The sequence below is a fragment of the Phyllostomus hastatus genome, unplaced genomic scaffold, assembly GCF_019186645.2.
Source record: "Phyllostomus hastatus isolate PE091 unplaced genomic scaffold, TTU_PhHast_1.1 phas_contig_40, whole genome shotgun sequence".
Taxonomy (NCBI): Eukaryota; Metazoa; Chordata; class Mammalia; order Chiroptera; family Phyllostomidae; genus Phyllostomus; species Phyllostomus hastatus.
This window is the reverse complement of record NW_025333872.1, coordinates 40,136,515-40,189,084: the sequence shown is the minus strand read 5'-3', so window position 1 is coordinate 40,189,084 and position 52,570 is coordinate 40,136,515. Positions and strand designations below refer to the sequence as shown.

The following is a 52,570-nucleotide window of genomic DNA, read 5'->3' as shown; positions in this document are numbered from 1 at the left end:
AGTTTAGTCTTCCTCACTTGATTTGTTAAATTGCATTGACTGGTTTCCCTTATTCTCTCTTTCATAGTGTATTTTTAATTTTCCATCTTTCACTTCACATGTGTTCCAATGGCACACTACCCTAGGTTCTATACTTCTAATTCTTGTTATTCAGATCATATAGATTCTGTCATATGAATGTTGCTACATTACTGTTGTAAATAATAGCTGTTACACACAATTGTAAATACTACACAGCACCCCTCCTGAATCTTAGCTCACTTCACTGTTTCAGAATTTTATTACTGTGGTGATTAACTCTATTCTCTCGCACACTACACCTATTTTCTATCCTTTACTCTCACTTTACCTTATAATCTGACCCCTCACAAGGTCACTGCTTTCTAGATCCAACTCACAATCCTTTCCTGGCCCTAACAAGAGTCTTATCTTTTTCCCACTCTTTCTAAAAAGTGGCTAGTTGGGTGAAATATCACAGTTAAGACTATACATATCTAAAGGATCTCCTATCTCTTTTCTATGGGTTGGTACTTTAAATACCATAGGATGTATTCCCACTGTCTTAAACCATTTTTCCTCCTCCCTCCAACTGATCTCAAAAAAAGAGTAGGTGGGAGCTGTGAACACCAGTATATATGCTGGAAGAGGAAACCCACCAACAAAGGAACCACCAACAGATAACAATGGAAGAAGGTGAAGGACGGAGTGGAAGCCACACTAACCTCAATCCAGGACAGATCTGGAAATACAACTAAATGGTGGAGAAATTACCCACAACAAACAACTGAACAAGAGCGAGACAGAAGCCTCAAAACCTCATACACACAGAAGAATCAGCTTCAACACATCCTGTGCACACCTGCACAACAGAATACAAGATGTGGTGGACAGAGTGACCCTCAGTTAACCAGCTGGAGGAAATGACCCACCAAAGAAAGACCCAACAACAATCAAAACCCAAAGACATACAGAGAGCCAACACAAACAACAGCCCAAGATAAGCAGCTTAAGAGATTAAGGAGACTGCACCACTGAATCTCACAGATCTTCTACCATGGAAATTCACACCAGAAACTGAGGGAGTCAGAGCAGATCAATTTAAGAAGCAGAGACAAATAAGAAGAGTCTCACAGATAATGGGAAGACAAACAAACAATCCCCAGATGAAAGGAAAGGAAGAAGCCTCAGAAAGAATGCTAAATGAAATAAAGGCAAGTCAATAATCAGATATTGAGTTCAAGGCAATGTTTATCAGGAAGCTCAATGAGCTCACAGAGAATTACCAAAAACTACAGGGAAACTACAATGAACTCACTACAAACTATATCAACATGAAAAAGGAAATAGAAACTATCAACAAGGGCCAAGAGGAAATGAAGAATACAATTTATGAATTGAAGAACACAATAGGAGGAATCAAAAGCAGGACAGATGAAGCAGAGGATCAGATCAGTGAGCTTTCTACCTTGTCCAAGGTAGAAAAACACACCCAGAAAGAGCAAGAAAAGGAAAAGAGGCTCAAAAATAATGAAGAGGGGTTAAGGGAAATGCAGGACAACATGAAACATAACAATATCCTTATAATAGGGACACCAAAAGGAGAAGAAGAGCAAGGAATAGAAAACTTGTTTGAGAAAGTAATGGAAAACTTCCCTAATTTGATGAGAGGAAAAGTCACACAAATCCAGGAAACACAGAGAGTCCCAATCAAGAGGAACCCAAAGAGGCCCACCTCAAGACACATCATAATTAAAATGGCAAAATTCAAAGACAAAGAGACAATCTTAAAGGCAGCAAGGGAGAAACAGGAAGTAACATACAAGGGAGCCCCAATAAGGCTAGCAGCTCACTTCTCAATGGAAACGCTCCAAGCCAGAAGAGAATGGCAAGAAATATTCCAAGAACTGAGAACCAGAGGTCTGCAACCAAGGCTACTTTATCCAGCTAGGCTCTCAATCAAGATAGAAAGCCAAATAAGAAGCTTCCCAGACAAAAGAAGTCTAAAAGAATACACATCCATCAAGTCAACTCTGCAAGAGATGCTAAAGGGACTGCTTTAAGAAAAGGAGGGAAAAGAGTGAGAGAGAGAGGAAGACAAATATGAAAAACGGGTGATGAATAAGTACCTATCAATAATAACCTTAAATGTAAACAAATTAAGTGCTCCAATCAAAAGACATAGAATAGCTGAATGGATAAAAAAACATGACCCACATATATGCTGCCTACAAGACACCCACCTCAGGACAAAAGACCTACACTGACTGAAAGTGCAGGGCTGGAAACAAATTTCCCAAGAAAACAGACAGGGGGAAAAAAGCCAGGGTAGCAATACTCATATCAGACAAAATAGACTTCAAAAAAAGGGCCATAAAAAGAGACCCAGAAGGTTACTTCATAACACTCAAGGGAAGAATCCACCAAGAAGACAAAAACCTTGTAAATATATATGCACCCAACATAGGAGCACCCAAATACATAGAGAAAATCTTGGAGGACTTCAAGAAAGGTATTGACAGCAACACAATTGTAGTAGGGGATTTCAACACCCCACTGTCAAAAATGGATAGATCTTCCAAACAAAATATCAACAAAGATACTGTGGCATTAAACAATGTCCTAGATCAAATGAACTTAACTGATATATGTAGAACCTTTCATTCTAAAGAAGCTAAATACACATTATTTTCAAATGCACCTGGAACATTTTCAAAGATAGGCCACATGAAAGGACACAAAACAAGCCTCAACAAATTCACAAACACTGAAATCATATCAAGCATTTTCTCTGACCACAAGGGACTGAAACTAGAAAACAACCTCAAGGAAAAAATTCAAAAACACTCACACTCATGGAGATTGAATAGCATACTATTAAACAATGAATGGGTCAAGAATGAGATGAAGGAAGAAATTAAAAAGTTTCTGGAAACAAATGAAAATGAACTCAAAACAACCCAAAACTTCTGGGACACAGCGAAGGCAGTCCTGAGAGGGAAGTTCATAGTGATACAGGCTTACCTAAAAACACAGAAACATTTCAAATAAACAACCTAACCCTACACCTACAAAAACTGGAAGAACAACAACAAAGACAGCCTAGAGCAAGTAGAAAGAAGCAAATAACCAAGATCAGAGCAGAATTAAATGACATAGAAATTAAAAGCACAATTCTAAGGATCAAGAAATCCAGGAGCTGGTTCTCTGAAAAGATAAACAAAATCAACAAGCCTTCAAGCAGACTCATCAAGAAAAAAAGAGGACCCAAATAAACATAATCAGAAATGAAAGGGGAGAGATTACAACTGATACCACAGAAATACAAAGGATTGTAAGAAACTACTATGAAGAACTATATGCCAAGAAATTAGAAAACCTAAGTAAAATAGACAAATTTCCAGAAAAATATAATCTTCCAAAACTGAATGAAAAAGTGGCAGAAAGCCTGAACAGACCACTAACAGCTGACAAAATTGAAGTAGTAATCAAAAAACTCCCTACACACAAAAGCCCTGGACCAGACAGTTTCATAGGAGAATTCCACAAAGCATTTGAGAAATAGCTAACCCCTATCCTTCACAGACTATTCCAAAAAGTCCAAGAAGTTGGAAGACTCCCAAACTCATTTATGAAGCCAGTATCACCCTAATCTCAAAAGCAGATAAAGACACAAGAAAGAAAGAAAACTTCAGGTCAGTATTGCTGATGAACATAGATGCTAAAATCTTCAACAAAATATTGGCAAACCGCATCCAGCAATACATTAAAAAGATCATACACCATGACCAAGTGGGATTCATCCCAGGGATGCAAGGATGGCACAATATTCACAAATCAATAAACGTAATACATCACATAAACAAAAGCAAAGACAAAAATCACACGATCATATCAATAGATGCGGAAAAAACATTTTATTAGGCACAGCACCCACTGATGATAAAAACACTCAGCAAAGTAGGAACAGAGGGAGCATTCCTCAACATAATAAAGGCCATATATGAGATCTTCCACCAACATCATACTCAATGGGCAAAAACTAAAATATTTCCCACTAAGATGAGGAACAAGACAAGGTTGTCCACTTTCACCACTTCTATTCAACATAGTATTGGAAGTCACAGCCACAGCAATCAGACAAGAAAAGGAAATAAAAAACATCCAAATCAGAAAGGAGGAAACAAAACTGTCATTGTTTGCAGATGACATGATAGTGTACATAGGAAATCCTATAGACTCCACCAAAAAACTATTCAAACTAATAAGTGAATTTGGCAACACAGCAAGATACAAAGTCAATATTCAGAAATCAAGGGCATTTTTGTATACCAACAATGAAACATCAGAAAGAGAAATCAGGAAAAAAATCCCATTTGATATAGCAAAAAGAAAAATAAAATACCTAGGAATAAACCCAACCTGGGAGGTAAAAGACCTGTACTCAGAAAACTACACAACACTGAAGAAAGAAATCAAGGAAGACACAAACAAGTGGAAACATATACCATGTTCATGGATTGGAAGAATTCACATCATCAAAATGTCCATACTACCCAAAGCAACTTATAGATTCAATGCAATACCTATTAAAGTACCAATGGTATATTTCACAGATATACAACAAACACTTCAAAAATTTATATGGAACCATAAATGACCCCGAATAGCTGCTGCAATTCTGAGAAAGAAGAGCAAAGTAGGAAGGGTAACAATACCTGATACCAAACTGTATTACAAGGCCGCTGTAATCACAACAGCCTGGTACTGGCATAAGAACAGACATATGGACCAATGGAACAGAATAGAGAGCCCAGAAATAAACTGAAGTCTCTATGGTCAATTAATATTTGACAAAGGGGACAGCAACATAAAATGGAGTAAAAATAGCCTTTTCAACAAATGGTGTTGGGAGATCTGGACAGCTACATGCAAAAAAAATGAAACTTGAAACAAACTTACACAATACACAAAAATAAATTCAAGGTGGATAAAACAAGGGTTTGATCTCCAACATATATAAAGAACTCACATGACTCCACTGTAAGAAGACAAGCCACCCAATTAAAAAACAGGAAAAGGACTTGAACAGACATTTCTCCAAGGAGGACATACAGAGGATCCATAGACAAATGAAAAGATGTTCAGTATGGCTAGCTATCAGAGAGATGCAAATTAAAACCACAATGAGATACCACCTCACACCATTGAGAATAGCCATCATAAGCAAAGCAACAAGTGATGGAGAGGTTGTGGAGAAAAGGGAACCCTAGTGCACTGTTGGTGGGATTGCAGACTGGTGCAACCACTATGGAAAACAGTACAGAATTTCCTGAAAAAACTAAAAATGGAACTGCCTTTTGACCCAGCAATTCCACTGCTAGGATTTTATCCTAAGAACCCTGAAACACCAATCCAAAAGAACCTATGCACCCCAATGTTCATAGTAGCACAATTTACAATAGCCAAGTGCTAAAAGCAACCCAAGCACTCATCAGTGAATGAATGGATTAAAAAACTATAGTACATTTACACAATGGAATTCTATGCAGTAGAAAGAAAGAAGAAGCTCCTACCCTTTGCCACAGCATGGATGGAACTGGAGAGCATTATGCTTAGTGAAATAAGCCAGGCAGTGAAAGATAAATATCATATGATTTCACCTTTAACAGGAACCTAATCAACAAAACAAACAAACAAGCAAAATATAACCAAAGACACTGAAATTGAGAACAGGCTGACAGTGACCAGACCAGAGAGGGAAGGGGATTGAAGGGGAAAAGGGTAAAGGGTTTGCAGGAACAATTATAAAGGACACATAGACAATAACAAGGCAGGGTGGAAACAGGGGAGGGAGGTGGGAAGGGCTAGGGTGGTGGGGAGGTGTGGAGGGGAAAGGCAGAAAACTATACTTGAACAACAAAAGAATATATTTTTAAAAAAACCCTTCATGATAAAAACAAAAGACCCCAGGTATACTCAGGCATCCTCAGGCCTCTGTGGCTGACCTCGTGGACATCTCCAGCAAACACCTGCCCTTCCATGTCCTGCTATGTTCAGATCTAAGTTTTGATGTGGTCCCCTACGGCAGTCTAATTCAAACATTTACAGAAGGGTAATGGCTGGTGTAGCTTCTCTTCTGCTCTTCTGTCTGTTTTTACATCACACTGAGTCTGAGGTTGGACTGATTTATCTGTGTGCCAAGGAGGGCACTTATTGGACTGTGGACATTCATATAAGTATGCTTTTTAACCCAGTTCTCTATTCAATTATTTCAAAGGGTAACATTCAGCATCCCTGTGGATGGAGCCAAAGCCTGTGATTCTGAACAACCACAGTACAATTAATCAGTCATGATATGCATATAAAAAAAAATGAAGACAACCCACTGAATGGGAGAGAAATATTCACAAATGATACATCTGATAGAGTTATCATTTATATATAAAATATATAAGGAACTCATACAACCTAACACCAAAACAAAATTAAATTTAAAAAGTAGGTAGAGGACATAAATACATTTCTGCCAAGAGGACATACAGATGACTAACATATGAAAAGATGCTCAACTTCACTTATGAGGGAAATGCAAATTAAAACCACTGCAAGATATCACCTCAAACCTATCAGAATGGCTATCAATAATAAATCAACAAATAACAAGTGCTGGTGAGGATGTGAGGAAAAGGGAACCTTCATGCACTGTTGGTGGGATTGTAAATTAGTACAGCCACTATGGAAAAGTTTAGTGATTCCTCAAAAAATTTAAAACAGAGCTGCTATATGATCCATCAATTTCACTTCTGTGTATTTATCCAAAGAAAACAAATTCCAAAATATATATGCACCCCTATGTTCACTTCAGCATTACAAGTAATAGCCACACTATGAAAATATGGAAGAGAACTTAGATGTACATGAATAAATCAATGGGTAAAGAAAATGTGAGTGATATATGATATGATATATATGATATATATCATATGATATGTCATATCATATATATATATATATGAATTACTATTCAGCAATACAAAAGAATGAAATCCTGACATCTGCAACAACATAGATAGACCTAGAGGGTGTTATGCCAAGTGATATGTCAGACACAGATAGATAACATCTCATATGTGGAACCTAAAAAGAAAGAAAGAAAGAAAGAAAGAGAGAGAGAGAGAGAAAGAGAGAAAGAGAGAGAGAGAAAGAAAGAAAGAGAGAAAGAGAGAGAGAGAGAGAAAGAGAAAGAAAGAAAGACATAGAGAACAAGCTGATGGTCGCCAAAGGGGAGGAGTGTGAAGGGAAATAATAAACAAACAAACAAACAAACTCCAGTGAAAAAACAAAGGAAGAAGCAATTAATTCTCTCAAAGTTAACAGCACAAACCTTCACTGAAAAGGTAAATATAATCAGGCTGTTTGAGGAGAATTTCATGGGATGTCTGCAGAGCACATTCCAGGTTTCGGAGTGAAAAACAAGAGAGCAATGGTATTCATGACCATGCCATATCCGAAGAGCTCAATTTGCCTAATATGTATGGTGTGTGGAGACAGAATGACGGGTATAGAAAATAAAGCTGGAAGATAAATGGATATATTTTGATAAATCTTACATAATAGGTGAAGGAATTTTTACTTTATCCTCTAGGTACTAGAAAAGAGTCTTGGTAGGTTTTTAAGCAAGGAAGTGGAGGTTGGGGCAAGGGGGTCAGGTGGCATGATCAGATTTATGCGTTAGAAAAAATATGCCAATGAATCAGGTAGTGAGACTCTCTTAAACTATGGCAGTAGTGGTGCAAGTAGGAAGACATGAATCCCAAAGACAATTCAAGCCAAATCAACAGGGCTTCATGACTCATTAAATGTAGGGGCTGTGAGACAAGGACACTCAGGACATTTTTAGTTTGTACTACTGAATTGATGCTGATGCCTTTGACCATAGAAGGAAATACACAGAGGGAGAAACAAGTTTAGCAGAGAAAATGAGTCCAGCCTGTGACCTGCTGAAATGGAAGTGACCATCTGACAGTGGATCATGGACATGTGGTTAAAAATCTTCAGAGAGCCATGTGGCTTGGGTAGATAGATAGTGGAGGACCTGGGAGAAGGTGCTTTTACCATTTGATCCAGCTCTCCTTATTCTTATTCTGTGGTACTTACCAGGAAACTTTCTAATATTAAGATTAGCTTATCGAATTGTATTTTTATTAACTTGGTAATTTTACCTGCAGCCTTAATGTTATAACCTTGAATTGTGGTTTATCAATCATTCTTTTCTGTGTTTAGGACTCTTGAAGAAGTGAATGAGGGTTAATAGAACAGATAAATGAAATTCCTGGATTTCCAAAGTTTAGTATTAGCTATAACCATCCCCTTTCCCCAGGTGCAGACCCCTCCCCCCGCCCCCTTACTGACCCCAGGGCCTTGCCTTAATAGCCAGCCAGCCTATCTTCAACATCACTTCTTAACTACAGGTATAAAAACCATGAAAAGTTAGAAGTAGGTCTGTTTGAGGTTTACTTTTATAAAACCTGTGAAAAATGAATTTTGAAGCATATTCATGTTATAAATGACATTTAATCTACATAGAAAACAAATTATACAAACACCTTAGCAAAAGTCACTTAGGCTGAAAAAAACGTATATGCTAAACATAAATAACCACTCAGCTATTAAAGCAGGTTTAACAGTCCCTCCACCTGGAAGCCTTTATTATCTATGAGTGAACATTAGAAACATGTAAAACAATAAAATTACAGCTCTAAAATTTATCAATCAGTAATTCACAGGATTCCTGAACACAACTGCCTAAGGGGTCAAGCAAATAAGGCAAAGAAACAAAGGTGGGGCCTGTGAGACAGCCACACTCAGAGATAGAAGTGCCTGCCCTGTTAAAGGGTACAGCTACTACTTACAGGAGGGCCAGCCAAGTTGTTACAGAACAGACCCAAGGGCCGGGGGGTGAATGATATACTATGCTGAATGGACTCACCCTTGTGCTCTGGGGGTCCCCCACCCCATACTAGGTTTGCCTTGCCTGCTGCTGTGAAAAGACATCTCTTAATGCCAGAGACTGGTGAAAAGGAAGGGGATTATTTATTTAAAAGTTATACAGACTTAGAGTAACGACTTAATGTCTTCATAAAAAATACTAAAGACCTTTAGAATACCAGGTCCTGGCTGGTGTAGCTCAGTGGATTGAGCATGGGCTGCGAACCAAAGTGTCACAGGTTCGATGCCCAGTCAGGGTACATGCCTGGGTTGCAGGCCATGACCCCCAGCAACCCCACATTGATGTCTCTCTCTCTCTCTCTCTCTCTCTCTCTCTCTCTCTCTCTCTCTCTCTCACTCTCTCTCCCTGCCTTCCCTCTCTAAAATAAATAAATAAATAAGACATTCATCAGGGAGGGTGTTGTCAAATATATTAAAAAAAAAAAGAATACCCACAAATGCACAGTCCTTCCTTCTCCCCTTTGCCCGGTCTGGGGTACCATATCTCAGGAAAAGAAGTAGAAGTCTGTGGTTCAGGCAGCCCCTCGGTTCCAGCACCATCTGCTGTGTTGCTCTGTCACTGTCGTGATCTCCAGTTAATCCAAAACCATGTGGCACCTTCTAATGGCCCACCAGCAAGAACCCTTTCACCCCTTTTCTTCCAGGCAAAGTCTCCCCTGCTTCCTAAGCCACATGGCAAAAAGGAGCACCCCAAAGCTGCACAGTCCCAACTTTTGCCAAAGCCTCATGGTCCACCAAAAAGTCCCACATGGTTGTCATGCCTGGGTTTTAAATCCCAGCGCCAATCTTCCTCTGCGGCCCCATTTCCAACTCCTCCCACAATCAGTTACACTGCCAGCATTCCAGTAATCTTCCAGCCTTCCTGGGCTGCCATAGTAAGTCCGGGCAGGTGTGGCCCTGTGATGTGGAGCCAATCATCTCTAAGCTCTCACACATGCACTGTAACCAGGGGGCATTGACTCCCAGTTGCATCATGGGTTGAAGTCACTCCCATCCCCCTGGCTCAAGGCATTGCCACAGCTGTTTAACATATCTATGACACCAGTTAAAGTTATAGATATGTTAAATGACCATTCTAGAGGTTATCAGCAAAACTGTTGCTATTCAAAACAACTCTCAATGGCCTCACTCCATGTGTCCCATCCCCCAGCTCAGACTTGTAGGGGTGAGGACATCCTATAAATATATTTTCTAATATTTTCTAGACACCCTGAGTTCTGGATCCCATTACAAGTCCCAATTTGCACCCCCCCTTGGCTGCACCCTGTTACAAAGTGTTGCCAATAATTCTGTTTTCTTCAAGGGGACAGAAACCCCATGTAAAATTTCCACAACTGAAGAACATCACATGGACCTTTGCTCTAATTGTTCCCAGTTAGTGAAGTTTTATCACACTGTAGTTCCCATCCCTTATCCTTGGGAACTAGGGTCCAAAACCCTCAGTGGAAGCTTGAAACTGAGGATAGTACCCAACTTTATACATACTTTGTTTTTCTTTCTGTACATACCTACCTACAATAAAGTTTAATTTATAAATTAGGCACAGTAGAAGGTTAGCAACACTAATTAATAATGAAATAATTATAACAATATGTAATGATAAAAGTCACGTGAACGTGGGCCTATTATAACATCTTACTGAACTGGATTCACAGCGAAGATGAGAGAGACAAAGGGATGATCCTCATCAGCGCAGAATAGAACAGGACGGCATAAGTTTTCATCATGTTACTCTGCATGGGGTGCAATTTTAAAACAATACTTTTTTATTTCTGGGGAATTTTCCAATAAATATTTTTGGATCATGGTTGACAGAGAGTCACTGAAACTGTAGAAAGTGTAGCATCCAGCAAACGCGAGAACAAATATCGGAGACTCTCAGGGTATCAAAGATGTTACTTTATTGGCCAAGTTTAACCTGCGCAGGGGCGAACTCTCAAAGTGTCCAGCGACACAGTGCCCACAAGGAGCTGCAAACGAGAGCCGTGCCGAGTGCTTACAACTACGTTCTTATACAGGGGCGGGCAAGCAAGCGTTATACAGAAGCAGACGTGGCAGTTAGTAATTCGCTTACAAAGACCGCGCGCGGGAATTTCAAACCAAGCATTCTTTCATAAGGCAGGAAGGCAGGATGTTTGTTCATTAACCTAGTAATCTCCTGGCTCTAGCTAGCTAGTTTTCTATTTTCTCATTAAAAACTACAAAGCACTGCTTATCTAGCCTACCCAGGGGAGAGCATCTGCTAGACACAGGATGTTTGCTTTAATTGTACTTTGTCTCTTTTATCATTTCTTTTTAGCTACAATGTGGTTCTTGTCTATTAAGGTTAAATTTAGTTCTTAATTTCCTTGTTCCCAACAGAAAGTAAAACAGTGAATAAGGTGGGACAACTGTACATCAATTTAATCTATGTGAACATTAAATAGCTGATGAAGCTAAAACATTGACTATGTAATAAATTTTTAATGTTTAACACTATGTATGATTTTAAAAATAAACTTCTATCCCAAGCATAATAATCTTATTCTAATATCTAACTGGTGTCATGATTTCAGTCTTAATGCTGCCAAACTTCTAACAAATAAAAGATGAACATACCAAGTTCACTTTTCATTTTTAATAGAATGAAATACATGTCATGGAAAACCATTTTTATTTTTTTCAAAAAAATTCACACAACCAATGAATGCACGTACCAGCACCAAACATTAGCTAAACTTCACAGATGCAAAAATGCTTTTAAATACTTGCCATTGTTCATGATTTGGTGGTCTCCAACTAGGTTTCATCAACAGCTCTAGTTAAGTTCACCTTGACCGCGTGAGTGGTTTTAGTGTGACCACCGCGGAGACCAGCTATGTAAACCTGAGGCCTGGGCACACCAGTGCTGCCTTCCCTCTTAGACTGCGTGCTCTCACTCTTTGAAGAATACATCTGTGAAAAATTTTCTCTTCTCATGTGGCTAAGATCAGTTTGTACCGAGTGAGTAACTCTTTGACGCAAATTGGCCTAAATAGAAAGAGAATACATAGGAATTAACATTTATCTAAGAATGACTAATATAAAATATTAGGTATCAGTTAATGCTTGCCTATTTTTTCTCCATCCACAAAGAAAGTAATTTTACAACATACCATTTTTATAAGACATTAGAATGTTTGGAAATCTAGAATGTAATAGAAAACATACTTTGTCACAAAGTATGAAAATATATTAAATAATGAAAGTGGATCCAAACAAAGAACATGCAGGTTCAAAGTGATCTCAATTACTTGTTAATATCATCTTCTAATTCCTTCATTACTATACTTTGAGATTCATACAACTTGGATGTTTCTACCATGCTCAGTTTCTATTTTTTAAAGACAAAAATTAAAGATTTCCATTGTCCTGTTTAAATGGGCTTTACCCAAGACTCTTAATATAAAAACCTCTGGTGTTTTCAGGTTATATTTTACATTATTCTACATTTTGCTTACTCCTTTTGTGGATTACTAATAAACATAAAGTTAAAAAGATTGATTACTCAGGCTGAGAAACAAGGAGAGGCCAATAAAAAGGAGAATATGAGTTACTGAAGTTATGGTGAAGTCCAAGAAAAAACTCAGAAGGCATGTAAGTTTAGGAGAGATGGATATTAGAGAAAACGTTTCAGAGTTTGAGATACTGCAGGTGATTGAGAACCAGAATTGCTTCCCCCCGCCATCCACAGTTTATTGTTTATATTAATATGACTTTACTATTCCATTATCTTCATTAGCATAATTTTACGATCCCAAGAGACACTTGTCAAAGCAAATTTAACTAGACTGTTATTATAGAACATCCTGAAAGATGCATCAATTCTTCAATAGTAAGCATTAGCACATAGATTAAGCACTAGGGTTCTTTGCATCCCTTGCCTCAGAAGTCACCTTACTTTTCCTGTCAGTGCTGGACTGCTTCTTCATGATCTTTATCCAACCTAATTCAAGGCTCTATCTCATCCACCAACCTACCCCAGCACTCAAAGACCTGCCTTCAACCAAACTTCAAATTCTCAATAAATTCTGACCTTGCAATTTCTCCTTTGAGATGCTGCCAAAGCTCTGTTGAGGTGGTGGTTTCCCTCACGACTTGAAACCAATATACTACTCAGCTTTGTATTGTCAACAGGTTGTGCGGGCAATATATGGGGAGCTGGCATTCAACACAATGCAATTCTATGGGATAATTAAGTCTAAGGTGGGAATAAAAATGAAGTGGTTATTGAAAAATGAGAAGAGAAGGTTCATCAGTATAAAATTTAGCCCCACTACTAACCAGAGAAAGCCAAATATGCTCATCAAGCCAATCACATAAGATGCCCAACTACAGTTTCCTCATGTCAACAATCTTCAATCAGAGAATAACGAAGGCACTATCTTTTTTCACTATATAGCTTTCCTACTCTTCTCCCTGCTCTCGAGCCTCTGCCAAAGATGAGTGATGGTGGCTGGCTCCCACACTATAGCAAACTCTGAATAGCCTGTGTTCTCATTTGGGTCATCTTCATTTATCTCCACACCAGTTTTCAGTTAAAGAGATGTGTAAAATATGCTAAGAAAAACCTACAGATATAAAAAGTGTTTGCTGACTTCATATTAAAATTAATTGTTCTTTAAAATGACAAGACACTACAAATAGGGTGAGTGGGGGGAATTCCACTGAGTCAGATGGGGATGATCAAAGACAGGCTTTAATGGTAGGCACCCACTGTGCCTGAGATGGCTGAGAGTCAGGACTAGAGAGCCCCATGTCTGGAGAGGACATGTTCACTACAAGAGGGGACAATATTTATGATATAACAGAGGTGTAACATTCTGCTCCTCAAAAAAAGTCCAAATAAGAGGAGGGTATACTTGAAATGATTAGAGGAAGTTAAGAGTGCTTTAAATACTGGCACCTCATAGAGTAACACAATAAATTAAAACTATTCTATAGATCAATAGAAAGAGAAATTATTATTGTTCTAGCTCCTGGTTGGTATAATTTGAGAATAGTTTCATGCTCTGTATTTCTACATATGCTTAAAATTAGAATAAACCTTTTAATGTAAAGCTGGCAAATAATAAGTTAATGCTGATTACTTTTGTGTTAGCAAAGAACTCTGTACAACTCACTATTTTATAAAAATAATTTAACTTAACAATGCTATAAGTAACAATATATTAAAATGTCACAGCCTATAACTAATTTTAGGAAATATTGTTACAAACCAATTTTATAGCTTTTCTTCTTAATTCCCATTCATTCCATTCATATGATCTCACAATTGTTGGTGGCAATATGTGTAGATCCGTCTGTGTGCTAGTTTCACTCTTTGTAATTGGTTTTATATGTTTCTTAACACCCTTCATCTAAAGAAATGGAGTTTTGTAATTAATTCTGATAAAAAATAAACATTATTTATAGGTAACTAATAAATTATTCAGCTAAAACTGACAAAAGATTAGGAAAAACAAACATTTTCGAACATGGTATATATCTATAATACCATCAGAGAATATAAGCTCATAGTAAGCTATATGAAATTTATTTTCCTGGGCATTGTGGCTTTGTGCATAGTTTTGTAAATTTGATGTAGGAGGTAGATTTTGGAAGGCGAAAACCTAACGCACTCATTGCCAAGTCAAATGCCCCCTCTCTGACTTTCACAATTGGTAGTATAAGTAACATCTCATTGGAAATGGACAGAAGTTTAAAATAGCCATTAAATATTAGGTATAAATCACATTTCTTTAAAGTATTGGAACATCTTTAGAACATACCATAAACTCACACTAGGCATATGAGGGGAAACTCAAAAAAGCCTGGAATTTATTTATAAAAAATCGTGTATTTATTTTTAACATGTTTAAACTTTAGTCACCTTCAAAATACTCTCCATCTGATGCAATACACCTAACAAGGCTTTTCCACTGCTCAAAACATTTTTTTAACTGGTTGATTTTCATGCCATTTAGTGCATCTGCTGTTTTTTGTTTCACCTCTTCCAGAACATTTCCCTTTGAGGACTTTTTCCATCCGAAGAAACAAAAAAAAAAGTTTCTGTGGGCAAGATCAGGTGAACAGAGAGGGTGGGGAGTGGGGGTTATGCTGTTTTTTGGTCAAAAACGGCTGAACACTCAGCACAGTGTGGGCAGGTGTACTCCTAAATCACCCATCATGAAATCATGGGCAAATGCATTGAAAAAGTCTTCCAAAAAATTCACTGAAGCCAAAGGCAGCCTCTCACAAAAACGACCAGCTGGTACACTGATACAGATGGGTTCCTGGAACACTCATCTAGAGAGAGAAGCCTGTATTACAAGGGGCCTGCTCTGCAGAAGATAATTCCAGGGTTTTTTGGGTCCCCCCTTGTACTTAGATAGATTATTATCTAAGAGGTGGTTTTTAATTTTAGTTGAATATGTTAAGTTTCTGCTAGTACACCCAGAAGTTCACTATTACTATTCAAATACTAAGTACTATTCAGTAATTCCATGCTAAACAAAATGCAGCGATGCTGGACATGAAGTTGCTGGAGGAGTGAAAGAATTTAAGGAGCTCAGTCACAGCACAAAGGAGAGAGAAAAGATTAACTTTTTTCCTAAGTCAACAACAGATATGAGTGCCTAAAATTTAACATAAGATATAATTTCTACCCTCAAAATGAACTTATGATATAGAGAGGCAGACAAAAACATACTGAAAAGATAATTAATGGTATTATATAGTATAAGTAAGTGGCAAGTAAATAATGACCACAGCATTGGAGGGAGATAACTTACTTCATGGGTATTGAAGGTCACTGAAGAACAGCTGGGAATTACCACTTTGCTGTGTATAATGCGCACTTTTGTGCCCAAATTTTTGAGGGAAAAATAAGGATGTGTATTATACATGGGTAGTACTAATTGTGTATCTATGCAAATGATTTTAATTCTTTTATTTATGCTTATTCATTAAAAGTGTAACTCTAGAAAGCAATAATGATATCCATATGCAAAATGATACTCTAGAATAAAATCATCAGTTTTGTTTCTAAATATAAATAAATAAAAATTGAATTAAAAAATTAAAATGGAAGATTTTTTCCTGAAAGTTTGGGCCAAAAACGTGGGTGTGCATTATACACAGCAAAATATGGTAAATAGAAAGCAAGGGAAAAACAAGACCAGAGATGGAGTGTTACAGAACACATACACACAGGGCCAAGGGGGTACAGTATACTATTACCAAAAGGTCCCCCACTAGGTTTGACTATTCACTGCCTTAGGAAAGATGTCTCTCAATGCCAGAGATTTGTGAAAAGGAAAGGAAATGTTTATTTAAAGCTATACAGACTTAAAGTAGTGACCTAATGTCTTCATTAAAATATCAAAATCCTTTTGGATACCCACAGACGCCCACAGTGCTTCCTCCTCCCCCTGCCCTAATTCGGGATACTGTATCTCAGGAAAAGAAGCAAATGTCCATGATTTAGGCTCCCGACATTGTCAGCTGTGTCACCATCCAGGCAGGATTTCCAATTAATCCAAAGCCATGTGGCACCTTCTTATGGCCTACTGGCAAGAGTTCTTTCACCCTTCTTCCAGGCAAAGTCTCTCCTGCTTTCCAGGCCATATGGCCAAAGGGAGCACCCCAAAGCCCTGTGGTCCTCTTCTACCAAAGCTGTGGGGTCCCTACTCTGCCAGAAGCACGTGGCTCTCTCCTCTATTGCCCCAGCTGAATGGTTCTCTCCTTTCACCTAAACTGCAGGGGTCCCCACTCTGGCAAAGCCACGTGGTTCCTCTCACATGGCTGCAGGGGTCCCCACTCTGCCAGAAGCACGTGGCTCTCCCCTCTATTGCCACAGCCCCATGTACTCTCTGCACTGCCACAGCCATGTGGTCCCCTCTGCACGGGCTGCCATGTCTCAGTTTAAATCCCCGCACCAATCCTCCTCTGTGGCCCCATTTCCAACTCCTGCCACAATCGGCCCACACTTGCCAGTACTCCCATCTTCCAACTTTACTGGACTGCCATCGTGAGTCTGGGCAGGCATAGCCCCATGTCATGGAGCCAATCTTCTCCAAGCTGTCATGCAGGTGCTGCAGCTCGGAGGACCTGCCCCCAGTTACATCTTGGGTAGAAGTCACTCCCTTCTCCCTGGCTTAAAGCATGGCCACAGCTATTTAACAACCAGTTAAAGGTTATAGATATGTTAAATGACCACACCAGAGGTTAGCTGCAAAGCTGTTGCTGTACAAAACAACCCTGCATGTTCCTGCTCCATGTGTCCCTTCCCCCAACTCATACCTGTGGGGGAAAGGGTGAGGACATCCTATATGTCTTTCTAATACTTCCTAGACACCTTGAGTTCTGCACCCCATTCCAAATCCCTATTTGGGGCCCCCCTCTTGGCTGCACCCTGTTACCATAGGGGAAAATTTTTCCTTAATGTAAAACTATGCATTGTTTACATACAGCACACCTCTCTGCTTATCCAATGCTAAACTTTCATTGTCTTTGGCTGTCTTACAATTCTTTAAGTCACTGCTTGGGTCCCTGCTGACCTGGTCAGTTGTACACAAACCCACCTGCTTCATAGTCAAAATGTTGATGAAAACTTAAAAAAAATTTATGCAGTGTATTTCAGGGTTTTATTTTAGTGAGTTTAAAAGAGAGGAATTGAATGAAAGAAGCGACAGAAACAAGCAATGATGAAAAGGTGAACCATAAAAATGAGAGACAAAGAGGAAGAAAATGAAAAGAATATACAGTAGAATGTGAGCCCCATACAGGCAGGATTTCCTATCTGTTTTGTGCACTGCCGAGTCCCTGGTACCAAGAACAGTGCCTGGTACACAGTAGTGGCTCAGTAAACATCTGCTGAATGAATAGGCACCGACCTACTGTTATAGGGTACAGCCAAGAAGGGGGCCCCAAATAGGGATTTGAAATGGGGTCCAGAACTCAAGGTGTTTAGGAAATATTAGGATGTCTCCCCCCCCCACCCCTACCCGGGTGTGGGCTGGGGGAAGGGACAAATGGAGCAAGGCCATAGAGAGCTGTTTTGCATAGCAACAGTTTTGCATAGCAACAGCTTTGCAGCTAACCTCTGGTGTGGTCATTTAACATATCTATAACCTTTAACTGGTTACATAGATATGTTAAATAGCTGTGGTCATGCTCTAAGCCAGGGGATGAAAGTAACTTCCCCACCAAGATGTAACTGGGGAGCAGGTCCCCCGAGTTACAGTGCATGCGTGGGAGCTTGGAGAAGATTGGCTACATGACATGGGGCTATGCCTGCCCAGACTCACGATGGCAGCCCAGAAAAGCTGGAAGGATATGGGAGTGCTGGCAAGTGTAACCAATTGTGGGAGGGGTCGGAAATGGGGCTGCAGAAGAAGATTGGTGCAGGGATTTAAACCCAGACGCAGGCCTAGGGGAGAGAACTCTCGGTCTTTAGCAGAGTGGAGACTCCCGCAGCCCTGCAAGAGAAAAACACCATGCAACTTTAGCAGAGAACCTCCACTCAGCTTTGGCAGAGTGGCAACCCCCCTCCTGTAGCCATTGTGGAGGGAGAACCATGCAGCTTTGCCAGAGTGGAGACTCCCGGGGCCATTGTGCAGAGAGGACCATGGGGCTGTGGCAATAGAAAGGAGGGGCCACACAGCTTTGCCACAGTGGGGACCCCCACAGCTTTAGGAGGAGGAACCAGCACCCAGCCTTAGCAGAGGACCCAGCGACACAGTTGATGGTGCCGGGAACCGAGAGAGGCGTACCAGCTGAGATGGATTGATTACTTACTGGGAAGAACAAGGGGCTGCCTGAGCCACGGACTTCTATTTCTTTTCCTGAGATATGGTACCCTAGACTGGGCAAAGGGGGGAAGGAAGGACTGTGTGTGTTTGTGGGTGTTTTAAGGGACTTTGGGATTTTGATGAAGACATTAGGTCACTACTTTAAGTCTGTATAGCATTAAATAAACATTTCCCTTCCTTTTCACAAATCTCTGGCAGTGAGAGACGTCTTTCCTCTGGTGGTGGCAATCGAGCTGGGCAGAGGGTCCTTTCATTAACAGTATGTCACCTCAGGCCCCACTTTGGTTCTGTAACACTACAAACACACCACGTTGTGGCCGTTCAAACTTGCGATTTAAACATGTTAAATTATTTTACAACTTTGTGTTATCAATATGTTATCTGTGCTGAATTCCTTTAATTGTAGATAAGAAAATATTGTAGTTTCAATGAACTATCTTAATATAGTCTTTCTTATTTAGGTTTCTCCAGCCAAATTCATCAATTTAACTCCTTATCCTGCTTTCACTATTCTTTGTGGATTTTCTTAGTTTCCATCTCCAGATTCTAATACTTTTCAGATAATCTGTAAAGACCCTCATCTGACTCTCCCTCTGCATGGACTGGAGAACAACAAAAATATAACTTTTAAATTAGCTATATTTTTAAATGTCATAAATTCTTAAAATATTAATCCCATTTACCTCAGAACATGGAATGAGGGTTTCAAACTGTTGATGAAGTTCCAGTAGCTGAATTAATTCTGCATTTTTTTTGGCCTTTTCAGTAATTAAGTCAATATAATTTTCAGGGTTTTCTGCAAATGAATATGCAGCATCTCTGGTATTAAAAGTGTAATACTTTTCTTTATGTTTCAAAATTCCAATTGCTGGATTTCCTGAAAATTAAGAAAAGGGATTGAATGAGCTATGAATTATTAAGTGGCTGTGTGTTTGTAATGCATCCACGGAACCATTTTCTTTATACTCAATTTTCAACATATTACTTGGGTTTTTATTTTGCTAAAATGTTACAAAAAGCAATTTTAAAGTGTACGTTTTGTTAAACTATAGTTTATTGAAAATTCATATTACATTAATTAATTTTATATGTTTTTATTATAAAACATGATTTTATATAAAAATATTTCACCATCCATATATAGGTGTTTAAATGTCTATTATGAGAGGTCAATCTGACAGTTTTCTCAAATCTCCCTAAATTAAACTAAATTTCACATAAACATTGTTTTAAAAATAATTCTGTAAGAACTACAAAAGTGGGACATCTTTTCCAAAATGTAAGTTTGCATGTTAGAAAGTATTTCCCTCCCTGGCTGATGAGGCTCAGTGGATTGCATGCTGGCCTGGGAACCAAAGGGTCACTGGTTTGATTCCCAGTCAGGGCACATGCCTGAGTAGCAGGCCAGTTCCCCAGTAGGGGGTATGTGAATGGCAACCACACATTGATATTTCTCTCCCTCTCTTTCTCCTCTGTGTAAAAATAAATAAAATCTTAGAAAAATAAACTAAGTCATGTTAACGTGCCAATAAAGTAGTAAACAAACCAACATTTAAAAAAAAGGAAAGTATTTCCCACTGTGAAAAGTTACCACATCAAGTATGGATTATTAAATATCTACATACTTTACGGGAGTTATATTGAAAACAGTAATACTGTCTTACATATTTGTTCTTTCATGTATTCAACAAATATTTATGGACCTTGTTCTTGGCACTGAGGATACAGGAGAAAACAAAGTCCCTGTGCTCACCAAGTCAACAAATATACCACAGACCAGAGAGACAGTGCTACAGAAAAAATAACGGTAAAGCGGGTTAAACACATGGTAAAAGGAAAGTGGTGAGGCTGACATTTTCAACTGGGTCATCAGGGAAGGCTAAATAAAATGAGCGACAATATATACATCCATGGGGGGGGGGCAAGGCAGGGGTGAGGTGGGAGGCCGGGAGGGCGTTGAGCGTTCGAAGGACAGGAAATAGCAAGCGCAAAGGCCCTGAGGTGAAAATGAGCTTAGCAAGTTCAAGAATAACAAGATGGGCAGTAAGGATGGGAGCAGTAAGCAAGGGAAAGAGTGGCAGGAAATGAAGTCAATGAGGTCATCTGAAACAGACCGTGACTGGTAAGGCACAGTATCATCTTAGGATTTACCTGTTGTGGTCTGCAGTCTCCAATAGAAGGAGGGAGGTGCTATAGAATCCCCCTCAGGAAGTGCAGGTTTCTGCTGCCCAGAAAATAATGTAGTAGGAAGTGATGTAGTAAATAGAAGTAAAGTAGCCAGACTAGCTTACTCAGAGAGGATTCTAAAACCTAGGCCCCACAAGCCTTCTACATTTCTCTTTTCCCCCTTTCTTAGAATCATAGTTTGGAAGGTACTGAACAGACCACCTAGTTGTTCCTTCTTCTTTTCCCGACTTGGAAACTGAGGTCCACAGAAAGCCTAAGATTTGCTGAAGGTTACTCAGTTCACTAATGGTACAACTGGGACTAGAAATCAGACTTCTGAATCCTAGCCCATGGCTTTTCCAACCACATCATGCTACCTCTGCCGTCATCACACACCCATGTTTCTCCAGGTTTGTGTTTCTCATGACTCAAAGGGAGGAAGGGAGAGGGAAAGGAAAGCAAAAGAGAAAAATGGAAGAAAGAACATCTATCTATGTTCCGTTGCTCTACTTCTTCATGGATCTTGACTGTTTTCTCCTCAGTATCAATGACTCTCACAGGGGTCTCAGAAAACTATTTTATCAGTTTCCCATGGTAAACTCTTTTGTTAATCCCATTGTGAAAAGTCCAACACCATAAATACGAGTTAATTTGTGTGTTCTCTAGCCTGTATACACACAGTCCCAAAAAATATATTTGCAATAAAAAAGAATACTCAACTGTGAAATATAACAGAAGAAATAAGAGAGAAGAAAAGGAAGGAGAAACTTAATAGTATAAGGGAAATAAGACACAGTCTTGTCAAACTGTTTTCATTCTAGCCCTAGCCAACTTCTGGTTATCCCAAATTCACACAGGACTTTTTGGATAATTACTTATTTCATCTCAATTTTTGGTTTACTGTTTGCTTTAGAGAAGCTCTAGTAAGAGCAAGAGAAATTATTTCATAAGAAATTGGCCATTTCCTTAGCGGTATCTGTCTTATACAGAAATCCTGATCCATGTTAGTAGAATGTAACCATAAAGTCACAGAGAATATTTTTAAATAACCATATCAAATTAGTGATGTTCTTTCAAGTAATTCCTTTGGGGAATGATGTATTTTAGTAATATCAGGTAGCACTTCTTTTTTTTTAAAGATTTTGTTTATTTATGTTTTAGAGAGAGGGGAAAAGAGGGAGAAACAGAGGGAGAGAAACATCAGTGTGTGGTTGCCTCTCACATGGCCCCTACTGGGGACCTAGCCAGCAACCCAGGCAAGTGCCCTGACTGGGAATCAAACCAGCCACCCTTTGGTTTGCAGGCTGACACTCAATCCACTGAGCCACACCAGCCAGGGCTTATGTAGCATTTCTGCCATCCATCACTAGAAATATGAGTCAGCCTCCATTTATGATATTACAGCATCCATATTTTATTATATACACATTCTATCACTTGAATTATAATTCTTTGTTTACGTCAGTCTACTAGATTATACTGTGAGCATGTCAAAGATGAACACTTTGTCTGGATCATCTTTGTAGCTCCTTTTCTAGTTCACCATCAGATCCAATAAAGTTTTAAAAAGTGAACAAGTCAGTGACAGAGACAGCACTTTATTAAAATAAAAAAAAATAAGGAAGTAGGAGCAATACCATTTCCAATGATATACCTGGAAGGAGAAGACCATCTGTTGTAGCAAATGTATAACCACAAAATCCCCGATACTGAATCAACAGTTTATCAAAATTTGCTGTTGTTTCTGGGAAAAGCCACTCTTGTTTTCTGTAATCCACCGATTGTACTCTTTCTTCTACAATGAAAAAAGATGATAAGAAGAACTTTATTCGATGGGAAGAGCAAATAACCCAAGGAAATGAGCAGAAGAAACTGGCTGCTATGTGACAGAAATAGATCAACTTCATTCAAGATGGTGTAGCATTTTATACCAGGTGGCAAAATACTTTGAATATGATGCTTATATACTAGGACTATTGCTTCTTGAAACAGTTGAGAACATTCTGAACAGAAAGAGGCAAGGAAACATCTCTTTGTAACTTAATTTTCATAACAAGGTGTACAATTTTTGTTCTTTACATTTTAAACACTTCCTGGTGTCAGTTGGCTAACCTATTTACATTTGATAAGCAAACTGACTGAATTTTTTCCACAAATAAAAACATGCATTTATAAAACACTGATACCCAAGATTCTTAGCTATCACAATCCTACTGCACTTCTGTGACTGGCTCTATACCAACTGCAGACACCACAAATGACTGTGCTACAACCAGAAGTAAATGCATACTTTGGAGAAAACAAACCTTCCCTCTTTATTTCCTAGTATGCCTGAAAGCCTTGAACAGTTATGACATGTGGCAAGTGTAAATTAAATTCTTTCAAAATAATGTTGGATCTCCTAATTCACTGGAGCAATATCTTGATGGTGTTCTAGGGAACACGAAGTTTTGAGGTATGGTGGGAAACAACACATTTAAATCTAAGTTGCGAATAAACTGTTTTGCTGATATAGTTAAGTGTAATATCAATGCTGAAGTGACTTTAACTTCTCAATTTAATTTAGTAATTGCACAGATATGCTGTTTTAGTAAAAACAAAATCAGTAAGAAAAATAACTGGAAGCATGCCTTTGAGTCTCTTTGATTTTGTTTTTAGATTTTATGTGTTCCAACAGTTTAAGAATGGAAACTGCTGCTTTATTTTTATTTCCCCCTTTTACAAAAATAAAATTTGAAAAGAAATCTGGAGAGTAAATTATCTAATTTCATCTTCTGGACAAACTTTGTTTTTAGGCAACAACTCAAGTGCCAGACCCTATTTTGGCATTTCTCATGAATTTTAAACTGTCTTTAAGATAGAAGGGAAAAAAAAGAAGTTTATTGATAAAGACAGATTTTCAAGAATCAATGCATTTCTTAAAGAGTCTAAAATAAGCTCAATTAATTTTGAAAAATTAAATTTCTAAATTTCAACTTGAAGCTGAGGCAAATAGCATTCTAAAGAAATGAAACTTTATTTGCAACAAATATAGCAAGGATTAATATGCTTTTCTACTACAAATCAATAATAAAAATCACTAATATTATAGTAGAAACACATAAGCACAGAAAATCTGATAATCAAAACACTAACCAAAATATTAGGAATGGTTAACTGAATAGTAAAATATACAGTTTACATTTTTTTGTTTTCCAAATTTTCAATAATAAAAATTATCTTACAATCAAGAAAGATGTCTAATACTTTATCAGAAAATATAATATGAAAATTTTAAAACAAAAGTGACATTATTCTAGAGGTAATTTTAAGAGGAAGAGGAAATAATGGATGGTTTCTATTACCCATGTGTTCTTTCAATCGATCCATATCAGTTTTTACAGTCACTTCCCCAAGAAGATCTTGTATTACTTTTTCAGGAAAGAGCACTTCATGAGTGCCCAAAAATCGCTCAAGGTTAGTAGTTAAATTAGTGAGGATACCAATCAAAACAGTTTCATCCTGAAGGCCAGTCCACAGGTTGGAAAGTTCAATGAAGATGGGCTGAGTAAGAGAGAAAAAATGGTTAAAATGTAATGGTTTGATAAAATTATAATCAGTGTAGTATTGAAAATAAAGAAATTATTTCTCAAGACAAGTAAAAGGCTTATGAAGTTAAACAAGAGAACCTAGATAGAAACTGGATCCACAAATTAGAGAAAATAAACTTGTATTTTATTTCAAAGCATTTTATTTTGATGGTTATTATACAGCTAATTTAATCAAAAAACCAAACACATTTGATCACCTGGCCTATTTCCAAACAGCAGATACCACAAATGACCTCGTGGCTACAAGTACAAGTAAAGCCATACTTTAGAGAAAATAAAGCTCTCCTCTTTTTCCTGACATGCCCGAAGGCAGGAAGACTTATGGATGCTTTACCTCAAAAGGTCAAAGGGAAAATAACTTCCTTTTTATATAAAAAGCTAAATTTTACTCATTATTAGGCTTAATCTGGCTTGATATGATTCAAAAGAACTTGGAAAGTCTAGCAATATATTTTGGGGCATGTTCTGTGAGCTGCAAGTTAAAGACTTTAGGTTAGTGAGATAAAATGTTTGTATTTGTATTAAAGGTCACTGACTTACAAAACAAACAAAAAAACTAATCAGGCTTAATATATGAGGTCTGTCCAGAAGGTATCCAGCCATTTAATATGAAAAATAGAGACATTTACTGAAGAAGATACAAGATACAAGAAATGTTGGACATAGGACAATGACACCTTAGTCCCCTTAGAGGTATGCACCTTGGGACCTCACACAGTTTTTCCACTAGATATTGGCTGCCCCATCATATCTTCCTGAATCTCATTGATGCTCTGAAATCTCTTCCCTTTCAAAGGTGAATTTGGTTTTGGGAAAAGCCAGAGTTGCAGGGCCCCAAGTCTGAGCTGTAGAGGGGCTGAGTGAGCTGGGTGATTTGATGTTTCACAAAAAATTCTGCACGAGACATGATGCATGAGTAGGTGTATTGTCGTGATGAAGCTGTCAATCACCAGTTGCCCACAGTGGTGGCCTTTTGAATCATACAAATAGTTTCTGTGGAGGAATGTTCAAGCTTAACACAAAATTTCATGCAGATTTGTTACTGTACTCGCTCAGCCATTTTGAATGCAATGGCCACACAGCACACATGCTCACTCAGTGGTGTCTACCACCTGCACTGACTAGTATAGTGAAGTTGTCATTGCTCACACATGTGCATTCCAGTCCACTCTCCTTGGTTGCTGGGTTAGATTGATGTTGTGCAAACCATTCTCATTATATTAACAATGGCTGGACACTTTCCAGACAGACCTCATTAGTTTTTAAAATCAAATATTGGGAATGATTATGGAAAACTACCAAAGCCTCAAAATACTGTATAAGATGCAGTTCATGCGCAGTTCACCTCCTTGGGGCTATCAGATTTGTTCATAAAATGGTACAGATAATCTGAAAAGTGGGCATCACTGCAGGCCTAGTAATCACAGTGATTATTATTTGTCTTTTCAGGAAAGTCACAAGTTGCATCACCTCTTTGCTGAAGGCAGTTAGAAATCAGCTACTGTGAACACATTTTCAACACTGTATTGTGGGTTATTTTGTTTGCCACTGCCAATATTGATATTATGGTTATTACTACATGTACCTGCATTTTCTTTAGTAGCAATTGCCTACCACGGGATTCCTGTCATCCAACTTCTACTGTTACTACAAAATAACCATCAAGAACAGGACCAACTTGTATAAAACCAATATTACAGTTTTAGTAATTAAATAGAGTTGGGAAAAAGTAGGCTTACAGTTGTGAGTATGCAAAACAGTTTATTCTTGTATTATTATTTATTAATTATTGTATTATTTTCCATAGAAACAACTATAAACCTACTTTTGCCCCACCCTATATAATTTTAATTACTTCTGATTCATTTTTATAGAGCCCAAAGTATATTCACCCTTAAATAAAGTCAAAGTTCATGGCAGATACTTACAAAGACTTGTGATGTTGGGACAGCTGTCTTTGCATTCACAATCATTTTCAATTGTTCAAGTTGGGCTCCTAACTGCTTTGTCATCATTTCCACTTCTTGAGCACTAGTAATTATTTCTGACTGTGAAGACAACATAATTTGCACTAATATTTTAATAATTTCACTACAAAAATCCCATCTATTTTAAGTCCCACCTGCTCCCTTGAAGGTAATCTCAGTGAGAGCAGGGATCCTGTTCTCCATGGTATCCCCAACACCAAGAACTGTACTGGCATACAGATGGTGCTCCAGAAGTGATGGTTGGAGGATACATTTTTAAAAACACAATGGCTATACATTTTCTCAAATGTATACAGGTATTCTTTCCTATTCAGTATAAATGTAATTATACTGAATTCCTGAGAAGTGGATCCTATGACACAGCTTTGCAAAGCTGTTATTTCTCCATTCCTCAATGATAAAATTAATGAGGTGTTCCTCTGAAAACTATTCTTTTTTTAAAGATTTTATTTATTTATTTTTAGAGAGGGGAAGGGAGGGAGAAAGAGAGAGAGAGAAACATCAATGTGTGGTTGCCTCTCATGTGGCCCCCATGAGGGGACGTGGCCCAGGCATGTGCCCTGACTGGGAATCGTACCTGCGATGCTTTGGTTCGCAGCCCGTGCTCAATCCACTGAGCTATGCCAGCCAGGGGATGAAAACTATTCTAATACTAAAATTTTTGAAAAGTACTTTCAAGAATGTAGAAAATCTTAAAAATCTCAGTATTGAAAGAAAAATTATATACTTCTGATACAGCAATAGTAATATGAAAATAAGATGCTGAATGATGAGTCTGAAATAACATTTATTCTTACTATGTGCTAACACTATATTAATAAGTACACAAAGGGGTAAACACAAATAAGAAAACCAAGGTATAAAAAGGCAAGTACATTGCCCAAGGATACACAGATGATAAGAGGTAGAATCATGTTTTTACCCCAGACCATCAGAGCCCAGAACCCAGCTCTTACCCATTATACTGCACTGCCTAGGATGTGATCAGAAGTGATGGTGGTATGGGTTTTTCAGTACAGTGTAAAACAGTGACATTTACTTGAAGTGAAAAAAGCACATTTGAGTTTTCAACTATCTAGAGCCTAACCATATGTTTACTAGACCATTTTTAAATAACAAAAAATTACTTCATAACAAATATCAAATATTATTACTGTACTTCAACTAATAAAAATTTTTATTCACAAATATAACAGGCATTCTGTTTTAATTTTACCCATACTATCCTTTAAGCATCTTCCCTCTTCTTGTTTCATCCTCCCATATAACATTATCTGTCCTGTATAATGGGTCTTCTGTCCACCTCACAGAGACTTATCCCCCTAGCCTATTAGTTCTATTTTAGGGATCAAACATGAAAATGCAGTTCTTAAAGTCCTTAGATTTGTGCAACAGCAATAAGAAACAGAAATAAATCTATGTGTGCCCTCCAAAGTAAAACTTACATTCAACACATAACACTTATTTTAAAAAATTTTTCATTAAATATGTGTATTGATTTTAGGGAGAGAGAAAAAAAACATTGATGTGAGAGAGAAACATCCAGTGGTTGCCTCCAACAGGGGAATGAACCTGCAACCTTTTAGTGTATGGACAATACTCCCACCAAGTCACACTGGCCAGGAAACATGACACTTCTTAAAATCTACAACTACAGATATTCTAGATATTCTTCCCCAAATATGTTTTTAGGGTCCACTCACAGAGGAGGTACACAGAACTTCTTGATTTTTCCTGTTAATGCCTTAGAATAATCACTCTGTTTACATTTTACCAAAAAAGACTTTGTTCACAACCACAATGAGGTTTTAGTTGTAAAGTTATTCCTCACAAATAAATGGAAAGGTATTCTGTGCTTATGGATTAGAAGAGTTAATATTGTTAAAATGCCCATACTTCCCAAAGCCATATACAGCTTTAATGCAATTGCTATCAAAATTCCAATGGCATTTTTCATAAATGTAGAAGAAACAATCCCAAAGCTTGTGTGAAACCACAAAAGATTCCAAACAGACAAAACAAACTTGAAAAAGAACACAGGTAGAAGCATCATGATTCCTGTTTTCAAACTATATTACAGAGCTATAGTAATCAAAACAGTATGGTATTGTCATAAAAAACAGACATATAGATCAATGGATCAGAATAGGAAGCCCCAAAATAAATCATGTATATATGGTCAATTAGTTTACAACAAAGGAGGCAAGAATATACAATGGAGAAAGGACAGTGTGTTGGGAGAATTGGACAGATACATGCAAAAGGATGAAAATGGGCCACTATTTTACACCATTCACTAAAATCAACTCAAAATGGTTTAAAGACTTGAATGTAAGACCTGAAACCATAAAACTTCTAGAGGAAAACATAAGTAGTAAACTTCTAAACATCAGTCTTGATGGTAACTTTTTGGCTTTGACACCAAAAGCAAAGGCAACAAAAGTAAAAAATTAACAAGTGGACTACATGAAACTAAAAAGGTTCTGCTTAGTAAAGGCAATCATCAACAAAATGAAAATGTAACCTACCAAAGGGAATTTGCAAATCATGTATTTCATAAGGGATTAATATCCTAAATACACAATAAACTTATACATTTCAATAGCAAAAAAATCTAATTTAAAAAATTGACAAAGGATCTGAATAGACATTTTGAAAAGAAGACATGCAGATGACCAACTGCTCCACATCACAAACCAGGGAAATGCAAATCAAAACCACAAAGAGCTATCATCTCACACCTGTTAGAATGTCTATTACCAAAATTACAAGAGATTAATGATGGCAAGAATGTGGAAAAATATGCACTGTTGGTGCAGATGTAAATTGGTGCAGCTACAATGGAAAACAGTATGGAGTTTACTCAAAAAATTAAAAAGGGAACTGTTATATGACCCAGTAATTCCATTTCTGGGTATATATCCAAAGAAATGCAAAACACTAATTCCAAAAAATACATGCATCCTTATGTTAATTGCAGCATTATTTACAATAGCTAAGATAAGGAAGCAACCCAAGTAACCACCAATAGACAAGTGAATAAAAAACTAGTGGTACATATATACAATGGAATATTACTTAGCTATAATAAGGAATGGAATCTTACGATTTGTGTCAGTATGGGTAGACCTAGAGGGTATTATTTTAAGTGAAATAAATCAGACAGAGGAAAACAAATAGCATGTGATTTTACTTTTTTATGGAATCTAAAGACCAAAATAAAAAAATTTAAAAAAACAGAAACAAGCTCATAAAAACAGAGATCATACTGATGGTTCCCAGAGGAAGGGAATTTGGGGGGGCTACATAAAAAAGATGAATAGATTAAGAAGTACAAATTGGTAGTCACAAAATAGTCATGCGGATGTAGAGTACAGCACAGGGAATATAGTCAATAATATCATAATAATTACGTATGGCGCTAGGTGGGCATTTGAAATATTGGGGCAGCCACTTTGTAAAGTATATGATTGTCTAACAATTAGACTATATACCTGAAATTAGTACAAAGTAATATTGAATGTAAACTATAATTGAAAAACACACAAATGGACACTGATTAAGCAGCAAAGAGAATGTGAAGAGAACTCATCCCAACCCTGACTGATGTTAGTAAAAAATAGTCATGACAAGTGCTAAGATCAGAAAATTAACTTTCTCAGTAACATGAACAGCAAAATGCTTGGGAATGATATGCTGTCTAGAAAAACGAGAGTTCTCCATCTTATGCCCCTACCAAAATGAAATCAGAGCTGTTCTGCTAAAACCCTAACGATGGTGATAACAGTAATAATAAACATCACCAGTGGCAGTGCCACCATCATCATCAACTTACCGAACTCTTACTATGTGTCAGGTACTGTGACACCTTACTGACATAATGAAGACTATCAATAACCCCATTTTACAAATGTGGAAACTAAGGCACGAAGAAGTTAAACAACTTCCTCAAGGACACAGATTTAGTAAGTGGGAAAGTCAGGGTCAGAACCCATGCAGACTGGTTGCAGAGCCTGCACTCATCACTTATACACACTCTACTTGACTGTCCCTTCAGCTCTGAGAGTGAGAACTCCAATGAGAACTCAAGACTGTATGTTAGTTGGTTGAAGATGATTCACAATTGAGAGCTGTGAGAAGATACTATATAATGAGCAACATTCTCTATAACATTCTTATAGTGTGTGAGACAGTATCCCAAGGTTTATTCTTATGATATCTCTTCCAAATGCATAAGACAAAAGTAAATGTTAGGTCTACTCCTATGGACCTCTAGGCACTTCAAGATAAATTGATTGTAAAATCCTTTCCATATCTGACTAGTTACATAAGTCTGACAGCCACAAGTCAATGTTAGGGGAACATCTACCCTAAAGAATGATTTGGTTTTGAATAGCTGATTTAGAATCCTCCATTCTGAAGGCAATCAGAGAGCGAATCAGTTATAAGGACCACTCCCGGGTTATGGCAATGAAGTCATGTCATCTGGATGTTTATCTTCCTATTCTCCACAGTGGTGGTAAAGAAAGAAGACAGATCAAGTGCACCCAAAAGAAGAATCAAGTTATTAACATATAGTTAAAAAGAAGAAAGGATTAGAGCACATCACATTCTACCCCTCAACACATTAGTGCTCACTCAAACAAAAGACAGCTCCCCTGACCCTGAGTCTCAAGGTGACTGGAAAATAGAGGCTTTGTAAAGGTAAACAGGGACGAGGAGGGGTGGATATGTTAATTGACTCAATGCAGGGAATACAATGGGGATATAGATATTTGGTCAAATAGTCCGTTTAGTTTTTTCTATAAAATAAAAGTCACATTTTTCATTTTCACTATTAACTTATTTAGTTAACTTGATTTAGACTTGGAGTATGTTGGCTATCATCTGTTATTTGTTTCTAGTGGTGCTGCTAAACATCTTCCAATGCACAAAACAGCCCCACAGCAAAGAATTACTTGGTAAAAATGTCAATAGTACCAAGAAACTTCACAAACCACTTTTTACATGTTCAATCAATCACATCACCTTCTTATGGACAAATCTTTTTTTGCATTTCAGTTGTGTTTTTACCTCTCTTGAAATCATAAAGCATAAAAGGTCAAAAATGTTGCATATCCTTTCCATCTTCAGTATTAAAATGGTTACACAAAAATTCACCAATTTTGATAAGTTTTTTTTAAATGCATGCTGATTTGACAGCTGTCACAATACAATCTAACAAAATTGTTTCGAATGAAGTTAAAGACAACAAGCACTACTAGAGCCACTGTATGGAAAAAAACTAAATAAACTTTTCAGCCAACCCAATATCATCACATTGTACAGTTTAAGTATCTTACAACTTTGCTAATTAAGCCTCAATAAAGCTAAAACAAAAATAAAAACAGTAATTGGTGGGAACATAGCTTGCTGTCATGACATTGTTAATAAACTGTGTTCCCTGGAACCCTAGGGTGCCATGAGGATGTTCCATGGGGAACAGTTCTCCATTTCTTTAATCTAAATACCTGTTTTACATTTTTAGGATCCTGAGTAGGTTTTTGTCTGAAAGAAAGTGTTCTCCTACTTTTAAAAAGTACAAAATCACTACTTTGCCATGTTTTCCAGCACTTTGGGGATATTGTTTGGCTTGTTTATTAGATCTAAAAAACATCAGAAATAAAAGTTTTTTTCTACCAATTTTTACAATAAGAACAAATAATTACATAAAAATTATTTGAGTGCCAACTGCCTGCCAAACAATATGTTAGACACTTAGTCTGAGTGCAACACTGCAGCATTCCTCTCTCTCTCGCACACACATACACCACTTACTACAGCATGCTAACAATCATACTACAGAGTACCAAACAGAACCGACAACTAAAAAATCAACTCCTACCAATATATTTTCACTAAGGGCAAAGTCCAGTTGCCCCATTTCTATTTTAGTTCCTGGGCCTTCAGATGCAATATAAACTGAGCAGTTATTAAGATTACCTCCTTTATCAACAAGCTGGTTCTACCTTTTGTTTCAGCCCCATAATATCTAAAGCGGTTGCATTCTATGGAAAAGGCAGGATCTTATGACACTAACTTACCAAGATGATCTGAAGGAAGATTTCATACTGTCGCACATTATAGACTGCTTCTTTTAACATATATGTCTGCAGTTCTGTACTCATGAGTGGGTTCTTTGTTACCCTCTCGAGGATGGCCGTGTAACGGTATGCCTGGTCTTGGGCAGTCTGAAGTTGGGAGTCAATATGCTGAGTGGTGGCTGGGATTGCTTCATGTAGAATAGCTGGCACTGTTTTTAAAGGTATATTAAGAGAGACATGAAGAAGTCTAAAAAGAATTAAGGAGAAAAAGCCTAAAAATGGTCATATTTCTATTATTAAGTTGAGTTAGTTCTCATGTCAACAAAATTAATAATGATAAGGCATGTATTTCATGGTTCTCACATCATGGAAAAAAGTACCCCCCCACACACACAAACCTTGTCTAAACGAAATATATTGTCAGAATAAAAACTGAAGATAGAGAAGATCAGCTGTTCCCACAAACACACAGAAGAGCCTGAAGGATTGATAGGCTTTGGTACTATGTGCTATTGACCATGTACCTCCCAAAAAGTCACTGTATCTTTCCTTCTGTATATCTTCTTTTTTGTTTGTAAAAAAACAAGAAGAAAAAGCATGCAAATTAAGAAACTCACTGGGATACTGAAAAGTAACAGAATAATCTAGCAAAATAGAGAACTTTATGAGGAATGGGAGTTGGATTTTTTAGAACAGATTTAAAATGCAAAAATTTACCCCATTGTACTAGATCAGTGATCTGCTGAAAGATTATAACCCCTTATCAGTGGACCTGTATGTGCACCAAATTCCTAAGGAAGTTATTTCTACTGGTAGGTCCTTCATCAAATATTTCATGAGTACCTTCAGACTTGTAGATAATAAATCCATATTACCGCATAGTAAATGCTCCTGAATTTAAACATTTGAAGATATCTCCTCCTGGACCTTTTCACTCCATTAACTGTATCAACAACTGTTTTATTTTCAGAGTGATTTCTATTTTTAAATCACTGAGTTTTACTCCCTTTTCGTTACTTGACTTGGAGTAAAGTACACAAAGCCCCATGAATGAGGGAGGCTGGTTTCTGGACTTGCCCCCTCATTCCTTTCACTGATTCACTCTCCTATACTAGCTAAAAATTACTACACATTGTGAAAAGTAGTTCTAACTAAGACACAATCAAATCTGAAATCTAAGAATAGTAGTAGTGTACTGGGTATTACTTTCCTCTCTGTGCAAATTCAATTCTAAACCTGCATAACCTATAGAATTAACATAATGATAGACCTACAGTACTCAATGCCTTCTCCTCCCTTTCCAGTGTCTCGGTTAAATAAACGAATTCCAGTAACGATCATGGAGAGTTCTTTCAGGTGGCATTCTTTCTCCTTCTTAGAAAGAGCTAGGAATGTCCCGAGTTCAGCCTGAGGAAAAACACTCTGTAGGGCAGCTAAAACAAACCACAAAAAGGACAAGATTATAAAACAACAACAACAAAAAAACAGAACTTAAGTCACAAGTTTCTTTCAGCAGAAAGTTAAAAGGCCTGTCTTTATAGAATTACTTATATGATTCTTTAATATTCTGGTACCTGATTACAGAATGCATAGCAAAATCGATCATATATTAAAGCTGAGCTACTGAAATACTGCCATTGCCTCATTTCTGTTTTTAAGAATTAAGCATCCATCAGTAATTTTTGGCAATGAGCATTAAAATGAGCTTTCTAATTAGAGCTATGAGTAGAAAAATTGATGCTTTAAAATAATTGTGAAAGAAAGCCATAAGAAGGTTAGAGATCTTGCCTATTCTTTGCCTTAAAGTGAGAAAGTGGACTAGTTTTCCCCAGGAATAAAACAATGTCCTTTTCCAGCATCCACTTTAGGTGACAGACTCAACTCTTTTCCTTATTGTGAAATCTCACTTTCCTGTGGTCCCCATTACCCAATCAGCCTGGTATCCTGAATCACACTGCCAGTGTTTCTTTAATGAAGAGGTGTGGGTCCCTGGATATGTACAGCTCTAAGATATTAACAATAGTCAATTTACAGAGATGCTACTTGAGTTTTAGAGTTATTACACAGTGTAAAAGGAGTCTGGATAAGTTTTAACTTCTTATTTCAATTAACTTTGTTTTGAGATAAAAAGGAATCTTCAACACTTGTAATCTAACAGATTTTCTAAGATATAGTGTTCATCTACTTTCACTTATAGAATGGAAATTTTTTTTTTACCTGTTGTCTCTCTGACAATCTTGATATCTGTAGGGGATCCAACCCCAGAGCGCAGTAACACATAGCTGACAATCTTTCGGTAGAGGCTTTCCAATTCGTCTCGAGCACAAGCTCTGTTATCTGTAATTTCTCTGGTAACAAGGCCTAATTTAGACTCCACAATCCGGTGATGTTCTTCAAGAAATTCCTCTAAAATTGGCAAAGGACAATGTTCTGTATGTTTGATACTTCAAATTGTTCTCACATGAAGAAAGTAAGAGCAGTAAAAAAACAATGGCTGGGGCATAGCAAATCTACTACTGCATGAAAACAAGTATTTTCATAAAATGTCATAATAAACAGTGTCCAGCAGTTAACCTCAAGAAAAAAAATTTAGTGGGAAAGATTTATTACAGCAATTTAAATGGCATACTTGTCAAAACATATAAGACTTTAAATAGGCAATCCAAACAGTAATGTCAGAGGGCTAAAATCTCCCAAGCAGAAAATACACAAGACAATATTTATTGGGTTGGCCAAAAAGTTCCTGTGGCTTTTTCCATAAAATGAAAGACACATTTTTTTCATTTTCACTAATAACTTTATTGACTTGGACATTTTGAGTATATTGGCTATCTCCTGCATGGTAGAATGTTGATTGATCTCAATGTCTCAATTTGATTGCTATCAACTTCAACTGGTCTACTTGACCATGAGCTTTGAATGACACTAATGATAATAGGATGTTGCATCAAGAATGGTCTCCCTCTCCTTTCTTCTCATGATATGATGAGGTCTATACTTAATTGTGGCAGCCACAATTCACCAGCAGCACATTCCTTGAAACTAACTCAACAAAACACCTCATTTTACTAATATTTAATACATGAATGATACACAGTTCATACCTATAATCTTTTTACAAAAACAAAATTTTTGCAAATAAAAAATCTAAATGATAATGTCAATTCCACAATTATGTTTTGCTTAAAATTATCATTATTTTCAAGGAAAAAAGCAAGATATATGATTTTACATATGTAGCATAAATGAAAGTGCAATACACAGGAGAAAAAAAGACAATGCAAGTTAACAAATGGCTAATAATAATTGTATTACTACAGTGGGGCAGAGGCAGTGTAGTCTATAGAGGAATTTATTTTCCTTTTCCTCTTGTTTCTAGTTTGTGAAGTAGCATTAAACTATTTACATACGAAAGCATGTTCTAAATTTAAATTTACTATCATTCATTTCGTTTTTGTGTTAATTATATATTTTAGGTAAGCATTATGAAATTATAATACAAACCAATTATAATACAAAAAAAATCAACAAATTAAAAACTTGAACTTCAATGGACTGGCTGTTTCAATTTCTAATTTTATGTATTGGAGGTACTACAGTCAAAATACAATAAACTTGGAAACATAATTATTATGGGCATAATAATTAGACTTTACTTTTAATGCTCAGAAAGGCCACTGATGTTTTTTTCCTTCAGCATTTCCAACATTATCATATTTTTCAAAATTGGAAAAAATTTCAAAAGGTAGACCAAAAAATTAAACCAAACTTGTCAACCAAATGAAGTTCTTATTAGCTTAAATACCATATGAATCTTTTTTAAAAGTATATCAAAATTGGTGGATACATGTTACCTCGATTTGTATAATTCATATCAAAGTAGACTTGCATCTTAATGGTGTCCAGGGATGGATTCTTACTGTCCAATAGTCGACCCACACAAAGCTAGAAAAGAATACCCCAATGAACACTTCTCGTTACAGTTTCTATAATGATCTGAAGTATTTTCTAAAGTTATTTTTTAAAATACAGGAAACATCACAGTAATAATGTCTAATATTTATCTACCAATAACCCTTCTTACTATTATTTTTTATTTTTGAGGACTTCATGTTTTATAATTCACCCAACCAACAACAGTTATTTCCCCAGACTTAACCAGTATCACCATACCCAGGTGGGGTAATAGTCGAGTTGAAGGCAAGAAATTTGACATTTACCAGACTGTTGTGGCTGAGTGCACTGAGTGCTGGCCTGAGAACCAAAGGTTTGCTGGTTTGATTCCCAGTCAGGGCACACGCTGGGGTTGTGGGCCAGGTTGCCAGTATGGGGTATGCAAGAGGCAACCACACATTGTTGTTTCTCTCCCTCTCTTTCTCCTTCTCTGCCCCCTGTCTAAAAAAATAAATAAATAAAATCTTTAAAAAAAAAGGAATTTGACAAACTGGTTAGTCTATACAATCTGAATGTGGGTAAATGTTCCATGAAGCTTATGGTTCCTGTCTGAAGCTTTTATAGATTTCCTGACTCCTACTTAACTGAGCCTTAACACTCTTTGCTGATGCTGAAGATTATATGCATTTTATGAAAAACTGTTGCAGCTACTCTCCTCTGCTCACAAAATTTCTTTGGCTTTGCCTTCTACTTCAAAATTTCCTCCTCTATTCTGTTTTCTCCTACTTTTTCCCCCTTTTCTGCTTTGCCCCTTTATATTGGATGATAAACCTGAATTTTTTTTATCTTTAGTCTTTATACCTGCAGTTGGCAGGCACATCGGGAGCCTCACTCTTACCCCTCCTCCCAGCACCAGCCCTGCCTTCCTGGGCTCAGGGAGGAGAGAACACAAGAGTGAGGACAGGACACTTTGTCTTCATGAAACCTGTGCCCCTGGATCCCTCCACGTGGAGAGAAGGACTGCTCTAAACACGGAATTTACAAAGACTACCTCATCCAGGCAATTTTTTTTTAATATATTTTTTTTAATTAGAAGTTTTTTGCCCTGGCTGGCATGGTTCAGTTGGTTGGAGCATTGTCCCATAAACCAAAAGGTTGACAGTTTAATCCCAGGTCAGGGCACACATCTAGGTTGCTGGTTCTACCCCTGGTTCAGTCCCCCATCAGGGTGCATATGGGAGGCAAATGATTGATGTTTCTTTCTTTCCTTCCTCTTTCTTTAAAAACAATGAAAAAAATGTCCTCAGATAAGGATAATAAATTTAAAAAATAATTAAAATATTTTTCAATTATAGTTTACATTCAACATTATCTAAGTAATTTTAATTGAGAAGAAATACAACAAACTTTGTCATTTAAATTATGATATACATTGATAGCTAATATACCTGTCATATTAGAAGTATATTGAGCTTGATTTTTTCCAACTTAGTTGAATTAGAGGAAAAATTAAAATTCTTTTTTTAACCCTCACCCAAGGATATGTTCGCCAATTTTTTGAGAGAGAGAGAGAAACATCCAAGGGCTCACTCCCGACCCCAGGACCAAACCTACAAGCCAGGTATGTGCCCTTGCCAGGAATGAACCAGCAACCCTGTGGTGCACAGGATGATGTTCCAACCAACTTAGCCACCTGGCCAGGGCAAATAACTCTTCTTGAGCCATGAGGAGAAGAATAAATCTTTTCTGCCCCTCTTTGATTCTTCTTCATGACTTTGCAATAAAATTTCTGATTGACTACCAGTTATTGCCACTTTGCTGAGAATGGGTTGTATACCACATTTAAAATCATCACAGAGAGACCCAGCTCGAGGCTGCCTTGAAGAATCATGGAGTCTGTACTTAACGCACAATCATCCTAACATTTTCCCCAGCTCAGACTCTCAAATCTCTTTCTGGCCCCTCTAGCCCCTGCAAATAGACCTATGCTCCACTGTGTGAATTGCTGGCTGTGAAAGAAAGAGAGGATAATGAAAATTTTCTCTGCCATTTCTTTGAGCCCAGAAAATATTCACATACAAGTTTGGGAAAGCCTGCATCAAGTCTTCTGTATAAAGGAGGGAATTAAAACCATTAAGCCCAGGAGAAAATTTTTAAATGTTGAATTTTTGCCCTGGCCAGTGTGGCTCACTTGGTTGGAGAGTTGTCCTGTAAACTGAAAGGTTGTAGTTTTCATTCCTGGTCAGGGCACATGCCTGGGTTGTGGGTATACTTCCTGGTGGGGGTGTGTACAAGAGGTGAGGAGGGGTGCATACAAGAGACAACTGCTCTGAGATTTCTCATAATGATGTTTCTCTCTCTCTCCCTCCCTTTCCCTCTTTCTAAAATCAATAAGCACGTCCTCCAGTGCGGATTAAAACAAAGTTGAATTAGGGGTGTGTAGGGTGGGGGAGAGTAATGGGGAGAAAATGGGGACAACTATAATTGGACAACAAAAAAAAATAAATAAAATATTTTCTGATAAAAAAGTAAAATAAAATAAAATAAAAAATAAAATCAATAAGCATGTCCTCCAGTGAGGATTTTAAAAAGTTGAGTTTTTAGACAATACATTTAGGAATATTTAGAAAATAAATATTTAAACAACTAAATCCAGTGAGTCAAGCTTAAAACATAGAAAAAAATTAATGATGTCCTTTAGTTCTTAAAACTGGTTTTCAGACACATCTATTTTATATCTATTAGTTACTTTTTCCTTTAGAATTGAAAAAAGTACACTGAACCAATAATTACATGAATTTTAATTTAGTGCTATGTAAATTTACAGTATATGGTAACTCAGTTGATAATGTTCTGAATATAATACGAGATTAATAACGAGATGTCTCTAAAATACTGCAACAGACACCACTTTTTCCTTACTAACAAAGCCTCAGTTTGGATTGGGGCAAAGATTTCTTCAGCTAAAGAAGCCAAAAAAAATCCCAGGCTGACTTGAAATATTCTGGTCAATCAACATAAGCAGATGGGAGGGATCCTGAGAGAGCTATTACTTTCCTAATGGAAAGTGGAGACCCAATTGGCACACATATTTTGCTCTTTGTCCTCCCCCCCTTATACCTGCCTCAAGGTGGAATCACTGTGACCCTGGGATGAAATCCACATGCATGATGGTGACCCAGGAAACTAAAAAAAACAGCCTATGTATGTCCAGACTTTGTTTTATGAGAAAAAACATAATAAATCCCTTATTTGTGTGCACCACCATTTGGTGGGTTTTTGTTTCCTGGAGCTGAAGTCAATAATGAAGTCTAAACACATACTGTATTCAGAATTGCAAATAAATATTTCAAAATTTGAGACTCACTAGGTAATTACCTTAATGAGTTTCTGCACATCACTCTTTATGAGGACTCTGTCCATGTTAAAGCCATTACTGGGATCCAGGACAACAGCTTTCACCTGAGATAGGAAAGAGTCTATTAAATAATTTTAATTCATATTATTATAAAATTAATATATTTCCATTTTTTAAGCAACTGCCTCTGATACTCAGGTATTGATTATTCGGCTGACTTTCTTAGTACCCAATTTACAAGCACCTTCATCAAATTTGAATATGGTGTTAGAAAAATTATATGAAGAAATAGGTTGAAAGTAATGGCTAGATTTTAGATTGGCAAACTATTTGAATATTTTATTGTGTTTTTACTGTATATTATTAAACCAAAAGCAAAAATAGAGAGACCAAGGCAATGAGTAATTTTTACAAGTGAACAAAACATTGTTATAAAAACTGACAGTACAATACTGATGTTTCTAAACCTCATCAAGATCTTCCAAATCAGTCTATAATTCTAGAATTGACTTGCTTTATACACTTTTTTTAAAAAGTATTTTTTGCTAGCTTGTCCGATGATCTCAATAGGTTGTCAACTGAATAACATTTATAAAAGCTTTACAGAATTTTAAGAGGAAAATGGGCACTCTTTAAAAGCATTTTTTAATAAAGCAGTCATTCACAAAAATATTCATTCTTACCATAAAAGCAACCAGAGTTTCAGAAGGCACCTCTCCATGGGATGCACATTCTTGTCCTATCTCTCGAATGATATTCTTTATAACACTTTCAGCCTGAGTGGGAGGCATCCTGGCTAAATAAAACAATAATTGGTTTTTAAAAATATGTATGTATATATTATTTTTCTGCTTTAAATTTCTTTATATACAAAATACAAATACACAATATTTGTATTTGAAATACAAATTTATATTTGTAAAAGAGTCATAATAGTACTTATTAACTTATCCATATTTGTTAGCATGTAGGCCTCTCCTGTTTTTCATTAATGTGTTTTGTACTTATAAAAATGAGCGGCTGTGTTGATGAAGGAGAAATTGGAACTTCAAATGATTGAAACATTTCCTCTTTATTTAAATGATGGTGGTCACCAAAATAAATTTGTAAAATTTGTATTATATTTTTAAATTTAAAAAGGCTTAACGGTATGGAAGGAGCAGAATGAATGAAACCCTAACCCAATCTGTGTAGGTGGCAGAGTACAGCTTTAAAGGAGAAATATTTATTCCAACACATTCACCAAATGACCTTTCATAGTTGTAAGATTTTTGGAAGAAAGCCATTCTTGCTCTGAAATAATTCTCTTTATTGCACATCCAAGTTGGATTTCAGACTCAATTAAAAACATAAAAACCAAAACTGAAAACATGAGAGTTACGCATCATGGGAAAAAATGAACCCCTGGTTTTTAATTCCATTTACTAATGTGGCAGGAAAAGAGAAACTCCAAAGTTTCTCATGCTCTGTAACTGTAACACTTGCAAAATTTCACACAGGACTGTAGAAGCTGACCAGTCGTAACCAAAGCAACGGCCAGTTACTCAAGGTCGTACACAGACTCCCATGATAAGCTCCTGTGCTCTGTAGCTTCTGCAAATTCCTCCTGCGTTTTCTCTTTATCTCCCATATAAGGTAACTAGACCTAACTTCCGCATTCGGCTTCTGTAACCTTGCTTTGCCGTGTAGGTAGGAAGCCGGGGACTATTTAAACCCCCGGGAGGGTGAGGATCGGTGCTCAGAGGATTTGGATGTTAGCCACCCCCTCTGGGCCCCCGGGTAATAAAGTTTGTGCTTCGTTATCTCCCCGAGTGTGGGTGGATTTTCCATAACACTAACAACCAAGAAAAGGCAGGTTTTTATAAAGGTCATGGCGCGTCCGGGTTTTCCGAGCATCAGTAACTGAGAGCATTAGGTAATTTAGCCAGTACAGAACAAAGGCAATCCCGTAAGAAAAAGCTAACCCTCAGCATTATTAGTGTTCAGGTAAGGTAGCACTTGGCATTTTGTCCAGTACAACCAGACTGCCTGGCATGCATCCTGACGAGGACTGAGTGCCATATATTTAGCAATTAAAATAGTACGTGTCAGAAGCTCTTAAAATAGCAGCTTGTGAAAAGTACGCCAAAATAGCTGCCCCTGTGCGCTAGCGCCCGTGCGCGGGGTCGCGGTGGACAAACGTCGGCACCGCCCTCGCCCGACCCTCTGAAACACTAGATCTCTCGAGTTGACTCCCCGGCGGGTGCGAGGGCGCAGAGCAGAGACAGGAAGGCGAATCAGAGTCCTAACCTGAGGACCTGGGCGCCTCCGGGCGGAAGTGACCACTTTTTCCGCTCTTCTGCGGCGCCGCGGGAGAAGTCCTAACTGAAAAAACTCAGCCCGGCTGGACGGGATCCCCCAGCTGCGGGGGCTCTGCAGGCCGCCCTACGCTCGCCTCTTCACGGAGTGCATCTCGGGCTCCAGGGAACGCAGCCCGGAGGGGGCAGACCTGGGCCAGAACCTAGAGCGAGACCCGCGTTGATCTGACTCTTCGCCTGAGCCTTCAGAGAAGCTGGCCGCTCTCAGCAGCCGCCGCGTAACCATGGAGACCGAACGCTAGCAACCAAGGGGGTGGGGCCAGGGGGTGGGCTGGGCCAACATTGCCAGTTTGTATGGAAGGAAGAGCTGGAAGAAATTTTTTTTTAATATTAATATCTTGTATTTCACTTATTTTTTTATCATTGTTCAAGCACAGTTGTCTCCATTTTCCCATTATCACTCTCCCACCCCAGCTAACCCCACCTCCCACCCCAGATCCTACCCCGCTTTGGTTTTGCCCATGTGTCCTTTATACATGTTCCAGATAACCCTTCCCGCTTTATCCCGCCATTAATGACCCCCACCCGCCTCCCCTCTGGTTACTGTCAGTTTGTCCTTAATTTCAATGTCTCTGGTTATATTTTGCTCATTTGTTTGTTTTGTTAAGTTCCTCTTATAGGTGAGATCATATGGTATTTGTCTTTCACCACCTGGCTTATTTCACTTAGCATGATCCTCTCCAGATACATCCATGCTGTTGCAAAGGGTAGGAGCCCCTTCTCTCTTTCTGCTGCATAGAATTCCATTGTGTAAATGTACCACAGGTTTTTAATCCATTCATTTGCTGATTGGCACTTACCTTGCTTGAGCTGGAAAAATGTTAAAAACCAAATTGGCCCAGATTGAAGGCAGAGAAAGGTAGAGTCACTATATTTCAAGGTTAAGGTTATTTAACACAAGATTTCTTTTTTATTATTATTATTATTTTCAGAAAAACTTTCGCAGTGGGAAACAGCGGTTTATCGTGCATGTTTACCCAGCGTCAACAGTGGCTTGGTTGCAGCATCGCTCCTGTCAGAGGCTGCCTCACCCGGCCGATCATATTCATCATCACCAAACACAAGATATCTTAAACAAGGGTATCAACTTGCTAGCCTGAGAATTAAAATGCATTAAAAAACAAAGTGGGGTGAGGGGAGGTGGTGTGGGGGACTCAGGAGCCAGTTAGGAGAGGATGGGAAATCCGAGGGGTTGTATTGTTAATGGAGTTAATATGGAAGTATCTAGTTTTAAAAAACAAAGGTAAAAAGGATCGCAGTTTAATTTCATGTCTTGTTAAAGGAAGTTCATAACAGGATGGTCCAAGATGCTAGAAGAGAAAAACTGCACATTCAAGGACACATGATAAGGACATATCCCTGTCTGGAGTTGTGATATTGAGTTTTTCTACCTTCACAATAATGTTTGTTAGACCCACCTACTGACATGAAAGTATGAAACTGTATTAAACTAATATTAGAAGCAGAGCATCAAACAACAAAATTTTATTTGAAAACAGACTAGTGCCAGTAATTTTTCTCCAACTGCAAACAAATATATAGAGTATACTTTTAAAAAATCCCAGATTACTAAAAAATTAATCAACACAAAAATGCACACCATAAAGAGATTTTATTTATTTTCCCCTTCTATAAAAAATTCCTGGGATATGGGTAAAGCTTGTGCAAAAAATAAGATGTCAGAGAAGCGAGATAGATAATAGTAAAACATTGGAATTTTAAACACCTGATATTTAAGAAATGCAGATAAAGAGAGATATTAAGCAGGCATTAGAAAGTAATATAAACAAAAACCTTAAGTGCTGTCTTATACTTTTAAAAAGCCAAGTGCAAATGTTACATACAGTATGACTTCAACAATATTCAGATACACACATGCATAGTATATAAAAAGTGTGTAAGTCAATTTTCTAATATTATTAGCAGTGTTTGGAGGATAAGGGTAAATCATTATTTATTTTATTTATTTTTATTACTTACCTGAGTATGGCTAAGTTATTTTTATACTTTTCTGTAATTCTAGGTTTTCTATAACAAGATATATTATGATCTATAGAACAAAATAAAAATAATGGAGAGGGGGCTACCTATTTGTAGAGGTTAAGTCTAGTTTAGAAATACACAAGATAAAAAACTGTGGGTTTGGCTGGGGTGGGGGGGAGTGGTAGGGGGAAAATGCATACTTATGTGGATCCTGGGGCAGGATCTTTGTGTTGTGGCTGTGAGAGACAAATTCACACAGACTACAGCAGTCCTATGGAGAAAAACGGATGGCATGGCCACTCGATAAGTGAGAGAGAGGGCCCCGGCCCCTGCCTGGACAGGTGTTTATTGCTTTTCTGGGCACATTACATCAAGGATGGTCCTCATTTACTATGCATCAGGTTCACTGTAGGTGATTTCCTTTTACAGATAACAAAGGAAAGAATGTTGCTAATTTCTTCAAAGAGAAGGATGTTGCAGACCAAGGGGAAAAGTGGTTGAACTGTTTACACTCCATACTTAGGAGGTTTAGCTCAGATCTTAGGAATTTACTTTAGAGATATCCAGTAGGCATTTGCTGCCTCAATCCAGGGTGAGGGAGTTTTAGCAAAAGCAAGTCTCATAGCAGCCGCAGTACAATGCAGGCCTGATTCCCCACAGGAGAAGCTATCCGTGGGTGTGGCTCCTGTGTGCCGGACCTCACTCCCCACTGGCTTTTCCCAGTGGGAGCTGGGCTACATTCCCATGCCACGTGGAACGGTTCCCTATAGCAGACAACTGTAATTGAACAACAATAAAATAATTTTTTAAAAAACCATGAAGTGATATAAAAAAATTAACAGTGGTTACATATGAGCAATGAGATCATGGCTGTTTTCTTTTTCATACTTTAAGATATCTAACAAAATGTTTTTCATTAGCATATATTACTTATAAACTACAATATTAAATATTTTTAAGATGGGCTAACAAAAAAAGAAACAGACACATAGACAGCAGACTGATAGCTCTCAGAGAGGAGGGAGATGGGGAAGCTAGATGAAAAAGATGAAGGGATTAAGGAGAAAAAAAAACCTCACAGGCACAAAAGTTTTAAAAAATATGTGTCTTGTGCTTTTCATATTCTCTCTCATGTTCTGCATGTGTTACATAACAGCTCCTTTAAAAAAAAACTCAGCCATTGTGTTATTTTTTGTAATATATGTAGTACATCAACTGTGAAACTTTGGCAGTAAAAGAGTCTTGGAATTAGTTGACAATTTTTCCAGTTTAACTTTCCTTCTCCTCAAAGGTGCTTCAATAATGGAGCAGAAAGCTGAATTCTCAGGGTAAAGTGAGAAATTGTGAACAAGCAAGACAATGCAAGCCATCCTTAGTCGTTTCTTTTAGTTTAAACATGAGTTATTTTAAGTCTACTTTCCTACATCCTTCCAGTCAAGATCAGATCATTTCTTAGTCATCTTCCTTAGTGAGATTCCTTTTTAGATGTTAGTTACATGGGTACAGTTATGAAGAGGCAGAAGAAAAGCAGATGGTTAAGTTTCCTGCTGCAAGAATAGGACAGCTGTGTAAATTTATTAGTCTGACCCTTAAAAATCTACATCTTCTCACGATTATCAACCATCTTTAAAAGTAAGATGACCGCTGGACAAAAGCATTAATTCTTTGTTCCCCATGTCTTTCTCCAACACACTAATCAGTGCAGAAACAGAGATCTTAGGATCAGATTTTCACAACCTAATTCAGACCTGCCACCAAGCCTCCTCATTTTACCTTCTTAGCACATCTCGTATGCACTCCCTTCCCTAGGTACTATGTTTTAACTAAGACCTGTTACTGGAATCTCTTAAATGTTGGCATCTGCTGCACTCCCAGATCCAAAGCTGATCATGTAATCACCTATGTACAGCCCTCTGAAGACTTCCCACTACCTCTAGGGGGAAAAAAAATCCATCCCCCTGACATGAAATGCAAGTTCTTCCTTGATCTGGTTCTGTATCTTTAGACATGCACTGTCCAATATGGTAGCCACCAGCCACAAGAGGCTATTTAAATTTAGTTAAAATTACATGAGATTTAACATTCAATTCTTCATCGTACTAGCCATGGCTACCGTATTGAATAGTGAAGATAAAGAACATTCCCATCAATGCAGAAAGTTCTGCTGGACACTTGTTTCTCCCTTGCTGCACCTGAACTCAAACTTCCAAATGACTCACCTTTGAGGGTTCTGTGCTTCAGCTGAGGCAGCTTCCTTCGATTGTATTACTTGCCCTCCCCAACTGTGCCTTTCAAGATACAGCCCAAATACCACCCTATTAAGTGAAATCTTTCCCAACCCAATCCCCCACCCTGATACAACTGGTCACTTCCCCATTTGGGTCCCCTTTGTACTCTATGCAGACCTCCACCCTAGTGCCCCCATCGCTCCATGTCACCTGCTGTTCATACAATACTGTGACTCCACTGTGAGCTTGGGGGTGGAAGCAGGGACCCAGTCTTATTCATCTTTGTATTCCCGGCACCTAGACTAATGCCTAACTTATAGTATATGCTAAATAACTACTTTTGTGAGTGAATAAATATCACAAATAAATATTCATAAGGTAAAGATTCTATCAGTTTTCAAAAACAGAGAACACCTCAATTTAAATCCTTCACTGACAGGTAAAAACCTCAAAGAAGAAACATATTTTCAGTCAAGTCATCAGAATAGTGTAAAGCCTCTCTTAAATCACAATTCCGTACTAGAGTTGAGTTCCATTTAAAGTTAATCCACAAGAGGTGTGACAGTTTGAGTGGATAATTGAAGTGGTTTGATAGGTTCACTGAGGTGAGGCAAAATAAAGCAATTCTGACTTCAGCAACTATTAGACACACACCCACTATACAAAAAGCATGAAAATTTGGCTAGCATTCAAATATTTATTGAGTGCCTAGATTTAAAAATAGTTTATTGGGACTTTTAAATAATACATGCTCTTTACAGAAATTATGGGGGGCAAACTCATCATCTATAGTTTCATTAACAAAGATTAATATTGTTAGCATGTTTGTGTAATTTTTATTGTTTATTCATGTATGTTTGTTTTACATTCTTACCATACTTTATGTTTTCTTTTACACTTAACATTGCAACACAAATAGTTCCACATCTAATTATAGACTCTGTACACATTATTTTTAGTAGCTGTATAATAAGCAAATGAGTGGCTATGTCATAATTTACTAAAGTATTCCACTTATTATTTAGCACCTTTTCAAATTTTCACTATTTTAAATAACACCAGGACAAACATCTCCGAGTATAAAAACTGTTTGTATTACATTTAACTTCTTCAGGAAAGATTTCCAGAGGTGAAATTTCTTGAGCCTTTTCTTTTTTGAATGAATGAGTGACCAGTTATCCTGGATCGTTTAGGGACAATCTTCAGTTTCCCTCTGTTCCGCAGTACCAACACTGATCAAATGTTCTCTCATTGATCAAGTGTTCTTGAATAAATGGACCGATTTTTAGGTTCTCTGTTCTGTTAGCCTATTTGCAAGTAGGGTGAAAGGGAAGGATGACTAGGCAGAACAAATACACATTGTTTTTCTTTTTTTTAAGATTTTATTTATTTTTAGAGAAAGGGGAAGAGAGAGGGGGAGAGAGAGAGAGAGAGGAATATCAATGTGTGGTTGCCTCTCAAGCACCCCCCACCAGGGACTAAGCCCACAACCCAGGCATATGCCCTGACTGGGAATCAGACCAGAGACCCTTTGGTTCACAGTCCAGCAGTCAATCCACTGAGCCACACCAGCCAGGGCACCATTACCACACTGTTTCAATTAAACTGCTTTTGTAATAAGGCCATATGTCTAATAGGCATTGCCTCCTACCTGATTCTTCCTTAGGAGTGAGAATCCCGGTGCTGTGCAATGCATTAAAGAAGGCCCCTGTGTATTGGCCCCTGTGTTGGACTGTTGGCTCAAAGCCAGCCGGTGCCAAATTTAAAATCTGACACATCCAATTGCCTTAAATATAGCCCAAATAAGTATTTTTTAAGCCATTTAGAGTCTGCCTGCTTTTCATAACCCGCAAAACTGCATCCAACATCTGCCAGCCATTTACAAGACAACCTTGCTGCTGTGAAGGACCCCAAACCAGTGCTGCCTGTTTTAGTCACCTCACACAGCCGTAACAAAATACCACAGCATGGGTGGCTTAAACAACAGGCACTTATTTCTCACAGTTCTGGAGGCTGGGAAGTCCAACATCAAGGTGCCAGCATGGTGGGGTCTGGTAAGAAGAGCTGGGTTCTTGGTTTGCAGATGGCCACTTTCTCACTGTGTCCTCACATGGCAGGGGATAGAGGGTTGAGGAGGTAGGTAGGCTGGAGGTGGGACATGGAAGAGAGTTCTCTAGTGTCTCTTATTACTCATGACCTTATCTAGTCACTTTCCAAAGGCTCCACCTCTTAATATCAACATATGAATTGGGGGTGCAGGCGGGGGGGGGGGGTATTACCCACAAACACTCACTCTATAACACTGCCCCTCATAACTCGGACCCGTGACTTCCTACCTTGCTGCTGAGGGGTATCACCTAGACTGTGAGCCCTTCTCCAGTTTCACTCTGGCCTGGACTTCCTTTGGTCTCCTTTTTTATTCTTGGCACTTTGCTCATCCATACAAATTTTAAGATTATCTTTTCATGTCCCAGAAAACAACTGCTTGGATAGATGTTGGAATTGTTTTGAGTCTGTAGATCAATTTGGAGAGCGCTGGAATGTTTAATTCTTTTTGTCCTTTAAATTTTCATGTCACTTAATATGATATGTTTCATACATTTAGGCATTCCTTACTGTCTTTCAATAAAGCTCTATAACTTTATTCATAGGAGGCTTGAACATCTTTTGATATATTCTTATTGTCTGTGGTCAGTGTGTAAATATATAATTGATTTTTTGTGTGTTGATTTTTGTGGCCACCAAACTTGCTAAACTCTTATTAATTCTACTAATAATTTATCTGTAGATTCTTTTGGATTTTCCAAGTATACAATGATAGCATATGCCAATAAGAACTGCTTTATTTCTTCTTTTCTTATCCATCATCATTTGGTATGCAAGCTTTTCTGATTGGCTTATTCCATTTAATGATGTGCATTTCTGTCGCTTCCTTGTCTTTTCCTGGCTTGACAGCATGACTTCTTTTTAGCACTGAAAAAATGGAATTCCATTGCCTGGATACACCACAGTTTGTTTGTCCATTCACTTACTGAAGGACATTTTTGTTGCTTCCAAGTATTGGTAATTATGAATAAAGCTGCTGTAAACATTTGTGTGATGCTTTTTGTGTAGATATGTTTCCTACTCCTTTAGGCAAATACTAAGGAATACCACTGCTGAATTGAATTTTAAGAGTATGTTTAGTTTTTTTTCCTTTCTAAGACTAATGGATACTGCCACACTGCACTCATAAAGTTTATTAAGTATATTTTATTGATTATGCTATTACAGTTGTCCCATTCTTGTTTCTCCCCTTTATCATTCTTGTTTATCCCTCTCTGCCGTTTAGTTTTGTTAAAAAAAAAACCCTGCCAAACTGTCTTCCAAGGTGGCTGTGCCATCTTGCTTCTCACCATCAATGAAGAAGAACCCCATCTGCTCCGTGTCTGCATTTGCATTTTGGTGTTGCTGAGGTTTGGATTTGGGCCATTCTAGGTGTGCAGTGGTATCTCATTGTTGCTTTCATTTTGCAGTTCCTTAATGACATGTTAAGCCTCTTTTCAAATGCTAATTGTCATCTACATATCTTCTTTGGCCCAGATTTGCTCAATTTGTGAACTTCCTCCTGCAGTACCCAAGAATAGAGGACTCCAGCAAAGCTCCCATTAAGTGGAGGAATGGTCTGGGACAATGGGCCACGATGACCAGGAGGGAGCTGAGTTTACCAACTGTGGATTGCAGAAGGTCGACTTGGTGGAAGAGACACTAGTACTATTACTTCTGACACTGAGTGAGGTGAAGCCTAGGTCTGTGGAGTCTAAATCTCAAGGAATGGCGAAAGGAAAGGTTCCTAGTGGGCCATCAGTGCTGTTACTAAAATTGTACTCTAACGTTGGAATGGTTAAAAGTCCAAATTTGTGATGCCTTTAGCATGTATAAGTGAGGTGCTATTAAAGCTGAATGGCAATCTCCATAAGAGAATTAGTGGGGATTGGTACAGCCAACGATCTGACTTTCATTCCGAGAGACCACAATATGATTTTTACCTTAAAGCCAAGCATAGTTCTTAAGAAGGAAGAAATTTCCTTCTCCTGCATTAATGTCATCTTTCATACATAGATTAATACAAATAATTGCTTCAAAATTCAGCCCCAATGATATACAATATGTAACAACTACTCAAATGACAAGATTCTTACAGTGACCCAGGTCACTTTTCTTACATGCGTTAGGGAGCCACCTGCTGTCCAAAAAGGATCCCACAGCTACAAGTTCTCTCTACACCTGCCATGCCTGCCTCCCGCCCCTGGTCCCCTCCCCCCCACTCCCCAACTACATACCTGCATAAACTTAGCTCCAATAATCTAGAACAAGAATTTTGCAGAATTCAAGAAGCTGACATAAAACGCCTTTAGGGAGAAGTAACTTGCAATACCCTGTCTCTTCTGCAAGGCAGAAAATACACATTGAGCACTTGTATCTGTTTATTACACATTGCAGTTCTCAAAGAGGGTTCTGGCATGCCAGGATTAATAAAACAGTCTGTAACAACAAATGTTCCTGTCAATTTCCTTCTTAATGTTTTTGGTAATTCTATTCAATCCTGAACTTGTCTTTGCTTGTCCCAAGAGCTGACCCAGCCTGCCACATCAGCTCAAGCCTTACCTCCATGAAGACTCTTGGTGCTCCAGCCCACAGAGGCATCCCCGCAATGGCCTTTGCCATTGCCCGAGGCACACTCCTGCGGGCCCTGCGTCACCACACATGCACTACTCCGTGGTGATGTGTACCACGAGCTGGACTGACCACATGCCAGCACTCTTGTATGCGCTTTACTTTCATGAACTTACTTAGTCCTCATATTAGCCCTATGAGGTAGTTACTATTATAATCTCCATTTTGCAAAAGAGGAAACTGAGGTCCAGAGAGGTTAAAAAACAACTTGCCCAAAGTCACCAAGGCTGATAAGCTGTGGAGCCATGATTAAGCCCATCCAGGCATCTGCCTTTCCAACTTGTTTGTAAGCAGCAGGAGGACAAGAACTGTGCTGCAAAATGCTTTGGAGTTCTCACAGTGCCTAACCTGGTGCTAGGACCTTAGGGGCTGATGTTTACAGGTTTTCTAAAGTTTACTAATTTTCTATGAAGAAGACCTCAGGAAGAGGGCCACTTTGTATCATTAATCAGGCCGATTGGGAAAAAAAAAAAAAAAAGGTCAGGCAAGATACTAGAGTCATAATAGGGAACCTGTACTGGTACGTAGAAGGTACTATGAGCCTGGCACCATGCAAGTATTTTGATATATTATTTAATCATTTTAAAAAGTCATTACAGAGATGCTATTATCCATATTTTATCGATGAGGAAACTGAAGTGCAGAGGGATGAAGTCACTTGCTGAAAGTCACAGACTCATAGCCTGACCCCCATGCTACAGTCGCGCACTTCTTGTGTAAGAATACTTATCTGCAAAGGGATTTAGGAATCGTGTGGAATACACAGAGAGGAAGATGGCCTTTCCCCGAAAACACCGACTCCTCATTTTGGAAGAGTGGGGCAGGCGGGAGAGTTCCTCGGGCGTCCTACTGGTTACTGCTGCCGGCACTGAGCTGGCCTCAGGGGGGCGTTGCTTGCCTTTAACACCTCAGCTTTTATGGGCTTGCTTAAAAAACCCACAACTGCTCTGAAGCAAGCATGGAACATTTAAATCAGAATTTGTCAAAGTTCAGGGTAATAAAACAAAGAGTATAACAAAGAGCCCCATAATATGGTTACTAGATGTGGTCAGTGCTCCAAGGCATGGCCTTCCTTCCCTCCCACAGAGGCTCCATTCTGGTATTCCCCACACCAGAGTACTCACTGGTATCTCTCCTCCTTAGAGAGGGCTCGGTCCAGGAGGGCTTCCCTGTCTTGTGAGACAGAATTCCGAATTCTGCTTCCTGCCTGAGGGCCTGCCTCTTCCACAGACAATTGATACTGGGCATGAGCGCTGTCTTGGGGAGTTGCCTGCTCTCCGGCCACTCTGGCCATGAATGAGACCTGTTCTTAAGGCTCAACAGGTTAACAAAATAAGCCTATGGCCTGTATAAGATGACTTACTTGTTATCTTATGTGCATAACAT

The 52,570-nt window shown here is 38.1% G+C and overlaps 1 protein-coding gene across 1 annotated transcript; it reads right to left on the bottom strand.

The window, feature by feature from the left end:
* Positions 1–11,316: 11,316 nt before the first annotated feature.
* On the bottom strand, positions 11,317–42,434 carry CFAP206 (cilia and flagella associated protein 206). Its single transcript, XM_045843581.1, has 13 exons — positions 42,190–42,434; positions 40,584–40,696; positions 39,921–40,004; positions 36,503–36,593; positions 34,866–35,054; positions 33,923–34,081; positions 32,649–32,857; positions 26,506–26,625; positions 24,332–24,530; positions 22,642–22,782; positions 19,505–19,698; positions 14,247–14,387; positions 11,317–12,018 (listed from the first exon to the last, which is right to left on the bottom strand). Exons 2-13 carry the CDS (start codon positions 40,689–40,691, stop codon positions 11,788–11,790), a joined length of 1,866 nt encoding a protein of 621 aa, XP_045699537.1. The 5' UTR covers positions 40,692–40,696; positions 42,190–42,434; the 3' UTR covers positions 11,317–11,787.
* Between the last annotated feature and the right edge of the window lie 10,136 nt (positions 42,435–52,570).

Coding starts and splice junctions, on each gene's coding strand:
- CFAP206 (XM_045843581.1), bottom strand. CDS start 40,691: ATGCCTCCCACTCAGGCTGAAAGTGTTATAAAGAATATCATTCGAGAG. Junction 26,626..32,648: donor TCTTCCTTCAGATCATCTTG/GTAAGTTAGTGT, acceptor TTGTCTTCACAG/TCAGAAATAATTACTAGTGC. Junction 12,019..14,246: donor GAAGAAAAGCTATAAAATTG/GTTTGTAACAAT, acceptor CTTTCTATTTAG/GCCAATTTGCGTCAAAGAGT.